Source organism: Chelmon rostratus, chromosome 6 (genome assembly GCF_017976325.1).
Source record: "Chelmon rostratus isolate fCheRos1 chromosome 6, fCheRos1.pri, whole genome shotgun sequence".
Classification (NCBI taxonomy): domain Eukaryota; kingdom Metazoa; phylum Chordata; class Actinopteri; order Chaetodontiformes; family Chaetodontidae; genus Chelmon; species Chelmon rostratus.
Window position 1 is genome coordinate 12891701 of NC_055663.1, and position 72089 is coordinate 12963789.

At 41.9% G+C, this 72089-nt stretch overlaps 2 protein-coding genes across 3 annotated transcripts in view; one reads left to right on the top strand and one right to left on the bottom strand.

The window, feature by feature from the left end:
* Nucleotides 1–16729: 16729 nt before the first annotated feature.
* LOC121607779 (BTG3 associated nuclear protein) lies at nt 16730–55389 on the bottom strand. Of its 2 annotated transcripts, none has more exons than XM_041938727.1 (13): nt 55251–55389; nt 53219–53297; nt 52825–52934; nt 52526–52725; nt 52172–52261; nt 51820–51992; nt 50023–50262; nt 47724–47876; nt 45300–45421; nt 42180–42251; nt 39342–39386; nt 23106–23246; nt 16730–19417 (listed from the first exon to the last, which is right to left on the bottom strand). In XM_041938727.1, exons 2-13 carry the CDS (start codon nt 53286–53288, stop codon nt 19313–19315), a joined length of 1521 nt encoding a protein of 506 aa, XP_041794661.1. In that variant the 5' UTR covers nt 53289–53297; nt 55251–55389; the 3' UTR covers nt 16730–19312. The 2 variants fall into 2 exon arrangements, with proteins under 2 accessions (XP_041794661.1, XP_041794660.1); XM_041938726.1 differs by having other exon boundaries at nt 47718–47876.
* A 3745-nt stretch (nt 55390–59134) lies between these two features.
* The window catches only part of LOC121607692 (fatty acyl-CoA hydrolase precursor, medium chain-like), a 13351-nt gene continuing 396 nt past the window's right edge, over nt 59135–72089 (top strand). Inside the window, exons 1-13 of the mRNA XM_041938632.1 lie at nt 59135–59140; nt 59616–59721; nt 63844–64036; nt 64125–64266; nt 64524–64657; nt 68284–68437; nt 68536–68640; nt 68742–68840; nt 69650–69793; nt 69889–69966; nt 70054–70201; nt 70307–70456; nt 70576–70648. Coding sequence (XP_041794566.1) covers nt 59135–59140; nt 59616–59721; nt 63844–64036; nt 64125–64266; nt 64524–64657; nt 68284–68437; nt 68536–68640; nt 68742–68840; nt 69650–69793; nt 69889–69966; nt 70054–70201; nt 70307–70456; nt 70576–70648 — 1532 coding nt within the window. The remainder of the gene's footprint in view (nt 59141–59615; nt 59722–63843; nt 64037–64124; nt 64267–64523; nt 64658–68283; nt 68438–68535; nt 68641–68741; nt 68841–69649; nt 69794–69888; nt 69967–70053; nt 70202–70306; nt 70457–70575; nt 70649–72089) is intronic.

Genomic DNA, 72089 nt, shown 5'->3' on the forward strand with positions numbered 1-72089 from the left:
AGATGTTCAACATTTGGAATTTAAAAAACAGAAAATGTGTGTGTTGCCACGTGCAGTCGTCAGAGTGGATGAATGCGCCTTCATTTGCTTGGTACAAACTACTTGTGTTTGTTCGCCTGTATTGCTTATGTGCGTGCGTGCTTGCACATCATAGGTGCGCATGCTCTGCGAGCACACCTTCACAGCACTCAGGATATATACAGTACAGCAGGTCAACATGCAATACAAGATAATAACTGGTCATTACGACACGCTTAAATGATTCTGCACTTACTGTTTGAGTTTCTGTATGAGTGGTATCTCTTTCTGCAGCTGCTTTCTGGTGCTCGGTCACACTCTCCTATCAGTGACAAGAGTAGGGAAAAAAAGTCATTAGCTACACACTCAGTGAAAGAATTACACATCACTGACTAACTAAAGCACTCAATGAGTTCAATTTCAATATGTAAAAAAAAAACAATACACACACACACACACACACACACACACACACACACACAATTGAAGGGCATGAAGGAAATTACCAATAAATAATTGCTTAGAACATCCCAACATAGCAATTCCCCAGATCCCAATGTCCCTTACCACTGCATGAGAAAGCTAACCATGAAAAAGCAGGATTGCCTCAGTGCAAGTGCCTCTTGGACACACATCAAAAGTCAGATGAAAACCCTGAATGTCTCTGGCAAGATAAACAATGCAACAATGCAAAACAATACTAATCAATCAGGAAAATGACAATTGAACAGCCCGGCCCATTCATTACAGCAGTAAGAAAACAGTATGTGACTTAACACTGGAATCACTGTTAAGTCACAAAAAAGGCTCATGTGTGGACATGCTGGATGCACAGAAACAGTTAATGAAATAAATATGATTTCCATGTTCATCAATATAAAAGCAGAAGATTTGAATGTTTTGTAATGATGGATAAAGCCATGGCAACCATGGCGCTGTGTCAATCAAAGAGCTCGAAAGTGTGAGGGAGCCAATGAAAACACAGTGGCTCAAGCTGATGACTTTCACTGTTTACTCTGTGAATCTGCGCATGCTCGTTCTGTTGGAGGAGGGACGTGTTCTTAAGAAGGGCCAAACACTGTTTTCATTTATTCACACATTTACTTCAAGACATTAACATATGCAGTAGAGTTATAAAAAAGCAATATGATAACAGATGTCAGTGTTTTACAGCTTGCTAAAATAGCTAAATATTTGGTAAACGTCGCTGTTTCAACATTGTCAGACACTCAGTTGAAAACAGTAAAAAGACAATATGTTTATGTTTGACCTCATCAGCTTCATTGATTTTTGTAAATATCTGCTGATTCTGCATTTGAGTTGGGACAGGCACAACAAAAGACTGGGAAAGTTGTGGAACGCTCCAAAAACACCTGTTTGGATCATTCCACAGGTAAACAGGTTGATTGGTAACAGGTGATTATTATGGATATGAAAGGAGCATCCTGGAAAGGCTCAGTCGTTCACAAGCGAGGATGGAGCGAGGTTCACCACTTTGTGAACACATGATTGTATAAAGGATGTGACTACATGGGCTCACGAACACATTGTAAAACTGTTGTCACTAAACACAGTTTGTTTGCAAATGATTGGATTCTGTTTTTATTTATATTTTCCACAGCATCCCAACTTTTTTGGAAATTGGGGGTGCAAATTAAAGACAGCAGGACTCAGGATTTGGAGACTTGCAGGGAAAAGGATAGACAATCATTTCAATCCAGCTGTCTACACAGACTGAACAGCACACTTGGAGCACTGAAGCTGCTGCTGCAGCTCTGCTGATGTGCTGCTCACGCTGCGCCTTCTGGGTAGACGCGGCGTTACTTGTGAGAGCATGCAAGTCCCCTTGAATCAGCCACGGGTTGAGGAGCATAAAAAGCATGCCGTCCTCCTAGCCTCCAGCAAAGAGTGATGTATTAGTGGAAATGCTGACAATGACTCCTATTACAGAACAGCTAGGCACCCCATCTTAATTCCAACTGAACTCAGCCCAGCTGGATAGTGACGATTGGTGATTTATCTCTGGTTGAGTTTGACAGATCAGCCATAAACAAGGAGAAAATCTCTGACTCTGGAAGGAAAATTCTAAACTTTTTTAAAATGGATTTTCTCTGGTAAATCTGAATCTCAATTGACTGACAAAGCGATGTGGCTTGTGGAACTGGAATTAGTCGCTCTTTTCTCACGGGAGACTTCACTGGATTCAACACTGGCTCAACATGCAGTACGGCTCTGAGCTGCGTCTTGTTTTGGTCATAAAGCAAATTAAGCTGAAGGTTAAAAAGTCAAGGTCAGTACTGGAATGTCTATACAGACCCTCCCACCGACCGAGAACTGTAAACACATCACTTCTTCTTAAAGAATATCAGCTGCTTGCACTTTTCTGATATGCCGTGATTAACTTTCGAGCAGAGGGGTCCCCTCTGAGGACGGAGCAGTTTGAAAAATATGTGCAAAGATATGGAGACACTACTCAACATGGTGCTCATGTCCACATGGGGACTCTGAAATACTAGAAAGCTACAATGTCGTAATAGAAACACTCCACATGGAAGACATTGTGAGCAATTACTGTACAGTAGTTGGGACACTTATACTAGCTATGCAATACGTACAAAGGAAAAGCCACAGTGTGCATCAAGGTCCCAAAGAGGATGGGGGGGTGAGTGAATGCTGGCATGACTAGGGGTAGGGTGAAACATGCTTCTCTGTGCCAAAAGCCAGAACTGATTGATCTGAGAGAGAGAACAGATCCCTAACAGGTGGACATGAGGACACAACAAAGATCTTACAAGCGTGTCACTGATGGGTCTGTGTGTGGTGGACAGAAAGTGTCACAGGTGAACAGCTAAATGCTTCTAAAGTGTAGCGTGTTTTGTAAACACACAGTCGTGTGTGATTGTTGTCTGATTGTCTACAACATGTTTGTGCTGTGAAACAAACAGGCGCTGTTTGTTTATGACCACTGTGGTCTTGCCGTCTAAATATTCATAGAGGCAAATGGGTCCCCCTCCGCAAAATGAGACGTTTCAAGTCAGACCCTCGAGCCACACTGATTGAATCTAAATTCATAATGACAAGACAACTGCGCACGCCACAGTACAAACACTATTCTTTCTAGACTGTCTTCTGAAAAAGCATTATCTTGTTTCATGCACATGGTTTGAATCAAGGTGGATTGGCTGTGCTCAGTGTGTAGTAGTGGAAAGCGGTTATATTCGCAGGCCCAGGGGCCTCCTTTTTCAGGGTCCGTGTACTACACAATGTAACTTTCCCCGACCAAACATGGGGATGTATCTCTGGAACAGACAGAATGAATTGGGTTCGGCACAAGCGTTGGCTGCACACGAGGATGCTGCTCTCTAGCACTGTGCCAATGCAGAATAGTGACACACAAGCCAAAGGAAGCGCTGCCAAAGCCTGCGTAACACTCGGCCCTTATCAAATCATCCGCTCTCATGTTACCATGAACCGTGAAGGCAGAGAGATATAGTCCTCAAACTTTTTTTTCACACCCAAGAAACCAAATATCTTTAACCTCCTTCAGTCAATTTGGGTGATGGTGTTCGCACGAATGTCTCGGCCAGCTGGGTAATTGCTGCCCATCGTTATCGGAGGATGGAGCCGTTTCTGTATGACTGCAATCAAAAATATACATGACATTCTCAGGGTTACCTTTGAAACCTAACAAAACACTAACAGGCAAAACAAGCAAGCTGTGCCAACAAATGTTCTGCAGAGAAAAAATCATTACAACAAAGAGAAGCACTGATTGTAGATTGTGGTTTGGGTATGCAATGCTTTTTTGCACCTCTCTGACACTTGGCAACAACCTGTGGAGAATTACGCAAAACAGTCAGCAACATTTCTGGAAAATACAAAAAAAAAGGATGCCACAAATCAAAATACGGCGATTCAAATTGATCTGCCTTGTCAGCCTCCTCTCCTCTTTCTCCTCTAAAGTTTGGGGTCTCCTTCACCACTGACGCCTCTGGCTTCCCACCACCACCAGGACGGCTCGCCAGAGAGACGAGCCAAATAAACTGCCAAACAGTTCGTCTGTCATTTGATCGTGCTGCGAGACGTTTTCAGTGGAAAAACAGTGGTGAGACTGTCTTTGTGTGTTCATGAACGCCTGCAGCTGTTTTCCCCATCTCTCCTGTGCTTTCCTCGGCACAGATCATTTGGGCAGATGCACAGATGCACACTCCACCTGGGTTAGAGCTGACAGCCAAAGCTCCCCTGTGCTTATTATGGATGTATGAAACATATCCTGTCTTTAAGAACTATCAGGTGAAGGGCTTTACTGAATTGACTAGAACAACATACTGCCATCAGACACTCCCTGATTGCTGGGGAATCCACCTTTCCCAGAGGCTAAACACAAATATATACACAGTTCAGTGGAAACACACAAACTGTACTTCAAGTCCCTGATGTTTATATGTATGGTGATCTGGCTGGAGGCATCCGTTCGGCACATTCCCATGATCGAGATTTCTTTCATCAGTACCAAGCAAGCCCAAGGATGCGTCTGCCCAAATCCCCGTCTTCCTCAATCTGCCCTGCGCGCCCCTCTAACCTCCCCTAACAACGCTCATATTATCCCACCACCCACCTCTTCATCAGCAGGCTTCTGTGTCTCCTCCACTGATGCATCCAGGACTCCCTGACTGTCTATGCCCATTATAGGGGTTCTCCCTGCCTTCCACCCACCCGCAGATACTACAGCCCTGTGTGGGCCTGTGGAGCCTGGGGCCTGACATGTGGAAGCAATCACAGCAACGAGAGATGAAATGATATATAGAACTACTAGAGAGATGGATCAGTAATGACCAAGATCTAATGTCTAATCAAAATACATTCACTCAGCACAAGCAGTGACTTCATATGAGCCTGAGAGTGGAGTCCCTGGTCAGTAATGACCTGGATCACATATCTTATCATAATACATAGATGTGAGTGCCTCCCTTATAAGTATTTGCCAAAACTACTGTTCACACAGAAACACTCAGCTCTCGTTGATGCAGTCCTGCTGGCCTTCATACAAAGCACTTGAGACGGGTTGAATAGGAATACTGATTCATAAAGATGCCTGAATATCAAATGTTTTCTTTTTCGAGCCACTAACACATTCTTTTTACCTGAGCTGCTCTCGGTTAAATCACAATATGTGGACAAGGCCAGCAGGCCCACTCTCATGTCTGGCAAACTCTTCAGAATGAATCTTCGGTCGGAGTTGTGTTCAGCTGAGTCAAATGTTCAAATTACAGATCATTATACTGAGGTGAGCAGGGTAGCTGATAGCTGGTTCTATCTCACTATTTTCAAGCTTTGTGTCAAACAAATCTTTATCTTCTCGTTCTTTTTTATTAGCAGAAAAGCCCATGTCCCAAACATTCAGACAGTGCACATAAATAACAAATGTGGATTCTATCTGGAAAAACTCTGGAATTTTGGGGGGTTTTCTTGGCCTTCAAACTAAATACTTGCTAAAACAGCTACACTGGCTCTGTCCAAAGGAAAAAAAATGCACATTTGTATGAAGCTCACTAATTAACAAATTATCTTGTTTGCTTAATACACAGCAACTTCCTGCTGTCTTGTCACCATGAGGTTGCCAGGTTGCCAAACTACTGCATCCAGCCTAAGAAATGCAACCCTGATTCTAAAAAAGCTGAGACGCTGTAAAATATAAATAAAACCAGAATGCAGTCATTTGCAAACAAACTGTGCTCAGCAACAACAGTTTTAAGAAGTGTTCCTGAGCCCATGTACAACTCCACAACTTTCCCAGTCTTTTGTTGCTCCTGTCCCAATTTCTTTAAAACATGCAGCTGCATCGAGTTCAAAAATAAGTTCAATCATTAGCCATTAGCCATTTTGTTACCTTTACCTCTTGCTGTTTCCCAATGTTTCCAGTCTTCATGCTCAGATAAGCTAACCAGTTGCTAGCTGTAGAGAGTGAGAGGGAGTCAGATGGATTTGCACTCTTGATAGTGGGCTGATGTTAGATAAAATGCGACTGGACCACAAACCTAGATGTGGATAATGTCTGTCAAACCTTAAAGCACAAAGACATCTGTTACAATTGTCTCTACTTAGATATCAATGTCAGTTACTGGAACCCATTCATTCAAGAAGTAAGTCAATAAAATGGCTGTATTTTGCATGTACTTCCAAGCCATGTGTTTACATGGAATAATAAACCAGTGAATCTGAAAAACAAATCAGAAATCCAGAAGCCCACAATGTGAGAGACGGATGCGGATGTGCACCAAAACAAATCTGGTCGCACTTCAGATTATCCACTTTGATTATCATCCTTCTAGCCAAGAACCCAAGCATATGCAGTTTTAAAGCAATTTTGATCCTGGAAAACTTTGCTAGAGATACGATCAATGTACATTTGGAAAATTCTTTCAGTAATGAATCCACAGTAATGAATACGAATATCCACTTTCTTTCAGATTGCCTTATCCCCTGCTATTTTGGTTGGTGATTTTCTACATTTCCCATGTAGCAAACCTCAGAGAGGGTGTGAACTGGTTCACATTTAGTTTGCGTAGGTGGGAACAAACAGCAATTGACAAAACAGTGAGAGTCAGTGAGTCATTACAGGTGTGAAATAAAGCATCTTTTGTGAATGTGATGGCTGGTCGTCTATTGAGGCTACTGCTGAAAGGGAGGTTATCTGCTTTCTCTTCTCAGAGCATGATGGTCTGTCTTCAGAGAGGGCGCTAGTGCACGGACAAGGAACGAAAAAAAGTTAATGTTACTGCATATCTGAGTTTCAACCGCAAGATATGTTTTCCAGGCTAAACAAGGTAATCGAGAGACATGATGGAATATCTAGAGTTCATCAAAACAACATTTACTTACTTAAAAAACATGATAGACATGGAATGAAGAGGATAGAAGGCCTTGGCTTGCAATAATCTTCACCAACCAAAACAGAATGGAGGACAAGATCACAAAAAGGAAACAGTACTAAGCAAAGAACACAGAGTAGACTACAGTTAGGAGAGTAGAGGACAGTCCCCATATGAGACTTACAGATTTTAAACAGCCTCTAATCAGTATTAGCACAGGTAAAAACACACCTTGAAGCAAGTTGAAATGCTTCTATTCTCCTGTTTTTAAATCACTAAATTCTCTCTGTTGAACCATATTGACTCTCTGCAAGTGTACATCCTAAGTCCTGATCTTTATTCTAGGCTTTGTTTCCATCTGCATACAGTATGTACCACTCCCCCGTGACCACCTTGACACTTGTACAGCTGTGAAAACACAAGATTTTGGAGCAATCTGTTTTTCCTCGCCTTCTGATCGTTTGTAGCTTCAGTGGAGACACCTCGGCATTACCTAATGTCACCTGCATCTAGCTCGGTATGCACAGGATCAAGAAATAATACACCAGGTCAGACAACAGAATGCACCTTCCGTGGTTAATTTGAGTATAGTTTTGGATTTCTCTACTTGTTAAAGCAGTGTGCATTCGGCTGTAGTAAGAGCAATACTCCATACATAAAGAGTCTAGTGGGTGGTGTCTGTCTTGCGGTCCTTCTAAAATCTAAAACATGAGGGTAAAAATGTAAGGAATTAATTAAACACTGCTGTTTATCTCCTCTTACATTAGATGCAAACATTGGTATATAGCTTACTACTTGCAGTAGTGACCTAGCATTACTTCAAACATCAAGGCATATCATTAGCAAACTGCATTATGTTGTGGGTTTACTGGTTAGAGAAATCTTTATGTTGTTGTTGTTTGTCTTTATGTCGTCACTTAGCCCTTATCCACAAAACCTTTTCTCTTGCAAGTGTCAAATGTACTGTTTGAATATGGGAACAATAAAGTATAAATCCAACTTCTGATTTTAATCCAACTTTTATTTACAATACTGCACTATAGTAGAAAAGCTAAGTGGGTCTATACTACAATACAAGAGCAGTGCAGCTCCTTATTCACATATTGTGTACGTGGCCACTGGGAGGATGTTAATTTTTTGCCTGGCCTGAAAGGCCTGGGCAGCTTTAGCCTCGGCCTTTCAAAATTATATCATGTATGTAGCCATAATGTGCATATTTAAGATAATTAGCTAACTTAAGGCCAAAGTTAGCTAATTATCTAACTTACCACAGGCTTACTGCAGGCGACTAGGTCAGCTAGTGATCATCATTTTAGGCGACAGAATCTATGGTCTGTGGCAAGAAACAAGAGGCTTGGTTTTGTTGTCTTCTGTCTGAAATCAAACAATCATAAGAACTGCGAGTGGTGAATTTGCCACTGTCCACATCTTAAAACAGTCACCTCTCAGTTCAAGCGAACACTTCACGCTCCACTGGCCATGTGCCCACGTTAAAACCTTTAATTATAGAAGCAAATTATAGAAAATGACACAGATGAACAGCCTAATATAGACCCTGAATACCTCCAGCACACACAGACACACTGTACAGTGCACATACACGCATTCTCAGGAGTGCAGTGTCATGTTTCTGTCAATATATCCTCAGGTAGCACCCTCTGCATCATGAACTCGGAATGTTTCTAAGCTAAAAGACAACGCGAGAGCTCGCTCTGTAATCTTCTCTCCTCGTTCATCGCCAACACACATTTGCTACCACCTCTTCAACAGCAATTGATCCTTTCACAACATCAATAACAGCTTTGTGACCCAGTTTTTCCAAATGAGGTCAGTAATTACAACCTGAATGAATAATTGACCACCTTTTGATTCCACCTCGGGATATATCCATCATAACTTAATTGGCACTTTGCTAATAACTGAGGTTTTTGTGCATGTGTGGAGAGCACTGTTAGAGAAAAAAGAAAACAGGATGAGTAATGAGGGATAGGCCATGCTATGTGGGACCACAGTTATAAATATGGCTTAATAAAGATATCTGTCTGCTATATGAGGTTCAGCTGAAAGGATCCTTAATAAATGTGACTAAAACTTCCCAGTGTGGCTAGAAATATTGTTGAGCATCTTTGACATGATAAATCAACATGATTTAGAATGCATCTGTCTCTATTTAATTCTGCACATTTTAACCCAGTTTTGCAGGTTAACGACATCCCACAACTGAGTGAAAACAAGAGTGGCAGTGAAGAATTTATGTAGGGATACTTTAGAGGAGAAAGTGCTTCAAACAATATATCTGCAATAAAAGAAAGCTCTCAAACTGGGTTGAACAATAACACATACACAAAAACAGGAAGTCTTTAATGTGACCTTTGCGTGTGTGCGTGCATGTGTGTGTATTGTAACCTAATTCCTCTACCCACTGATCATGTGATCAAGATGAGTTGAACCAGATGGTGGAGAATTAGTCTCAAATCAGAACACTTTCTCTCCAGTAATGCACGCACGCCAACACACACACACACACACACACACACACACACACACACACACACACACACACACACACACCTGCAAAGCTTTAACACTACAGTAATACATTACCACACAAATCTTTGATAATCAACACTAAATACTCTTTATAGTTCACATCCAGTCAAATGTGTTCTCTTCACAAATGTCTGTGGCCAGCATTCACTTTGAATCTGCGGGACCACATAAATCTAACTCGCTGATGATATGTGGCCTTCCGGCCTCTCAACAAACTGGCTGAATTTGATGTTGTGTTGGGCTCTGCGAGTACACACTCAGTGCAGAAGTTTTGCTAATCCTTCAAGTTTACATCTGATTCCTCCATAGGCCATCTGAGGGCCACTGCCAGCCACACTCACTTCATCATGTTACTCAGCAGTGACAACGCGGCCTTTGGGTGTTTCCTGATCTTGTCTCTCACTCTCTAATTGCACTAAACTATTGCTGAGCCAAGACACAGCTGGGTACAACAACATTCACCTCATTTTCCTGAGCTGAGTACGGTTGAGCTGAGTGGTGCAGGCAGGGCGGATGCTTGAAATGAAAAGGGTCTTGTTCAGCGCTGATTGCAAAGATAATTGTCAGAGCTGGAAGGCAATGAAGCCCCCTGCCTATTCTCCACTGTCATCCTCCACTCCCCTTTCTTCGCTTGCATCATTATCACGGCACAACCCTGAACCGCTGTCCATCTTACACCACCGAACCCTGATTAGACCTGAACACCAACAGCCCAGCCAAAAGACAGCTTGAGCTGAGAGGTTCACATCACGTCCTCTTCCCTGTGCTTCCGGTGTTCTAAAGCTAAAATAGTGCATATGATTTCTCTCAGTGTGAAAGATTTAATGAGGATCTGTTTCTACTTTTCTCTTCTCTTGGTCTGGCCAAGCACTATCTGGAGGTCATTAAGGAAAACAGGGAATGACATGACGTGACATGCTACAGAAGAGGCATGAAGGTGCTGAAAGACGGACAGAATGTGACAGGCATGACCTATAAGTCATAGAAATCCACTATTGCAACTGACTACAAGTTAAAAGTAACTATCCTAAACGAAGAAATCTCCATTTTTGCCACATCAACACCAACCAGTTTTAACCTACATATAGCAACTTGTCAGTCAGAATCATATCCTTAAACATACTCTACTTTATCGTCTATTTGTCTCTTAATGGGACCATAATTTACAAAATAAACATCCTGCTGTATTGGAGAAGACTTGAAACTAGGGAATAAGACCATAAGCTCAGAAAACTTTTTACTGAGGTACTAAATCAAGTGAGAAGTAGGGTCATATTCTCATAAGCATACATATACTCTGACTTCTTTTTGCAACCAGTGGAGTTGCCCCCTGCTGGCCATTAGAAAGAATGCAGGTTTAAGGCACTCTGCATTGGCTTCACTTTTCAGGCCTAGAAGCTCTGTCCACTTATCATACTGTGCATGACGGAAAAGTGATTCTTTTAAATAAAAGAAGGAGGACGTAATTAGGATGTCCAACAAGAGTCACCACAGCTAGGCCGACCAAAACCTTCATGGGCAGAAAATCCAAGGGAAAAGTTGACTGTGACGTGATCTCTGTAAATTGTTGCCAAAACATCTCAGAAGTTGGTGCTGTTTAGCAAAGATTTAGCGAAAACATAAAGAGCAGGATTTTAAATTACCTTACGCAGATTATTCCAATAATCGTGCTTTAGGAAGTGCTTTCAGTACCGAAATCAGTCTGTTGTCTCAGTCAATCCATTGACACAAGAGCTAAAAAGGTTAAAAAACACAACAACAGCCCTTATTCTAACATGGCTCACATGTGCGTCATGATAGCAGTTTGTCCTTTCTGGTGTTTTCTCAGTTACATCCAATCCTACTGAAAAACGGTCACATACACTACAGGTTGCTTACAAAAAAGTATTAGCAACACGACACAATTAATGTAACATTTTGGCTAACATCTAAAATCATAATCGCTATTATCATCAACACCATTTATTCACCCAAAACGGATTTTGCAATTTCAGACCGAGTTTTGCGAAGAGTTATATTACTCAGGGAATGAAATTAGCTCCTACAACGTGTCGCTGTCATGGTCACAGGGCACTGCTAACTTTTAAAAGTCCATCTTTGTCTTTGCAAATGAAATGGCCTGCATGACATGCTACAGGCCTTTTCACAGCACACATTTTGGCATGTCAAATTCTCTCTTTTTGGCTCAGTTTTCAAACAAAATAGTTGGTGGTGTCTTTACTTAAGACTCTCTGTGACCTATTCCTGCTGTAAATATGTAACCAGTCTTCAGCAATTTATTTCCTTTGTAGCAGAAAATCGCACAACATGAGCAGGCAAACAATTCAAGTAGATTAAAGTGTTTTTACTGGAGACTTTAGTGTTGACACAGAGAGAGGGAGAAATGGGCTAGCCTAGCAACATTACGGCTACAAACAACCCATAATGCAACACTCTCTTAAAGGAACAGGATTACTCTGTAACACAAGGGCCAGTACAGAACATCTGCGGTTGTGAAATTTAAAAGCCTACTCTTTATAATGTATAATATTTTTTTACCATAATCTCCAGAGAGACATATTGTATCAGGCCATGCAGCACATAAAAAACATAACCAGGCATCCTTCTTGTGAGACTGATCCAATGTGTCATTTATTTATCTGGGAATCTCAATCTCTCCTCTCACTTTCCACACGATATTATCACATGTAATGAGAAATCATTTCTTATGAAAGAAAAAAAGACTGCTCTGCTGCAAAGATATGTGTAAAGACTACAAAAAAAAAAAAACAATATGAATTGATCATGTGTATGACAAATTAAAGGGAATTAAATTCCCCTCAATGGATGATTGAATTACTTTGCATCGTGTAATTTAAATAAGAATTTGCTGACAATGACTACCTACAGTAACTTTGTAGAGAACTGTAATGGTCAATTTGCTATTAAGAGGGTATTTCTGTGCTAAACATCTTTCAGCTATGGAGTAACCACCTGCCAATAGTAGTATACAGTACATGCAAGTTTTGTGATGGCTGGTGGTCCTGGGATTTTTCTGTATCTGAAACTGTAGATCTTAAGCTGTCTTCCTACTCTCCCCTATCTCCTTGTCTAAATCTTTCCCCTATTAAAAATGCCTTAATCCATATTACCATCCAAAGATCCTCTTGGTAACTCCCCAGCCCACTGCAATGTCAGGAAAAGGTCTTTATCTCCTCATAACCCTTTGCTTGAGTCACACATACTGAGTTCGTCCAATCCTGTTGATCTCTCTGTCTTGGCTTTCTCTGAATGTGAAAACTCATTATCTCTCTATGCCGCTGTCTTTTATCCAGCCCATCTTGCTTGTCCAGAGACATGTTTAAAGACAGAACAAGGCCTTTCTGTCTCTTGTCCTCCAGTGACTTTAATGGCAGGCTGTCTCATGCAGACTGGGATTAGGTGAGCCAGCGAACGGCTTAGCCTGAGACTCTGTGCTTATAGTACAGGGCACAACCCCACAATCCGAAAAAGACATTTTCTGCTATGTGCTAACTCAACAAATCGGTGGCAATGAGCTCTCTTTATGAAGCCTGTTAAACACTCAGAAAACACATGAGACACATCTCTCTCCCTACATACAACACAATGTAAATTAATAAGAGTCTGTAAGCCCCACACGCACAGACATAATGACACTCTTGAGTCTTGATAGGTTAATGTGTGAACACATCCAGAGATGGTGGGATGCAGTGTCAGACACTGGTCTTCAACAGATCCAGAAACCTCTGAGTCCCTGTTTTGCTGGGCTGACCTCCTGGTACGGTTGGGCTTGATGAAAACATGCTCTGAGATATCAACCAGTTATGCCTCCAGACAAAGCCTTGTACTGCATGCCACATCCAGCATAATCATATTTATAACCATAACAAGATAAGAGGAGGTAAATCAAACACAGCCTCTCTCAGAACACTTAGACGTCTGCTCAGTGAAAGGCAAATTGGAGTTTCCTTTCATCACGTGAGAGCTCTCTGGCGTTAACAAACAAGCAGTCGTTCTCCCATGGAATCAGAGTCGGCCTCGGTCCAAACTGGACAACCTCTCTCAGTCCCTAATGTCTCTGGAAACAAAGGACCATTCTGGCATGCTATAACTCAAAAAGCATGAACAAAAATACACAAAAAGATGTCATTTCCGTCTCTGACCTATATTGTAAGAACAATACCCGTCTCTCAAACTGAAGTCATCCTTACCCTGATGCGTAGTTACACAGATAATATCAATATGGATTTTTCAGTGTGCCAAAGAGCATTCCACAATAAGGAAAGGAAAATAGCTGAGATGAAAGATGCACAGAGTCAGACACTGTGTTCCAGGTATTGACAACCAGGCAATTCTACCAAATTTAGCTTAATATTCATTACTGTACTGTATGAAAGTCTTCCCAGGGGACCAGTTAGTGACAGCGACAGTGCTGATCTTATTAGTTTCCAGCAGCTTACAGTAAACAGTAGAATCTCAATAGCTTGTGATTAAATTTGATCATAATTGCATTCAATGCTAATAAAATATGTTACAGTCACTTGCTCAAAAAGACCACAGTGCTCATTGTATGAATGCCTCTGGTTCAGACACTTAATATCTGCAAGGAAGATCTGATGTTCATGGCACTTGGCTCATAAAACAAGCATGGCCTCCTAATTAGCCAAAAAATGATTTCTTGCAACCAACACCACAACACTATAGTATCTCCTTCAAATGAATCATATCACAGTTTCTCATCAGCTGCACACAGGTAGTGATTCCCCATGGAAGGCCTATGAGGTTAGACCAAAACAGCAGGACTGTTATGACTGAAGGGCTCACTTTTCTGCCTTCAACATTACTTGTATGATATGATGTGAGTAACACTATAATAGGGGAACAAATCATATACTTAAGTAATGCCTTACTAATGCATGAATGATTTGATACATGATTTAATGTGGGATGTTCCAAGAATTCCTATTGCTCGCCATTAACAAATGATTAAGTCAAGTGAATGGTTCACACTTAGCAGATTCTCAGATAAGGAAAGTTAATTCACAGTTACTTCCAACATTAACTGATATACAATCAACAAAACGTTTATTTATGTGACTGTATTTGTGTATTGTGCAAGTGTTTGCATCACATTCCAACTCGTGCAACTGTGAATTAGCATTCCGCAGCTGACCATCTATTAAGTAATCACATAAAGTCATAGTGGCTTGATTGTTAAATGTTGAGCAAAAGGTATTGATGACACATCCTGCATTAGCCGAATGCATGCATTATATCATGCTATAGTTTGGTAAACACTATTAATTGTACCCTTATTATTAAGTGTTACAACGAAGGCTAACCCACTTGGCTAAACCACTTTTTCTGCACTCACCAAACGCTTCTTTTATGTATTGTGACATGCTTAGGGCTTCGTGGCATGATGCACTTGCTCTCCTCCTCACACTGAAGCGTTTGGTGTGCCAGCAGAGGCGCGCTGTGAGCCACAGTGCTGCGGAAAGCCCACCACAACATCAGGACTGTGTTGGATCGGTTTTGATGTTAATACCGGCGGTCAAATACAAGTAAACACCGCAAAGAGAGCAGCAGAGAGGCAGATTACAAAGCACCTCGTGTGTCCGTCAAAAGCAGTCCCCCCCACACACACGTCATCACGTCTTCAGTTCACCTCCAGTTCATCGACGTAACGCGCCTCTCAATTAGCGACACAGACGGCCAGTAAATGTCCGACTTACCTTCCAGGCTAAAATAAGAAGCATTCAGTCGGCGCTCGGTGCTGGCAACTCGTGCATTTTGTTTTTAACAAACTTCTTGACCAGGAAGCCTTTTGTGGCCGCTGTCTGGATGAGTTTGTACCCCTCCTCTCCCTCACATCTGGTCCCCGGACTGCGGGAGTACCTCCCATCCACGCAGCTTGAGCTGTACTCTGTGTTCCCTCTCCTCACACGTTTTACTACTTTTCATGAGTCAAGGAATTCCCTGCTGCTTCTCAGCGCACTATGATTCATGTCTTTGAAGGCCCGGTCGAGAGAAAGTACATGGATGGAGTTATTCCTCCACCCCGGACCTCTGCTTCCAGGTGGCGCGCTCACCGACATTCAGCGCGTGCACCGCTCTTTCGAAGCCGCGTGCAAGTTGATGCGGGGATAAGTGATGTCAAGGTTAATAAAAACGACAGAGAGCCAGTGACATGAGACATACCATGATATATGTGTACACACACACACGGTTATCATGGTTATCATTTCACAACACTTAACATAATGCCCTGTACACATTGATGTATACACTAAGTAGGCTTAATGTTAAGCAACAGTGATTACAAGTGGTATGTATAAGGTTCTTTTATTTAGCAGTAGTCCATTGTCATTTTATGATACTTTTGTGATATTTGGTAATAAAAGTTACTGTATAGCATTATTATTAACAGTCTCTGTATAATACTCTGGACTCTGGTGCCCCTGAGTTCAAAAAGTGCCCTCATGCATGCCCTATGCTAGATGAAACATGATGAAGTGCCCTCTGTGGTGGCCCACTGTGCAAGAAAACATATTAAAGTGCTCTCTGTGGTGCCCTTACAACGGACAAAACAGAATGAAGTACCTCATGGGGTGCTCTGCCAGTGGAGAAATTGTAAGGTAGTGCCCTCTAGGGTGCCCTGCCAGTGGAGAAAACATGCTAAAGTGTTATATGGACAGCCCTGCATGCCAGAAAATCAGTTGGCTTCAATGTACTGCTAAATAGTTAATAGTTCCCTGTGTGTTTTATTACAGAGGTGCAGTAGAGCTAACTTCAATCTGAGTCACATAATAAAACAACACGCAAGTTTTGTTGTTGTCTTGAGCTGCATTGTGAAAAGAGATTCATACCTTTAGACCAGATTCACAAAATAAATCTTAGTTGTGAGGGGAGTTACATAAAAAGGACAAAAACACAAATCATGCATCAAAATACACTTTTCCAGTAAAACATAAACTAAAATGTAAATTTTTCTTGGTACAATAAATCCTGAATTAGGATGAATTCCCTTATTTACTGAAAGACCAGTGTCAGACCAGTGGATTTCATCTCCCTTACATTCTTGCAGAACTTCCTGGATCGCTCTACTTTACCATCTGTTATACTACTTGTACTGCTGATATTTAGATATTTACTGATCTAAAAAAAATAGTACACTTGTTTTACGAGAACTGTGGGAAGGAGAAGGAGAGCAGAATGATATATCAAGTCACATACAAAGAAATACTTTCAAAAAATATTGGACGTTTAAGAAATATTTATTTAGCAGGTTGTCATCTTTCATCTGAGCAAATTAAAGGGCAGTTAAAGTATTGACTAAGCTGCTCTGTAATTCAAGAACAGAGCCACACATATAAACATCCAGAAGCCCGATAATTTAATTTCTACAAAATATAACATTCTGTGTTTGTTGTTTGTGATCTTCTGGAATATTCAGCAAGCGAGAAATAAAAAATAAAACAGTGAATAAACTGTGACATTGCTGTTCTGGTGTAATCTGTCCGCTGGCGCGAGACAGAGAAATTCTGGCTGTGGGGAGCTTTGTTTCCCCAAGATTAACAGTTGCTGATTTATGATCCTGGAGACACATCGTGTTTGGACATTTTCGCTCCAACAAATATGCTCACTCATCTTTACACATCCTCAGATAACGCCTCCGGCCTTGTTAAAAGTTTGAGCAGGAGAAGCAGATACGCAGCCAAAGTAAAAGCCAGGGGCGAGCAGCAGAGGTTGGTACTTGCATGTTGTAGCAGATGCCAGCAGAGCCGCCATCATCGCAGGAGAACACAGAGCTGCTGAGAGAAGGACCGCCTGGTCTCTGTCCATCACTCCTCTCCCTCTACACAGACATGCATTCTGCTTCCAAACAATCTCATCTCACCATCTATCATTCATTTCTGTTTTCAGCAGGTTATCTTAGGGGCAGGCTGAGAGAGGGGCCGTCGCTATGGTAACCACTCCAGCTCCTGGATGGAGCCCAGGGTTGTAAAAGTGAAGAGAAAAAGGCTTACGAGCAGGGTCTGTTCCCTTCCAAGCTCTAGATTTAATGGAGGGTTCACTGGGGGGGAGACACTGTTGTCCAAGCCAACATTTGAACTCAGCAACACCACAATTATTTCAGAAGGGATGGATCCACCAGTCTATCCCATTAAATATTAGCCCATCTTAGTGGATCATTTAAAGGAGGAGTAAATGGACTTGAACACAGCTTCCAAAGGAGAAAGGGGAGAACACAAATTGAGTGGGAGAAGAGGAATAAGTAGGAGAGTCAATGAGGGGAATGGACAAGATGAAGAGGCGGTGGAAAGGGGGTCAGAGACAGCAACAACAGACTGAAAGGAAACAAGAGGAAGCAGCCAAGACCATGGATGTTGTTTTATCAAGTTCATTTTGTCGCCTGGTTCTTTCCTACACTCCAAAATACACTATTACATCACACTGAGCATGGGAAACTTCCCCAAACCAACACACAGCCTCAGAGTGTCTAGCTTATCTCTTTTATTGCTGACTGCAGAGATATTCATCATTAACAGAGCAACACTCCAACACAACACATTCTCTGTCCTTACTGACAGAAAAACAGAACCATGGAGTGGGGACAAAGTGGATTCTGAAGAAATGTAATTAAAGTTCAGAAACTGTTATAATGAGGCCAACATATTAATTACAGTCTTTTGACAAAAACCTTGTTGAGGCTAAGTCAAAGCTCATTTTTTCTGTTCATCTTGTCAGGATTGCTGACAGTACAGTAGCCGAATCCTATGGTTACTGAAGTTGACAAGATACATATTTACTTCAAAAATAGTAAATAAATCAGCTTAACTTGAAACAAGACCTCAAAACCAAACTATCATTTTACGCTCTCTTCAACTGTCGATTTGGAGTGGATGAAAGCAGTCATGTTTTGGAAATCTTTGAAGCCAGTTTGATGACCATGGAAGAAACCAAAATAAAAACACATTTTTATGGCAACCACAAACATGTTTTATTCTCATGAATGTATCTTTCACAGAAAAAAAAACCTAGGGGAAATAAACAACTTCAGGGTTTCCTTGGTAGTCTACAAACCACTTGTACTGTCTACCACTGGCACCATCTCTTCTATTTCATGGTCTTTACCTTCAAAATTAAAGCTCCCCCAAAATTTCAGCTTGTTACAAATAGATAAATCAAACAAATAAACAAGGCTGTGCGGCTAAAGCAATATGAAAACAAGCTGAGCGAAGTAAAGGAGGGAGACGTAGCGCAGACCGAATTACGGAGAGTGACAGGAAACCTAATTAATCACAACCAAGAGTAGCTGTCCTCAGCTAAATCTACTTTCCACGGCAGTCCACTGTGACAAGAGACGACGAGAACAGGAGCACGGTACTGGTTGTTTGAGGTGGGATTCAGGGGTTTTAAACAACCTCATGGGGGTTTTCGGGGTTAGCCAAGCGGATTAAGTCCAAATAACTCCACTATTTTCCAAAGTTGATGAAAACAACCATATGTGCTGATGAAGTGGCAGGGTGATGGTCTGCATAAGCAGCATCCTCCGGGATAGACACTAATCCCAGTGTGTATTCTGAGGTGGGCCAGGTCCTTCTGGTGATGAAAACACCAATAGGACCACAGTTGATTTTGGAGTATCATTGTCTTTTCAAGTTCTCTGTGAACATTTCCACATTGCGACATCTGGTTGGCAATGAATTGAGCTGTTTGCAGGCAAAGAAAAAAAAACCCAAAACAGAAAAATGCTTCTTCCCTGTGTTTCATCAGTGACCTTCAGTATTTGTTAAAAAAGGCTTTCTGACTTGATTGCTTGTCAGACTATATGCGTTTGTTGACCTCTGATGTTCCACTGAGACTCGTCAGGTGACGATCTGGACCACCTCGCCGTTCTCTCCCTTGATGGCACCCTGGATGGCCTCTTTCACCTCCATGTCCATCTGCAGGGCCGGGGCCAGCTCTGCAGCCTGGAACACATGAAAGAGCCGAGAGGGGAGGGGTGACGAATGGGAAAACAGCAAGATCTTGCATGTCAAACATTTGATAATTATGGAGCATCCTGCTTGAGTTAACCAGTGTGATTTCAAAAACACTGTCACTGTGTGTATCCTGTGGAGATGAAGCCATATTGTAGCATTGTAGTGAATGGACCAAAGACAGAAAGAGCAGAGGAATGGCAAGAGAGATTAGAGAAGAGATATATCAGAGAGAAGAAAGGACCGAGAAAAGAAGAAAAGAAACAGAGTGACAGGTGGGGACAGACTTGACAAGAGATGAGCCATTTATATTTTAATGCTCTCTGACTGTCTCCATGGTCGGTGTCAGACAGAGTGAGGTATTGTGTGGCTAAAAACCCCTTAAAAAGATGAGAGGTTCATGACTCAGTCCTGGATGATGACCATGAAGAGTGACTCACTCCTTCCTCGAATGCACGCCAAAGGTTCCCTCAAACACACCTGCAGCATTTAATCCTCCCTCCAGCCCAGCATGCTGTCACTAGACAACAGTATTGAATGGAGTGCAGCTGCAGCACGCACAACGTAATAGCACATGAGGCAGACACACTGTGACCAGCGGCGGTTAAGAGGACAAGATAAACTCATGTGGCTCCATGTTTTTCACTGAGCATTTGAAACACTGGACATGTTGAACTGTCATAGCCTCACTCTCCATTTGGAAATACTGATGGATAAAGGTGCACTGCTTTGAATTATAAGTATCAGGAACTGAAATTTAGATGAATTGTGTGCTTAAACCAGCCTGTTGGCGACCTGAGCTGGAGGTGGGCCATACTGTAAAACTATTACCATCACCAACTTGCAGAAATGGCCCCCTGGAATCCAAAAATATTGCTATGTGTTGCCCACGTACTTCACTAGTTTGTGTAATGGAAACAATTAAATAAAGAGAGAGGAAAAATGCAGAGATAAATAAATACAAAAAGCCCAAGTAATTTTTCAAGAACTTATATAAATGCTACCATATGTCTGGAAACAGATGAGAGCAATTCTCTCGATTCAACACTTTTCAGAAGGTGGAAAAAGAAAAGTGCTAACCTTCCTCTGAACTTTGAACTGAAAGTCAGCAATGTTTACACTCTAGGACATCAAAACCCAACTGTGATAATAACCTGGCCTGTACCACCCTGACAGGCCAAGCCAAGTATCTATGCTCCCACGCAGGCTACTCGGCTCAGTGATTATGATACAGCTTCAGTTTTTAGTTGTAGTTGCAATTTATCAATCCCACCCTGAATCTTCTGCTTTCTTTCCTTCCTTGTGTTTTAATAGTTTGCATTATATATTTTGTCCTGTCATTGATTAATGGTTGGATAGATCTAAGTGGGTTGTTAAGTCCTTTTCTTGGCACATTAACACCTTACATTGTTTTGGGACTGAAATTTACAGAAAATCTGCTTTTGATTAGCTTGAATATTGTTTGATCAATAGACACATTGTTAACAAGCAGTTTCATTCTGTCAGTGCACCCTCTCTGAACCCAAACTCCAATTAACAGAAAGCTGATGGCCGATCAGACCTCTGCACCTTTGTTGATTTCTGTCGAGATCTGTGTGCAGTGAAACATTAGGAAAAAATTTGCTCTTTTTAGAGCAAAAAAAAATCCATTCAAACAAATCGCTTGAGTAAACAAATAGTTTGACCGTTCGCTGTGCCAAGCAACATGGAGCACAGACCTTGGAGAACAGCGCATAGGGTGGCAATCATGTGTGATCAACACCCAACAAAATTAATCAATACAGGATGCTTTAATCACCTCTTTGCTCATGGGGGCAACAAACCAATTACAGAGACAACTACAGAGAATAAAAGGACAGCCGAGACTGGGTCTAACTGAGAGGGCGAAGATTTAACTCAGAAAGCCACGTCTCAAGGCTGGTCATCACATTTGCTCTCCGCACATGTTGCAGGGAGGTGAATATGATCAATCATGCTGCAAAGTCTGCAGGGAGATCCATATCAGGATAGGACTGGTATTTTACACAGCCATAAATCATTTGAAGTTCTCTCTGTTTATACTAAAACAACATCACAAAGACTTGACTCACACCAGGACTAGACGGTACCCATTTTAGTATCAGAGTTGAAGGAAAGAAGCAGTAACAGTTCAACAAATCTGGAGAAAACAAAAAGCAGAGAGAAAATGGAAAAGTGCTGTTCTTTTACGTATATTCCTCGCAGGGTTAAACTGACCACTTCAAAGGCCACTGTGCCGTCTGCCTGCGCACCATCCTGATTCCACATGTAGCTGTTTCTCAACAGGTTTAATCATCAAGGGATTTTAGGCATATCTACTAATTACTACTCTTCTCTTTATAACACTCCATCCACTCCATTTTATTACGTTAAATTACTGTTTGTCCAAACAGCCGTCATAATGACTGAAAGCTAGGTGCATTTTATTTAAGCAAGATTATGACAATGGGGAAAAGCAGGCCCATTGTACCTGCAAGTAGTTTAGCTAAATTGCAGAAATTACACTCATACTTCTATTTCAACATTACAGTAATTATGAATGAAATATTACAGGATATAGTCTGCATCATTATGAAGCTGATCAAGCCATTATGGTAAAAAAAAAAAGAAGGCAGATGTCAGCCCCGACAACCAGAAAGTTTGGCTGCAAGTCAGCATCTCATTTCTCAAAAGAAGAAAAAGAAAACAAAGAACAACAAAGAAAAATTGCACAAGGGAAGAAGACATCTATGGATTCCTAAAATTGGCAAATACATATAAGAAATGACAAAAAGGATTAGCTCTGGTTTAGATGGATGTTGCTAAATGATTCAGTATAAATAAAATTAACCGTGAGTTACTCCTTTAAAAGAGCATGTATTTTCAGCCTAAGAGAGGATGTATTTTTTTACTTCATCACCAATTCTGTGTCACGATTAGACAAGATTAAGATGGCCACATGTATTCCTAACATACACTGCAGCACTTTTTTTTTTTACGAACAAAAAAAAGTGTTGTGGGGTTTTGACACAAGCACAATGATTCACTGTTCCAACTGGATGGCTGTATGGTTTGAAAACTCAAATATGTATCGCTGACAGGCTATAAAATAACCCTACAGCATCATGAAATTATCCAGAAGACTCCCTTATTTAAGTAAAATTGACAGAAGACACCTACAAAATGAACCGGTCTTACTTTTTAGCACCTATTCTGGTTGATTTTACATATATAGATTGTCTTTGTATAGAATACATTTTGAAAAAGGAGACTGTCCTGATTAGAAACAAAAGCACTGACTGCAGATTTCAGTTTATCAGTTACTTCTACATGTCAGAGGACGAAAATAGGCAAAATCCTGCAACTTATATCTCCTGACAAGTACTATATATACAGTATACAGCACAGATTAATGGCATCACTGAAGGAGTGATCACTGATCTGTACATCAGATTGAGGAAAAGAGGTGGGGACCACAGTTTCTTATTATAGACTGGTTAAAACACAAACACATGTGTAGCAGGACTGATTTCGATTAGCATTACAGTGTGTTTCACCTCAGCCGACAACCACATTCTCCAGCACTTTGAAAGCTAACCAGTTAAAAACAATCTGTGTTTGTGTACACGTGTACAAGAACTTGGAGGAGTTTGTGCTTGTGTGTGTGTGTGTGTTGTTTTACCTGTACAGCGGCTGTGTGATCTGCGACGGGGGCTAGTTGGACGTACTGCACTTGGATGTCAGGGGGAAGGGGGGAGCCCTCTACTGCTGTGGCCCCGCCATCAGCTGACGCCACCGCTATGAGCTGAGCCCCACGCAGCACCTGGGGCAGACGAGGAGGGACAGGACAGAATATTTAACCACAACTGACATTTTCAGTTTATTCTCAATATTATCATCAGCCAGTCAATCACATAAAACTGTCATAGATCTGAATGAAACACTCCTCATCAGCTCCATCCAGCTGAGTTTAAAAAGCAACAGTCTGGCTGGCTCAGCAGTGATCTACAGTACTCACCACTGGAAACAAGAACCAAATAAAAACAAATAGCAGAAAGCCTCATTTATGTCCTATCTGATGTGTTTATGTTCTTTTATTGATTACAGCCATCAGTGTGTACAAGCTCGGTGTCACACAAACACACCAAGGAACTCTGCGGCAAGGAAAGAGTCGTGCAGTGGTATCTGAGTGACGTAAATAAACATTTCAGTCCTGCTGTTCTCACTGCTTCTGATCCCGCCCTCTGTTTATACATCGAGTGGGAGAGGAACTTTATGGTCCATTCAATTCAATTATATTTTTACAAGTTTTGTTTTCCTTTCCTCCATAACATGATATGCTAGTCAGGATTCTTTTTTTTTTTTTTTGGCTCATTGCAGTTGAGGCACATTTAGACGAGGAAATAAAAGAAAATTGGCAGAGAATATAGAGGGAGACATCAAAGGGGGATCCTAATCTCCGACAGTGAAAGACAGCCATGAGACATTAGAGCTCTGCAGTTTCTACGTACTAATTACAGAGCAGTGCAGTGCAGCTGGAGTGTTATGTAGGTATTCCTATAGTTTATTGAGGCTATTCCTATAGACTGTAAGTACAAACACAAAGAGGATAGCGTGTGTGTGTATACACTTGTGCGAGGTCACAAAAATGCTCTGGGATTAGCAGAGCACTGCTGTTAATTTGGGTAACATAACTCCGATGTGACAACAGACATACAAATTAACATACAATCATCCTGTCAACACAGACACAGAGAGAAAGATGAATGGAGGGAAACATTCACTCAGCTTTGTGCTTGTGCATGTTTGTTTTAATCACAGGTCGGAGACCTGGCCCAGTGCTTTCCAACAATAAGCTTCTGCAGGGGGCGTTACTGCTTTGAAATATAATGCATTCTTGAATAAAGTCACAGTATGGTCTGATTTATGTGGCCTTGGACTGAACACAGGCTTCTTTCACTGTCTCCTCTCTCGCAGGTTTCACATGCATGCTGTCTTTGTGTGCTTTCTCTGCAATGTTATGTGAGGTCTCCAGCTCAGCCTTCCTTCAGCTGCACTTGGTGCTGGGACTGGCTGGGACACACTCAGCAGACATTAAAAAATTCAAGGAGAATATGCAAGCCTGCAGAAAAACCCAAACCTCACAAACCTCAATTACAGATGATGTTTGTTGCCCCCTAACCCTTCCAATCCCTGAGTCCCACACTGCCTCCCAACCCAGAGTCCAACCTTTGCTTTGAAGATTGTGTTAGTGACAGTCCCCCCCAACCCCCCACTACCCACCGGCTTGCCTTGTCATCTAAGAGACCGTGCCAGTTTCACCACAAAATCTGCCGCATCATCACCACAATGTGCCAGGCCCGGCTGGCCCGATGGAAGCTATTAGTGTAAGAAGTCTGCCTGACTCACCCGATCAGCCGACAACTGGGACGCTTCGAGAACAGACATGGATCGAGGCTGAGTGAGCCAGTCTCTTAATATACTAGAAGGCTGTTAGAGCTGGGTCAAATGAATCACAGTGTTTGATGACCCATAAAGCATTCCTGATCAATTAGAGCACTAGCCTGGAGGGCTGGTGTAAACACTAATCAGACAGTTACAGGAACAGCTTGATATGTTGGTTATTTGTGATCTTATTGCTTATTCGTTTACCTGCAGAGAATTAGAAGAAAAGATCGATACTACTCTTTCACTTGTGCGCTAAATATGAAGGTGAGGTCAGCAGCAAGTTAGCTTAGCTTAGCAAACAGTCTGAGAGCAGACAGAAGAAGTCTAGCTTGGCTCTGGAAGTTAAGCTTACTGTCTGCAGGCACCAGTGGATGAGAGGATTTCCCAAAATGTCTACTACTTTTTCTATACTATCCCTGTAAGGCACATATACATAGTTGAATTAAGCGACATCCCATAGAGATTAAATCCATGCCAGCAATTCTCAATCAATCAGCTCAATGAGAACACTGAGAAAACAAACATACAGCCAGCTGTTTAAGTGTTTCTTCATGGCAGACATCTATAGAAATCCATCCTTATCCCCACACTTTATCACACTGTTCTCTTATTGGGAATCAAACGCAGCTTCTGCCAAGTGTCCATCTGCCTGCGGTTGAACGTATGTGTACGTATATGTGTGTAAATTCCAGCATGATGTGTCTGTACTGTCCAACTAGTGTATCTAAGTGTATAATTACCAGCGTTCAAGAGTCGCCATGGCTGATACTTGAGATCGTAAACCCTTGTCTAACTCAATTAGATTCTCAACCTCCATTTGAGAGCAGTTTGCATTCTCAGCTGTGAGGAGCAGCACACAGAGGCTCACAAAAGCATTTACAGAGTTGGAACGGTGTGTGAGATCTCTGCAGCGATTACACAGGAACTTCTCGGGTCCACATCCTGTCCCACGACTCGCTTCGTCAGAACAAATCCTCTGTATGACTCAGTCGAAAACAATCAAAAGCTGAATCTACACTCGAGAGATGTATATCCAGCTCACGGAAGATGCCCAGAAAGTGTACTGAGAGGATACATTTCAGTCTCGCTGTGTAATACTAGCTTCCCTATAAGCATAAATTATTGTTTTGATTACTGCAAGGTTGGAAGTTCATATAAAACACGACTGAGCACCGTGATTCAGTGAGCACCGATAATAATTACCTCTCATTCAGCTAATAGGACATAATCATCATTAAGCTGGTTTGCAATGATGCAAAAACAAAAATAATGACAAAATTGTATCAAGGAAAGGCATTATGAGGTAGAAAATAATTCTGCTTGTAGATTTGGCTACATCAGCAAATCAAGATTGTTAGTAGAAACTTTTACACTATACAAGAAGGTAAGAAGTGTTTTAGGGGGGTTTCTTGGAGCAGATGAGTCCCCTGACACTGTGAAAACTTGGCAGTTTTGCCTTGATTGCAGTTTCCAACAAAGAGGTGGAATGACTCACTTAAAATACAGCCCAATATATTAGATTTGATGTATTGAGCTCAATTTGTCAGAAACAGGGGCCGTCTTAAGTGTATTAGTTACTGTTGACCTCAAAGTTTAAGGGATTGGGACCTTTGAATTATCAGTGCTCGCTGGCTGGCCACCCCCATGCTGGAGGTCCAAAGGGCAGAGCAGACAAGCAGAATTAAGAGGTATGATACTGCAGCACAGGACTGGAGGAAAGAGCACCAAACAATCAAGAGCATCTTAAATTCTCTGCAGGCTTTGCTAGCTGCCATGGCCTTCAGAAAGGGGGGAAAGAAAAAAATAAATCTCTTTCTGATGCTGTAATGCTTTCAGTAATGGATCCAGGACGCTAAGGAAACACAGCAAAGGGAGAGGAAAGACACAAAAATGAACAACAACAGCAGCTTAATGCAAAAAACATTCATGATTCCAAGACTGAAAGACAATAACCAACTGGATAAACAAGGCTTTGTTACCCAGCACTCATCTGTGCTTGTCTGAGGATTTTAAAATGTACTTTCTCTCCTTTCACTTCATATGAAGCTAGTTAAACTTGAATAAAGAGGGCTTTAAAAACATATGGGTTGTTCTGAAATACAAGAATGCCTCTGAATTTCCATCTCTATCCTTGGTAATGCATCAATCAGAAAATCGGCTTCCACGGTGCACATTTAGTACTCGGTGCAGGCTGGCATCAATTCCCAGGCTCACAGGAGGTCTCAGTTAAACTCAGCTGTGCATCGAACGATGCTGTGAGTCACCCGCTTACAGTGCATGTGTGCATATGTGTCTGAGGATGTTTTTAAAGATTTTGCTTCACCTTTGCGGTAATCAAAGTATACTGGAATCCCCCCAAAACACAAGATCCTCCTTTTAAAGGAAACAAAAAAATCCATACACATAAGACAGGGTTTTCTGTGCTCTAAGAAAAGAGAGCCCACAAATCTGGTTCCTATCATTCCCAAAGGGATACCTCCTCTTCTTTCAGATCTGAAAAAAATTAAATAAAAAAAAAAAAAAAACTAACCAAAACAGGGAAATGAAAAAAGAAACATTTGGACTTTGGAGTGGCTGGAACTTCCTCTCAACTTCACAGCCGTCAACAACATCTGCAACTGCCAACCCTGGACAGATGTCCAAGCAGAAACACTATCTCCGGGTGGGTAGGTGGGGTGGAGGGAGTGTGAGTGTGTGAGTGTGTTGGGGGGCCGGGGGCTGGCTGCAACTTGGCTGTAAAGACACTCATAGACACAGCGGTGCTCTGAGTGCTTGTTTAGTGTAGACCGGGAAAATGGAAAATGAACACACTGGCCTAAATATGTCTCACTGCAGTCATTAACTTTAAGTTACATATGCATTTCATTTTACCACTGAGTCGGAGGACTGATTTCAGCTGGGAATCAGCTCATAATATGATTGAATAGACAACAGTGGGCTGGTGATACAAACAAAAAATGTCAGAAGTTGAAATGGAAGCCAAATCATGTTAAGCTTTGTTCCTCTATGACTTGTGAATTCTCTCACTTACTTGCAGTTACATGTTCAGACTTTTTACAAGTGATATTAATGTACATTACTGACATCTCCTGTCTTCAAAAATACATCCTTATTATAAATCATTATTTCTTCCAAGACCCCTGACCTTATAACCTGGCGCACTGCTTCCCATCTCCACCCACACCCGGACAATGTTTCTACACCACAGCTCAACACATGCATCCAATCAAACCCTGCCTTGCATCCTTTGCTCCACAACTCCCACCAGCAGACCGGCAGTCAGATTCAGACAGAGCTCAAAAAGGTTTTTATGACAAAACCAGCTTGACTTGAATTCTGATCCAGAACCAGCAAATCAAAGGGGGACTGATGACAAAAATAACAGCCGTAATTAAGAGTCAGGCCCCTTAAAAATGAAAAGAAAGAACATTCCACTGAAGGCTTTCTCTGTTCTCTAGCGTAAATCCAAACTTGGCCTGCCTAATTGATGAAGGCATTTTTACAATGTCTGTAAATTTCATGATTTAAGATGATGACTTTATCGTGTTTCCAATTATCCTGTTTCATTCATTGGAGCCAAAGGAGATGATATACACAGGTTGTAAAACTCAACTAACAAAATATCACACCGCACAAAATACCCATCTTAACAAGCCATTTCGTATAGTGATGCACATTGATGAAAGCCAACACGTTTCTCAAATCAAATACCGTTTTCTGACACAAATGTGGGACATCTTAGTCTGTTTTTGTTTTCTCTGGCACTCCCCTTTAAATATCCAAAACAAATTAAAATGCATTGGAAACTATGTCCAGAAAACCAACGACCTGCCTTTAAAAACAGTACACCCAACCATTAAGGGCTTAAAGGGTCCCAAACTCAAGTGCACTTAGCACCTTTCTCAGAGTCTCAGAGTCTCAGATCTGCCATGAAAGACATCTGTCATCTTACATCAGCTTGTAGCACACTGGAGTCTTTAACTCATAGAGACATCACATCTGTCAGATACAATCACTTTCACCGCCCATACACACGTCAGCATTGGTGAAAGAGGAAACAAAACAAACCACTCAGAGGACTCAGAGGCAGCATCTATCTCAACCATCTGTCTTGTCCTTTCTCAGGCATAAATATTTAGTAGTTGCGTTAATGTCCAGATAACGTGTGCTCTGAAAATCACATATTTTATTGCCATTTTCAGTTTTTTGCATTGGTGAATTTTACAAAAACACCTTTAGTTACAGCGTCAGTTATGTAAGCTGTTTTGCTATCATTCTCACGAAAAACAAGTTTTATTGCTCCCCCACTGCTAGTCATGCTGCCTTTTTCCAAACACACTACTCTGCATCCATTTCGCTCCATTTTTGTGGTGTGTGTGCAGGCCAAAAAAAGAAAAGAAAAAAGAAATCACACAGAAAAAAGTCACTCTCATGTGACATTAATGATAAAGACACCATATGTCATGTGGATGCAACCACATCTGGCCAACATGAATTATCTCCTTGAATAAGTGCTTTCACTGATATACTTGATTGGGCCCTTGTTTCCCTTGAGTATCTTTGTGTTCTTTCTGGGATTCATCTGATTGAAGAACTGAGCTGCGAGTCATGAGAACATGAGAATATACAAGTGAGGAGATGCTGCCACTGTAGTGTACCACTGCATGTGGATTGAAAAAGCTCAACCTGCATTTCACTCCATTATTGTGGTGCATGTGCAAGAGAAAAAAAATCAGACTGATCTTAAGACTAATCTAGCTCTGTTAGTCAAATTCTGCTTATTCTGATATCCTCTAACAATTTGTGTAAGAATTTCTGTCTCCGTCAGGATGCTGCTGAGGTTGAAATTGGTGGATGATGAGCACTGTAGTCCTGGGACTGATGAGGCAGGGCTGCACCAGGTCTGTGCTGACAGTGAGTCACATTGAAACGCATCTAAAACATCTGGTCCCTCTAACTCACGCTGCCAGCGATCCCGGGCTCTACCCACAAAGACTAAAGAAAACACCACTGGGGGTACCCTCCTCCGTACTGCTCAGAAATGCTGAGTTACAAACACGCACACACCCACTGACGGATTCAAAGCTAAGGATTCCCCTATCTCTGGCCCTTTATCTCCAGGCCATGATGCCACAAGGACATAAAGCAGACCACTACTCCTTTGAAACAGGATACACTGTTAGACCTCTAAACCCTTGACTGCTTACGTACATCCCGCTTATACTAAACATTGCTCATAAAACATCTTGTTTGTGTCTTTTCATATGATTTTTACCCTCCCATCTCACTGTGAATCACAGGAATCTTAACAACCCCTCACTTACCAGAAACAACATTCTTGTGCAGAGAGAGAAATAGGACAACTGAGTTACTCAGGCCACGGGCCAGCAGTTTGTTTCCAGCACAATTCACACCCTGAATCTCTGAGGTTTACCCTACAGACTGTTCAAGCATCTGCTTTGTGTGTACAAATTACACATCAAGAGATACTGTCCAACAGCACCAGACGTTAACCGAAGCTAACTGACAACAGGCATCGAAGGAACTGATGTCTCTAGCACAAATGGACACAACTGTGAGAACATCGACACTCTGTAGAACAACATGAGTTTGGAGGAGTTGAGGTCAAAACACATTAATTCATCCGTTTCCTCTTTTCCATCTCTATTACCTCATGTTTCCTGGTCCTTTCTCATCCTCTCCTTCATCAACTCCTCTTCATACCCTTCATCCCTCTCTGCACCATCACTCTAACACAATATGTACCGTCTGTATTTTTCCTGGTTCTAGACAGGTTCTGTGTTTACAGGTCCTGGCAGCACGGACTGAGGGACTAGTGCCGAGCTGGACTCTGCTCTGTGACCCAGTTCCCACACTGGCCATGAACAAGGCCGCTTGGGAGGGTCCAACAGATGCGCTGCAACATGTGCTGACAGAAAGGGATGGCAGAGGCTCAACTAGGGGGAGGAAGTGAGGTGGGGGGAGACTGTGCTCAGACTCTTGACAATCAGCCCCCGATGAGCGGCATTCAGGTCCATCATCTGTATATGACGCAGGCAGATGACAGGATCAGTAAATTTGTTAAAGCTTTATAGTGGTCTCTTGAGATGTTCTGGATTTCTCAGACTGACACGGCATGGGTTTAAAGCTATCTGACAGGGAGAGTCCTCGAAAAACCGAGCTTACTCAACAGTGGAGTTGCTGCTCTCCAGCAGGTTTTATTATTACCTTATTTTTCTTTTATATCTGCTTTCACAAAGGAGAGTGACAGAAAAGATGGGTAAGGGAAAAGCAGGCACTGTGGGTGCACTGTATTTGAACTAGTAGAGGGCACCACCCCCTTCACTTTTATTGCGTCACACCTGGTGCAATGCATTTTTTCATCAGTGTGTTTTTGCCCCATTCACAGCTCAACCGGTCTCAGTTTTCAATCATGGACGAGAAAAAACATCTCTTTCAGACAGCCTCCCTTCTTGGCTTTCCCCCCCATCTTTTTTCTTTCTGCCCTCCTCCTCATCAGTCGCTCCTTTCATCTTCCAATCCTCCATTTGGTCTGCATCAGTGCAGGGTAAGATCACAGCACAGAGAGAGAAGGGCACTAGATAAGAGGCTATGACAGACAGGGAGTGCAGTAAAAGACTAGTTATTTTATAGTTTCATGAGCCTGCCTTCTCTTCCGTCTGCATGAGAGGGATTTTATGGGCCGGCAGAGAACTTTGGATCCAGTTTTGTTCAGACTTTCAGCTGGCACAGTTGCACTAGGTTTAGCTAAGTTGGCAAAGGCTGATGTGGAAGCGGATACACAAACATCTGCAGCCAAACTGCACAGATTCAATGTGTGCATGAGCAGTTAGACTAACAGAGTGAAAAGTGAGGTGTGTGCAGCACACTGCGCTGCTCATGGCTCGCAGTAAATCTCCAGTGAGAACATTGAGGATGATGGGTGGACAGAGGACAGACAGAGGGGTCAGTCAGCAGCCCTCTCAACTTTTTAACACAGCCTTTCTCCTCAGCTACAAAGATGACTCAATTTCTTTGGTCAGTAAAGCTGGAGTAGGGGTTTGACACCTTTTGCTTTAACAAGGCCCCAAATAATCTCGCTTATCTCGTACTGAAAAAATCCTGCGTAAATTCTTTCTGGAGGCATTATGCAACAGTAATCAGAACAGGCTTAATCCTAGTTTACTTACAGGACAGCATGATTTTCTCAAACACAGACACAGTGATGCACACACAAGTGACAAGCTGTGAGAGAAAGACTGGAGACTAAGGTAGATTATTTTAGCTTTTTTTTCCTTAATGAGTGCAAAATGCATTGATTTCCTGATTGCACAGGACTTATTTTAGCAGCACTAATTGTACTGAAATTACTTGACAACACATATCAACACCCATTTTTTTTTCTGTAATAACAGCTTTAATGCTAAGCATACTGCCAGTGAATGTAATTTTTAAGTCAGGAATATGATTCATAAGAAAATACAACACTTCTGACGACAGAAAAGTGCATCACAACGGCAGTATGGAACAGACCCATGTAGGAAATGGTAGAACCGGGAACACAGAGAATAGCAGCCTTACAAACAGAACTCCAAACAAAATGGCAAACAAACTTCTGTTTTCCTTTATATAAAGTCTTTCTTTATATAAAAACTAGCATATCTCTATGTTCTATCGACAGTCAGCAGCTGTTCACAGTGTGATAACAGCTTTGAGGACAGAACTTACAATACAAGTTACTTGTTAAAAAACAAACAAAAAGATTGATTCGGCACATACCCATCCCTAGAGGAGAGGGATAGAAATCAGCAGAAGTAATTACTAAACTGCTTTCATAATTGAGCTTCGGAGGCCAGGTTGAGACTCGTCTTCTCAATGCCTGACATCTCTCAATTTGCAATTTTGTCCAGCGAATGAGAGACGCTTCTTGCATTCAGATTGTGGCCAGACCCAACTCACATGACATCTTCACACATAAGTGACATCTGAAATGAGACCCACCCCACCTCAGGCTGTCGACTTTGATAATGAATCTCAGTGGGACAAATACTGCAGAGAGGCACACAATAAGCCGGGTGCAGACAGCCATGGAAAACATAGGCATAAATTAAGAGCCCTGATGGAGCTGCAGAGTGCAAAAATATCTGTGTGGAGCTGTTAAAAGTCAGAGCCCGAGGCAACTTTTCTTTATTTATGTAATGGATCTTAATGTGGCCAGGATTCGACCTGAGAGTGTATCTGACAGTTAATGTGACCTCGAGTGATTGGATGAGGCAGGTGGCCTTTAAAAGACAGCTACAGCCACAGCTACAGAGCATAGGGAGGATGAAAAGAAGAGAGCGTGAAATGTTGAGGAGAGGAAAACTGCCCCAGAAAAAGTGTGATGAATCGCGTATGCTGGGTTACACCAACACAGCCTCAGAACTATTCTGCCAGATTAGAAAAACAGTGATATCATACACAGCCTGTTTGATGAAGGCCTCTCTGTAAATACACAAACTAGACTTTTCAGAAAGCACACATCAGGATTAAGTCTGATCTGTATTATCTTTGTCCGAGGTTCATAACAAATTCTGTTCCAAGATACATTACACCAATCATGATTAAGATATCATGTCATTTGGATGCAACCATATCTGGTTAACAGAAATGATCTCCTTAAAAAAGTGCTATCACTGATATCATACTTGTTTGGGCCCTTGTTTCCCTTGTGTGTCTTTATGTTCTTTCTGGGATTCATCAGACTTAAGAGATGACCTACGCGTCGCCTGCCCTCTGCTCCATGAAAATATGAGAATATAGGGGAGGGGACGCTGCCACTGTAGTGTACCACTGCATGTGTGTGAAAAGCTCGACCTGCAACATGAGGTTTAAAGAATAAGTCACTGTGTGTTTGTTTTGGCACCGCACTCATATCATTTAACAGACCCAATCAAAGCATGAGCTAGAAAGAAAGGGAAAATAAAAGAGCTTTTATTGGACTAGGCTCCCAGACACTGCCAAGGGAATAGAGGCCTTTGTGCATTTTTTTTTTTTTTTGTTCTCTTTTTTTGTTGACGCTTTGGTGTCTATCTGCAAAGAACCAATGCCTATTCCACACTGCAGTTTCAAATAGTGCTTCTATTAAAGGACCAGTGTGTAGGATTCAGTGGCACCTGGTGGTGAGGTTGCAGATTGCAACCAACTAAATACCCCTGGCCTCACCCTCTCCTCTAAGCATGTAGGAGAACCTCCAGTGACTGCCAATAATGCAAAAAATTGGCAAGGCTCTCTCTAGAGCAAGTTTGTTTGTTTTGTCCATTCTGGGAGAAACATGTAGGTACAGCATGGTTGAATCTGTGGAAGACGACCTGCTCCCTCTGCAGATATAAAGAGCTCATTCTGAGGTAACAATAACGCAACAATTCTGATTTTTAGATGACAATACATGAATAAAAACATAATAGTGAATATCAAGTTCCATTTCTGCCGACTGATCGTACACGCTGGACCTTTAATGCATGTTGTGCATGACAGAAAATCCCAAACAACAGCCAAACGAGATAAAGGTGATGGAGATCTGCAAAAACAGTTCATGTATATTGTGAACTGATATGAATAACTGCTGGAAAAGTGTGTTGTGGTGCAAAACCTAAACCAAACTCTGGCCAAAACTTGTTCCAAGATCCTAGAGAGAGACGGAAGGGAATGCTGCTGTAAGGCTCAGCGAGCGGGTCAGTCGAGGACACAAGCGTGCATGTGTGTTTACGAGTGTGTGAGAGGGAAGGAGGATGTGTGGTGAACTACCTCAATCAATTGAAAACACATACAGAGCCAAACAGCCAATAAAACAATACAAACAACAACAAAAAACCCTCATATAAGGCAGATGCATTAACGCATCATAAAAGTGTGCGCACACAGATAGCTAATGGCGCCTTGAACCTATGAATGAAATGGATAATTGAGATCTTAATCAGACTATAAAATGGAGAGCTGAGCAGCTGAAAATATACGGTTCCAGACAATGGCTAGCTCGTAACTACTTCTGCCAAAGTGTGATATATTACATAGACAGGGTGATGACTGTCTTAAGTTGTCAGGTGCAGCGTCGGAGGTCCAGTAAGTCCTTAGACAGTAATGTTATTGTAATCACATTAAATACCTACAGCACTGGAGCAAAGTAAGGCATTACTTTACTGAGTGAACAAATAGGTTGTTCCATTCTTAAGCTTTAAAAACGTTAATGGAAAAATCTTGCTTGTCTTATTCTGCCTTCAGTTTTTGCCAGAAGTTTCTGAATTATGTGGAGAGTGCATATGACCGAGCCAACAAAGTGGCAAAAACAACTCTCAAAATCTGAATTTAAGGCTACAGACTGTAATTTGGACTATTTTTACTTCAAACCTGGGGCTGTGTTGGTGGGGGAATTGTTTAAGATACTGGCGAGGTGATGAAATATGATCCAATAAGTCTGGTTTCAGTAAGTTTGGAACCTTATCAGATGCTGAAACACAGCACGGTGGTTTATCATACTACGAGGAAGAATTTTACAACAACGGAAAGGTGTTGTCGAATAGGAGTGTGCACTTGCATGTATATGAATGGCCAACGCCATTTTGCGTTTGCATTGCCCTGCAGCAAATGTTGAGCCAGGTTTAATGTTTTGCGGACAATCGCACGGGGGCCCCTGCTGTGTGCGATCCTGATAGTTGTTCTGATATTTGTGCAGCTGCAATGCATAAAGATGGTGATTTGCAGGTCGGATTGGGTGCAGGTGTAATTAACATATAATGTTGTTGGTCTGCAAGTGTTCTTAACTAAGAAGGGTCCATCATAATAGCCTGCACTGGGGCCCGTCGTTGCTAACTTACGCCACTGCAGACAACACTGTGTTTTTGGTGCAGGTGCAGCATAAAATGACATGAATGAGGGGAAGCAGTTGTTTATTCATGCCGTGCTTTTGTCTGTTTGAACACAGCCTTAGCCCCAAAACATTTAGTGACCTAGTTAGTGCAAGTAACACAACTGTTTTAGGGTATAATGCAAATGTAATGAACAGCGTAGCTTTTCTTAGGGGGCCATGCGGAATTCATTGCCAAATGAATGATAACTTGTAATTTTCTAGTAATAACAGTGAATATGTGTCGCCTTTACTAACATTTTTAGAAGATAAAGACAAAGAAGCCTCTGTTGGCTGTTACATAAAAACACCTGTCCTAACAAAATAACACAAAACAGTTTAACCACCAGACGGGCAGCGTGAGAAAGAACTTCCTTCCCTAAAGCCTTACTTCTGGACAAACATGATGAAATCATGAATGTAAAATTATGTGTTGGTCTTCAGGCGTCCACATGTGGCCTGCAATGGTCATACACAGGCCGGCTCTGCTTTGATCGAGACTCGCTTGGATCTCAGAGGAAAGAACAGAGAAACAGGAAGGGCCCTCGGTCCAAAACATCCAAGACAGAGAAGGAGGAGGGGAGAGGGATGAATAAAGTCATAGACAATGGGAGAACACTAAAAACAGCTAAGTGTGTGTGTGTGTGTGCGTGCATGTGTGTGTTGCTCGGGCTGTGTGGGTGTATGTTTCTAATAAGCTTATGATTATTGTGTCAAACTGTACGGTAGATTGTCTCAATCAGCTATTGAGAGATGTCTACTGTGTTAATCGAGATGCAATCGTCCACTTGGCAACAGAAAAGCAGACCAACTTCATCAATTTATTATATTTACATCATATATTAATAACAATGAGCTGAAATAACTTCTGTGTGGAGTTTCATACTTCTAGTAGTGCCATGGAGCTGGTTTTATGTTTTGTTTGTCTGGTTTCACACTATTTTTTACCAACACTGATTTACAGGTGGTGGTAAAGACCAAGATGTGCAGCAAAGCAACAGCAAAGGCAGTGAAGACAAAGACGGCTGGGAGTCACATTCAACGTATTTGTTAGAGCTCAAGGATACACACAATGAATGGTGAGTAACGCCAAATGTGAACATAAATTTTGTATGTTTACAGGAAAACTCCACAGTGTGCCTTTAAATCCAAACTATACGCATATAAGTAAGTTGTGTTTTCACTAAATAGTGAGCTTATATTTCTGATGTGATATTAGTGCAATACACGTATTTGAACGGTTTTGTTTGTTCTGTATATACTTCTGGTCTCTTCTATGTCTTCTAAGTCAGGGGTGCCACACTCAGAGCGACAGCAATCCAGACACAACACCAGAGACATCCCCAAACACAGAAGTCACCAAGGTTCACTGCCCTGAATGACAAAGTGCAAACACCCAGCATCTGCCGGGTGCAGTGACACGGAAAAGCAAATGCAGAATACACGGCTAAAATGGTAAAGAGTTGTTGTGCACTCATTGCACAAACAGGTCCAGCAAAGAATTTGGTCACACAATTTTTTTAGAACCACCTCTAATAGCTGTAATACATAAAGAGAGGCAAGAATACAGCATCACTTCAATTTAGTGAAATCATTTGAAACTAGGGATGCACTAATACTGATACCAGTATCCTGATCTAATGTACTTGTACTTCTAATCATAAAACTGTGTTTATTTTATAAATTTTAGGTTAAGCGATGATGACAAAAGTAGAGCAGACTATGGTTGACTAAACTGTCAAGAGGAAGGGTGAAAAGTTATTAATTAAACATTTAATAACAAGCACTTTGATAAAACATCTAAAGAACCAACACAACGCAACGAGTTTGCTACTGCTAGCAGCAGGAAACAGAACTTTACACACAACTTTACAGCAAATGCTGGTGAGTCCAGAGACAACCCACGGGCAGTAAAGATAACACAAGCTCTTAACCCAGTACATTGCTCTTGATGAGCAGCTGCTGTAAGTTATAGATAATATGGGATTTTGCCTTCTTCTCAGTGTACTGGAGGCGACGCATGAGATTCCCAGCCGTCACCACATCACAGAAACAATATTACCAAACAGTCTCTCATCGAGCAGAAGCGGGCTCTGGGAATATTTGGGTCCAAATATGACCTCCCTGACAACCTCATCGCTCAACACTGGACACTTCTGGAAAAGTCTCCATCTGTTCTGGCCCCATTCGAGGAGTTAACAAGTGAGCTCCTCTGCTGCTTTGGCATCAGATGTGAGTCCTGCTGTGATCGTGCTACAGAGATTTTTGACCAAAGAAACAGATGAGGACCGTGTCATCAAAACAAAGGGAACCTTAGCTGCAGCCGCCAAGAGACGCTTCACTGACACAGAAAAAAGCCACCCGGCGATGGTGTTAGGGTAAGGTTAGGGCAAGGGGCGATGGAACATCCCCATGGGGATAAAGATACAAACGGGTGTGTGTGTGTGTGTGTACTCAGCATGTTAGCACTCTAATAGTATTATTAAGCTCTCGAATCGGTACTCGGTATCAGCAAGTACCCACATTTAAGTACTTGCACATGGTCTGAAAAAAGTGGTACTTGTGCATCCCGAACTGAAGCATTAATAAGTGGCTGCCATTTTATGTTAGATATGATCAATTTCTGAGTAAAAAAAAAAAAGCCTTCATCCTGATTGGACTAGTCAGTCATGTCACTGACAGAGAGATATGGTCAGGACAGGGCGAAGCCTGTACTCTTCAGATTTGCAGAATAAGAAGAACAAAGAGCCCGCTCAGATGGCCCTTAGGGTGTGGGGCCATGTTTCATGTATCATTATTTGTTTTATGAACCTTAACTATTTATAAAAAGATGTAATGTACCAGGTTGCAGGAAAATTCCCTCCCATAGTCCCTGGGCAGGTAGGTGGAATAATAAATTAATATGAGAATAAGACATTAAGAGAGTACAAAATACTAAGATAGTCAGTGAGCGCATATAAGCACAATCATCTCCGCTCACCCCCCCTCCAGTACTAATTCACCAATGTGTAAATGCTTGCTGTAAAAATATCCAATGTTTTGCCAGACGCCAGAAAGTTTGAAAATTTGTAGATGTTATTAGCTCTGTTGGGAGATTGTTCCATTGTTTTATGGCCATGAAACTGAGAGATGGCTTGCCAGGGGAGGTCTTGCACTTTGGAATTCTGCACTCCCCCCCCCGAGTGGTTGACCTCGGGACTCCTGTTACTTTTGCTGAGCTGAGTAGAACTGAGTTCTTCAAGAGATGCAATGCAGCATCACGAAAGATTCTGAAGATTAAGCAGTTTTTCAAATTGTAACATAGGATATTTAGCGAGTATTCAACAGTAATTCGACATTCGTTTTACCGGCATTACACATCAGACCTATGAATCATTTGTGAGGGATCGGATGATGACAACTGTATAAAGCAGGCCACCATTATTTTCAACACAAAATCAATAATATTCACCTTTCGTTATCCAGCCTTTGTTTTTGAAGGATTTGCAATTCATCCACAACAGTAAGAAGTGATGCAAAGATGTGGTTTATCATTTACAGCATGAATTAATATAACGCCTATTTAGTTTCCTGTAAATGTGGTCTTACCTGTCCATCCTGACCAACGTGTACCTGGTGGATCTGGAGGTTTCCCTGAAATAGAGAAGTGATATGTCATTTCAAAAGGCTGATGCCATATTTTTTCTATACACACAATAATTATGCTTTTTTAAATAGCAAACATAAAGCCATAAAAAGACATATCTTTCCTATTTCTTTGCCCTCCTATTCACCTTAACCTGTGTGGACTACAGATTACTAAAACCTGCATTGTCACAAGTAAATTCAAGCCATTAAATAGCATCAAACTGAACTGTTGTGGTCAATGTGCAACATGCAGCATGACAGTATCAATATCTCAGACGTGTCAGAACTGTTTTTACATGATTCTGGGCATAGAGGGTTTGGCAGTTTATACAAAATGACATGAGAGAGAGAGAGAAGTGGATGCAATGGCTTTGTGTATACTTCAACGACTCTGTCATTTCTGGCTACATCGATGCTCCTGTAAACAAAAACAGATGCCCGTTCGCACAGGCACAAGCCCATCGCTGTCTCATCAAGATGCAATGACCATCATAAAGTTCCTGAACACCCACAGTGATGTTAACAAGACCACATTAGAGAGCACATCATATGAGCCATATTTAGCCAATCCCGAGTTTCAGCTGTTTTCTCTTGCTAATTGTATTTCATGTATATATCAAGTGCTGTCTGAGCTGCCATATGGCCAGAGAGCAGTGTAATCTCTAAAACAGCTCATTTCCTTTTCAAGCACGCTAAAACCAATGTCTTTGATGAAAGGGGCCCATTCCTAATGAAAACATATTCTGTGAGTGGCAGTTGGGAGAAGTGGGATTTTGTTGCTAAGCTTTGAACTCCAAAAAACAAACAATATCATGGAATAAGAAGGAGAGAGGAGAAGAAAATCTGGGCTCAGCCACAAAGAGCAGGAAAGGCTTTAGAGCTTTTCTGCCTCCAATTCACTCCGTCTCTCTCACTCAATCATGCATTTCTTCCTCTGAGTGTCTTTTTGAATAGGAAATGAGAAAAACACTTGGTCAAGGTGTCAATTGCTTTTGCATAAGTGTAATGCATGTGTGTCAGGTAGTGCATAAGGCCAGGCCAAAGTTGCCCATTCACCCTCTTTGGCTGAGCTGCACCTCTGGAGGAAACAACTTTACTACTAATAATAATAATTGTTTTACTTTGCTGCTGTGGCTGCATAAGTACGAGTAGTTGACAACTGCTAAAGTTAGACCAAATTATATCGCCATATCATCCAAACTTTTGTTGGGACACAGAGATGGGAAGGCCCAGAGCCTTTATTCCAAAAAAGACAATAACCCTACAAGGGTGTTTCAATGGTTAATGAAAATGAATATTCCACTAACATTCCTGTTTACATGCAACTGTGGCACATTCCAGGTCTTAATCCGGAAAAACTCTGATCAGAATAAGGTAGAATTCGGAAAATCCAACCAGAATATGCTGTTTACATGACCCAAGTAAAATCTTGAAGTTGTGGAAATGTTTAATGACAAATGACGTAACTAGTGGGGTGCCCTGTGAATAAAATCTCCACATATGCTTCAACGTTATGTATAGTATGCTATCACATTGTGACATAAGCTGCTAGCCATGTCCTTTAGTATGCTTCAATCAGGTTGTTATTAATTTTTAACCAACAAGCACATGTAGCTGACAGAAGTCTGATTTTTTGGCCCATTTTCAGGTAAAATGTCTGTGCATTTCATGTATAGTACGTGAATACATGTGCATGTGTGTACGCAGACTGGCGCCTTGAAATAAATCTTTCTCCCACATCCTCAAAAATCACTAACAATGATGCTGATGTGGAAATTCCTCTTCAGCAGTCTGCATGGTTTGGCGTTAAGATTCTGATTTTAACTGGCAGGCCGACAGTTTGTGTGCATGCAGAGTGCATGTCTGGTGGGGCACATTAGACATCTGGGCATTATGTGGAAACTGCAGTTATTCCCCGCGCATAAGCAGGCGGATATATAAACATTAAGATGCTCCGTAGGGAACATCTGTTTTTGCTAAAATTCACTAATGGCTTAAATGTTGTCAGGTATTACTCGGGTGCGTTATGCTTCACTGGGATGGCTATTTGCATGGGCAAACAGAGACAAACACAGCTCAAAGGACACAGAAACGTTTTCTTCTTACCAAACTTATTTGACAGATGAAAAGTAATAGTTGGCCCATTAAATATCTTTCTTTTAGAGGTAGACTTAGAGGTTGTTAATAGTCTCCAAAATGTGAGTTGTGCAATCACAAATTCGGTCAATCATTGGGAAATGGGTGTAGCTTCAAATTAGAATTATTCGTCTTCCACACAGCTGAAGGGGGATCAACCCAATTTTACTGAGGAAACACTTGGTGAGCTTTCAACATGACAAAGAGCCTCTTCAAAGGATACTGCAGCCTGGTGGAGGAATGTGCTGGGCTCGTTATTGACCTACATAATGTACTGTATAAGACACCTGTAATCGCACTGACATTGCCTTATGTCTAAAGGCCATCGAGGGCGCAGTTGCTGAATCTACGTGTTCACACAAATATAATGATTATTTCAAACAACGAGTCAAATAACACAAGTCACCAGCTAGCCAGAAGTTGACCAAAATACTGACATTCCCACACTGCATTATTTTTTTATTTTTCTTCCCAGCAAACCACTTCTTTCTCAAGAATGACTTCACTGTAACAGCTACATTCTGTTTGGAGACTCCTCATGTGTTTGCTAAGAAATTCAATATAGCAGGAAGAATGACTCAAAAAAGGAGTGGCTGATTGTTTCTCCTTTCTCTCTCTCATTCTCAAATAAATACGCACGCACATGCACACACACGCACTTGCCTCACTGTCCTGTGTGATCTGCACCTCCTCTCCTTGTGGCACCTGGGCAATGTGCAGCTGACCCTGTGGAATCTGAGAGACACAGATGACAGACAGCTGAAACTGGGACAATTGCATTAACGTGATCAGAAATCCTAACACCATTCTCAACAACAATGAAATCTACAATACATTATTAATTGTGGTTAAAGGATAGCTTAACAAACTTTGAAGTCTGTCTTAAAACAAATTCCAGGCCCCCATGTGAAGACTGAAACAGGTTTTGCTTGCTGTAATCATTCCTCTTATTTACACTGGCCATTAAGAAATCTCTGTCTAATGCGCTTCTAATCCAAGTGATGGGGAACAAAATTAGGACATTTCTTCTTCGTGTTTCCAGGGACAGTATTTCTGTGTTCAGCTGCAGGGGAAGGATAGCAACAAAAAGGGGGAGTTTTGTACCAACAAGACTATAAACCTACTATATGGCTGGACAGTGTATAGTCAGTGTGTTAAATGTGGCCAAATTGTTAAACCAGTCAGAAATAGTGTCTATAATGTGAATTCCTGGATATTTAATGTTTATCTACAATTTTATGCCGTGAGCCCAGCAACATTTGTTCTTAAAGTATACTGAAGTACAATAAGAGAATATGATATAATTGTTGTGTAACAATGTATACATACACACTAGGATGATTAATAATGATGTAGAGGTTAATGACAGAGATTAAAGATGAAATAGTTTTTACGAAAGGTGTGACAATCATGCACATCAAGTTAGGTGTAATTCTTTTCAATATGTTATGGAAGTGTTTCAGAGGTTCCTGTAGGATGATAATCCAATTCTGAGCTGTAATGAGTACCAGCAAGACACATGTAAACCAATTTAGGTAAACAGAGACAAGATGCTGATCAAATTTGCACAACGTATTTCTTCTTTTATCTCAAGTGTAATGGAAACTGGTTCATGGTCCTTTCAGCATGTGCTCTGCTGAGTGAATCTGGCAAGAACACACTGACAGTCTATTATAAATGGTACAAATGTTATATATGATAAAATTCATCTGAGTCTCATGAAATATACATCTCATGCTTGCCTTTTGATTTTGAATTTCTTGCCCCTCTTCCCACTGACTTTCATTTTTTTTTCTTCCCACACAATTTAAAATTGATTTAAAATCTAAATTTGTCCATCATTAGAAATAGTATCTGTGAACAAAAAATGTTGCATTTGGTCTACTCCTGCCCCCCAAGGAAAGCTGTCTGGAGACGTCCATAATGCAGGAAGTTTTATTGATGCTTGGCCAGAGAGAACAGAGAGATTATCAGAAGAGTGTGAACACTGCCTGATGCCACCTCAATTCTGGGGGATACTTACCGTGATCAGTCCTTTATCCTAGCTGCGAGCGCTAGATCTGGTTCATGCCCAATTATGGTCATTCTTCAGGCAATAGAATAATGTGTGATTAGTTGATTGGCCCTCCATACTTAAAACAAGGAACTATGCTCCCCTATTTTTGCCAGCTCATGTTGCAAGTGTCTTCAGGTCACTATCAACACATTCCTCCAATAGGAGAGGAAGTCTACCCTGCCACGCCTGCAAGACAGCACAGCTTATCACCTGTGCCCTTGGTCGCCTCAGCAACGGCTCTTCTCTCCCTATCTAAAGGCCGGCAGTTTCCCTAAACAACCCAACAGCTGCATTGTACTAGCCCATCACAGAGAAGCACCTCCCTATAGATCACCACACAAGACGACCTTCTTTTAAACGTGATTGATGCAGAAGAAGCAACGCTCGATTACCCAGGAGCACATAACAGGCTGCAGTCCAGTCAAAAAGATTGTAAGTTTGTAAGATATTCATACGGGCATGAGACTATTGCTTTAAGAGAAATTTTAAATTGTGAGCTTATGCTGTAAGCTTAATTTTAGCTGCAATGTAAAGAAATATGATTAAAAATAATGAACTAAGCAGCCCTAGCGTGGTGCATGTAATCTAGCAACAGCACAAGTTTTTTTCATTTTTAGTTTATTAATTATGAGACGATGGTTGCAGCACTGAATCACTGCCAGTACGTATATTTGATTTCCTCTGCTGTATTAGCAGCACTCATATATTTCAGGCTCAGCTGCACCCCATAATACTCTCTAGAGTGTCGGGAGGGTAATAACTGCACAGTGAGCTCCTGACAATCATTCTCTCCCACCCTTCCACCTTCTCCCTAACTTGTCTTCCTGTCTGTCCGCCATCTATCTTTTATACCTGTTTTCCTCCTTTCTTCTCAGGCTGATCACCTATCATCAGTACCTCCAAACCCACGCATCATGTAGCAACCTATTAACAACAGAAAAACTCAATGCTGTAAATTATGAGGTAGCCTTGTAGCACTGTCATAACATACAGTGGATGAAGAGGTGGAGCCTCGCAATTATAATTTCTCCTCTAATGTTCATGTAGTATAATCAGATCATGTGTTATAATTACAATCACATTTTTCAGTGAGCAACACTAACTTCGCAATGCATGCTTTCCTCACGGAACACCGATCATGACAAAACATTGTCTTACAGCTTGTGTGCATGTGTCACTGGCTGTTTGAATACACAAACAAGTAAACAAGAGTGGGCCAAGCTGGTCTCATTCAATTCATGTCTGTAACCTCTGTGACACACCTTGAACTGACAACTGGCACTTAATCAATGAAGACTGGAACTTAACAAATGTGACATCTTTAAGACCTTCAACAGGTCTTTGAGTTTAATCATGTGACTGGTTCACCACATGTAAAATTAGGAATTTAGAAGATTTCAGAGTGCAGGAAAGACAAGATTTGAGAGGTCCAGTCAAGTCTTCTTTGTCAGCCCACCCATAATGCTGTAGTGAAAACTATATTTCTGCAGAATTCTGTACGTGGCACTGTGGTGGGTGGCCTGATCTGTGCCCCTGCCCTACAAATCCTGCCCTGTGGGACCCTCATATGACAGCAGCAAGAAAAATAAATACATATACCAGAAAAAGGGAGCTAATTTACACATCTCATAAATATTGTGAAACAATACCTGGTTGTGTGTTTAGAAAAAAAAATGTTTGCCTTTGGATTCAGAGAAGGATTGAGGGATAAAATGCCTAACACTCACCACCTGAACTTGTCCATCCTCGCCAATACGGTGGAACTGGACCTGCTGATTGGCCAGTGTGTAGTGCAAGGTCTGCTGGGTGGCAGTCTCAATGTGGGCTGCTTCTTCTGCCATGCCTCCCTCTGGTTAGGAGCACAAGCAGTAGAGTCAGTGGTGCACTCATGTGTACAGTGGAGGCAGGTCAGGAATACAGTGCACGATTTCAGCACAAAAAAAAAAAAAGAATTAGGTCTCTAAGACACAGACACACAAACTGACACACACCCAGACATGGTCATGCGAGGGGCCTTAGCAACCTCTCGTAAAAAACTTGGCTAACACCCAAGCCATCTGCTGGATGATGGCATGTTTATACTTTATCAAAGGCCTAAATACACAACAAGGACTCTCCAGTTAGCCATCCAAACACATTCATGGTCTAGCAGCCAAACACAAACTCGAGGCCTCAGTCTAAACACCCGCTATCACAGCGGCAGTCTGAAATCCCTGCATGGACCCATCACATCACCCAGCGCAGCTCCAAACCATCCAAATATGTCAAGACACCATGTCAGCAGAACACTCAGTGACAGTGAAGACTACTCCACAGTACACAAAATAAACCATATCACACATTTTCTTGTAAGTTGTGTGAGGATTTGAGGTCATTTGTTGTAACAGACCATACAAGAAATGCTTTTTTTAGCATGAAACAAACAAACAAAATAACTCAGTTAGCATAACATAAACCATACAGCACCTATCACATACACCGCAAAGCTCAGCTTTGTGTCATGCTGCTTTGAAAGTTAAGGCTGTCTCCCATCTTTCGTTTTTACTGCTATGTACTGTATCATGTAAACAATCTCTCAGTATTTGTGTTTGCCAGATGAGGAAGAAAGAGCCAGGTGGCTTGTGAAGGTTTCCTAAGTTTTGCTGTGAGCTCTACTGTCTGGGATATTGTTAAATAACATCTTGAAAAACAGAAGAATTGCCTTTTTCCTGACCATTAGCATGTGATCTGATTAAGGAGGGAATGCATGGACCATCTGAACTAGTATTTGTGTTGAACACTCTGGGGTGTGTGTGGCCTGAAGAGGCAGGGCCCACCCCTACTGCGTGCTCACAGGATATTTGGGTTTCCTCTGCAGTCTTACTTTTCCCTGGTCAGAGGTGAGAGGTGATGGCTCACAGGGAGGGAAGGACAGCAGGCATTGTGTGCAGATGACAACCATCTGCAGCACTGTATCTGCATTTGGGTTCAGATCTTAAAATAGCTTTCATAGAGCTCATGAAATAAGAGCAGTCTGAGTTCACTCTATGTGACTGCGTTTGTTGACTATTTGCATATAATCATGTCCCTGCATAAAAGTAATTGAATAGGAAGTGAAAGAGATAAAAATGAACTTTAAATATAATTATAATTATAAATATATTGTCTTTGCAAAGCAAATTTGCACCAAAACTAAATGCACCAATGTAACACTATGGTAGGCCTCTAGTGGACCAGTAGCCTTTCATAGAGATGAAGATTTAATTGCAGCTATTCTGGTATATCGTGGTCTAAACCATAATAAAGCATTGGCTACCAAGATGATAAAGTTGAGTGGCTGACATGATTAACTGCAAACTTCCTCCACGTTTGCAGACACAAAACACTCCCATCCACTCCTTTTAAATTGGTTGAGTGGAGTTAACGAGTTTCATAACTACAAGCCAACTAATGTAACATGCTACAATACAAACTGAAAAGCAGTGGTGCTGTCAGTACCCCCGAAGCAAAAGAAACAGCAGAAGGTCTCCCGATTCTCATAAATTGTGCACGTTGTTTGACTGGAAAACAGCCGCAGAAACATAGCAACGCTATCAGCTGATAAAGATTTATGAGAGTGGAGCCAGGTAGGTATGAATTTTCTTAGACCACAGAGATAAAAATGGTCACTCCCAAAGCATTTCACAAGAAAGGCGTCAGAAGGTTCCAAAGATTTCTTAAATACAAAGATTCACAAGCTTTACCAAAATAAACCAGATAATTTGTGAGTACATATCTGGATGATTCTTCGTTACATTAGTTTGCTTATAATTTGTATGTTGTAATTTGCTATACTCTTTGGCTTATGCTGGCTTGTTCCCTGTTAAGTTTTTTTCACAATATGTTTGGATGAAGAGTGACACATGGTAATATCATCATCTTGGACCAAATAAATAAATATTCTAGAAAGCACCACTGAAAAACGGAAGTCATCTTAGATTTGAGAACTACACTATACATCATTTTCTTATTGGATTCAGCATCTCTCTGACACTTGCTGTCTCTCTTTCTTTTTGTCTGGCTGTCATATCACATAAAGGTAGTGTCAATAACGGCGTACAAGCGGTGTAAATACAGCACAGAAACATACAAGCTTCATAGCAGCCTGACAATCATGTGTACTGTACCTGCACCTGAGCTGCGAGGTGTGCGTTTGGAGAAGCTCTTGACAGCCAGACTCTGGCCACGCTGCTTGCGTCTCCAGGCGGTGCGACATTTGGAGTCGATGCTTTGCTTGATGCGGTACCAGTCTGATTCAGTGATACCAAATTTGTGGAACAAGTGGCCTGTGGGCACACAGAGAGGTCACAGGGTCCTCATGTAAACATTGCACAATAATTGATTATTGATCAATCAGACACTATTAGCTTGGTTATGAATGAGAGTATTTTATCTCCAAATATATCTGTCTCTAAGCTATCTTCTTTCAGTTTTTTTTTATATTCCCTTTAGCCCCAGAAAATGCTCTCTTATTTAATTTGCCTCCTTCTTTCTGTTTCAGAAGTTCAGGAAACCACATAGTCTGTTTTGAGCTTTGGTGGAGGAAACAAGCAAGTACTGTATACTCTAAATATTTCCACATGCCCCTGCTCTCACCTAAAACTGGAGGTAACATCAGCAGCAATAAAGACATAGTCAGCAGGATAATTCACTAGCAAGAAAGTCACTCGTTTCTGTTTACATCTACTCCACACCCTTTGACAAGCAGTGTAAACACAAGCCTGTGACTGTAGCTCAGCCCTCCCTCAGTGAAGATATGCACAGGTGAGACTGGATGCAGCTGTACTTAGTGGCTGTCTACCTCAGTGTTATGAACTGTTTAAAGGGTGTGAGCCGCTTGACAGCTCATTTCTCCAAAAATTAACAACGCAGCTACAGCCTGAGGGTAGAAAATGAGACAGAGGGGAGCGCAAGGGTATCTGGGCATAGTGGGATGGCAGCGTACGGCAGCCCTTTCACACCTGATGGGTCCTGTACAGGCAGGCAGGCAGGCAGGCAGGCCAGCTGCTCCTTCATTCCTTGTCCTTATTTTTTTTTTAAAGGCAGACAAAATGAGTCACCCAAAAGTCAACCGGCCCTGCTCCAGCCTCTACATACCTTAGTGTCAGGCCAAATCTGCATGTTACTACACACCCACACTGCTGAGAGGAAATAAGGTAACCAAGTATACAAACTCTTATGCATGTCATCGGGGATATTTACTAAATGCTCCTGCAGGGGGCACAAGCTGCACTCTGAGGGAAAAGCTACAGCTAGCATAGGCCCTCTTTACACTGAAACATAAGCCATATAAATATAGTATATGGACCACAGGACTTTCATAAATATCCTTCTCTCTACCATCACAACCCTTACTCTGCCTAATTTGGAATCAAAGAGTTCACTGAATTGAGGGTGACTCCATTAGGATCTTTCTACCAGACATATGCTTGTCATTTAGAGTCTGGTATGTCATAAAATGTGTTGCACATTTATGCGTGTGTGCAATGATGAATGCATGTTGCTGTAACCCGCCTTGGGAACACAGACTGCAGTCTATTTCTGTGTTCAATTCAGTGCCGCTTCGTAATGGAACAGGGATGAAATGTGGGACGGTCTCAGAGAGTTCAGAAAGGGGGCAAGGATTTAAACCCCGGCTGACTGAAATTTATTGGTATAATTTAAACGGTGCAGAAATCATGTAATAATCATGAGATAAACAGTGGTTACTAGACACCGCCTTGGCAGTTACAAGTGGGTCATTTTGCCAATTACAACCTCAATTTGAAAAAAGTTGGACGCTGTGTAAAATGTAAATAAAAACAGAATGCAATCATTCGCAAAGGAACTGCGTTTACTGACAACAGATTTACGAAGTGTTCCTCAGCCCATGTAGTAACATCCTTTATACATCATGTATTCACAAAGTGGTGAACCTCCCACCATCCTTGCTTGTGATCAACTGAGCCTTTCACCTGATACCAATCAACCTGTTTACCTGTGGAATGATCCAAACAGGTGTTTTGGAGCATTCGACAACTTTCCCAGTCCCACTTTTGTTGTTCCTGTCCCAACTTGTTTGAAACATGTTGCTGGCTTCAAATTCAGAATAAGCAGATATTAACAAAAATCAAAAGAGTTGATAAAGGAAAATATAGTAAATATATTGTCTTTGTGTTGTAATCAGTATAATCAGAGTATATGCCAAGAAGGATTAGCAAATTATCAGATTGTAGTCATTATCTTTTTACACACCACCCCAACTTTTTTGGAATCAGGGTTGTAAGTTATCAAAAACTGGCAAGTTCAAACAGCTCAGAGACACTTGGCCAGAAGATAAGCTGGAGGTCTCTCCCATTTTGTCAAAAACCTACCACAGAGTAAAACAGGTGACACGAAATTGCTACACTTGTCGATTCTAGATGGTCAAGATGTCAGTGATGCAGGACTCACAGCGAATGCCATAGATCATGAGCGGGTCCAGCTGCTTCTTGCCATGTTTGCCCTGGCCAGAAAGGTTTGACATGGCCTGGATTTCCCGATGGAACAGGTAGTCCAACAGCGTCAGTGCCATTTTCTCTGCTGTGCGGCAGTTTGTGGTGATATGGAGCATGTCAGCTGGAGACACTGGGCAACGAACTCGCATCTCTGGGTTGTTCTCATCTCCCAACCAGGTGCCCGCTGGGTAATCATCTAGAGGAAACAGGAGATGCAACATTCAAACATATCTACTTGTATTGATTTGCAGGTTGACAGTACACTGCTACACTGGTGCAGAGCCACTGAGATACATAATTTAATACAATAGCACACCCTTGTGGCAGAAAATGAGAATTAGATAACTTATTGGCAAAACTGTGTTATTATTAAAGGTATTAAAAAGCAGAATATGAGGTTTGGCTGTTTGCTCACAGTGCATGTTAGCTGTTAAGTCCACCACACAAACAAACACACAAATAAAGCACGAGACACGCTGTTCTGAACACCACATGGTACCATCTAGCTAATGCTGACTAACACAGTTTTATCATGGTAACCCACAGCTTTAAATAAATGAATAATAGTTTGCCTTTGAAGATAACCAAGAACTTCCCGCGTTGACTGAAAATAACCAAACCAATAATCACAGCAAATGCAACAACAATATGGACTTAATTTAGGTTTGCACAATTAGAAATGAACTATTCTCTCTTAGGTTCAGCCAGAACCAAGAGCAAAGCTACTGAAAACATGAATGACCTAACAAAGCATTTATCGATACAGCCTGAGTCAAAACCACAGGGACATGAACATGACACATCAGCACAGATTGCTTTCCATTCAATATGGAGACCATCTGAAAGACTCACGTTAGCCACGTTAAATAAGTCCAATTTTAACTAAGTCAATAGAACGCTATTATTTTGGGGTGGCTGTGACGCAGCAGATACAGCTGGTTGTCCACTAACCGCAGGGTTGGCAGTACATTCCTCGATTCCTTCAGTCCAGATGTCAAAGGAAGTTTTTTTCCAGCAAGGCATGTAAACTGAGACTGAACACCACATTGCTCCCTGTGACACGCTCACTGCCATCGGTGTGTGATTGAGAGGCAGACTGTACAGATTTTTAACATTTTTAAACAAAAAGGAACCACCCCAGAAAGCCACTAAAATATTACACAGATGACCTTGCTGCACACTGTATTCATTTACACTGCTGTTGTTATTACTGAGTCGGGTGGCCTGACCCTCCTAGTGCTGAGAAGCCACACCGAATGAGAAGTCATGTTGTTACTGATGAAGGAGCAGGTTAATGTCTTGCATTTCTTTTGCCATCACTGCAAAAATCTGGCCTAAAGGTTTAAAAAAAAAAAAAAAAAAAAAAAAAAAGACTGCCAGGGAACAAGAGCAAAAACAAATACAATGACAAGCAGCAATAACCAGGGTCCAAGCAGATGGGAAAAGAATAGCAAAATTTGCCTTTTATAGAGCAGGAGACCAGATGCAGATGACTTAAGGATGAAAGAATTTCGACTTGAAGCCGAGCAGATAATTGCAAAAACGAAAACTTGATTATTACAGCGTCACCTAGAGGTCAATGAGTGTCACTTTATGTGCGTGAGTCTTAGGGATTTTGCTGCACCAACACTTTCAGTGGAGAAAAATGACAAGAAGACTGGACAAGGGTCCAGGCAGCTTTGCTGCATATTTCGCTGCTTGGACCACTACATATGTGTGTTTCTGTATATATGTCAGCAGTGTGAAGTCATACCTTCAGAATTGAGTGTGATGAGCGTCACGTTTTGGCCATTTTGCGCATTGCCTGAATGGCCCCCATTAGAAACAGAGTCACTGGCCTCTGAGCCACTCTCTTGTTCTTCCTGACTCTCTTCAGGGCCTGGCACTTTTACCAGAATTGTGTTCTGCCGCCTCCTGGTCACTGTGCTGAAAAGAAACACAAATTTGCAATCAGTAACATACACACAGATCACGGCAGTGGCTACCATAAATGAGTCCTCTATTGCCTGGACTGACACTGGGAGAAGTCGCTGTGTTGGGAGGGCTTTGTACATTTCTGACTTCAGTCCATATCAGTCATATAAGTATGAATGTGAGCCACTCACTTGCTGAGCAGGTTCTCCAGAGGGGTGTCTTCTTGGCTAGGGCCTTTCGGGTTTTCACTGCTTACTATCACATTTGTTTGTGGAACAACACTGGAGAAGAAATTCAAAACATACTGGTTAACTGGCACATGTAGGCATACTTTGTACCGTCTAAAATAAGTTTATGTGGTTTACTATCTTCTACAATCACAAATGAAGATGACTAAAAGGACAGTTTCTCTGCATCACAGAAGACTGCACCTACTTTGGCCTTAGAATTTTAATTTATCTCCATTTGTCCCGATTCTAAGCCTGTATAGAGACTATATTCTATTGGGGCAAAAATCTGCTGGCGTGCCAACACTGTTACCTTACCATCGAACTTTGTTCCAAGTTTGGGTGGCCCCCTGGGGAGACCCTGCAACCATAGGAACCTGGATAGGACTCTTGGCACAGGGAACCATGCTGTCTAGTTTGCGTTTAAGGGCTTTGCATGTAGCGTCCAGAGCCTGTAACTTTGATTCAATTCCCTCCAATCGCTGGGTGATTGATGCAGTGAATGAGACCAACAGGTTCTGGAACACAAATAATACAATTCATAAACATTGTACTATTCTAAATATATAAAAATATATGAGACAGGGACAATGACAGTGTCCATTTTCAGATGGTACCTTGATAAAAGATATGTCTTGGTTATTGTTGTTATTCTCCTGACTGCTGCTTAACTTCCTCTTTTTCTTCTGAGGCCTTTCTTCATCATCTTCATGATTGTCCAGCACGTCTGGCATGAATCAAATACAAAGACACCATCAAAACAACACACGACAGCTTTCTTGTTGGATTTCACAATGGGATGCCCAGACTAAAGCTATGCTCCTGTTTGAGTCCAAGGCACTAGAACTGAACATCTGCTGATACAGAGCCCAAATCCTATGTGATTATTACAACAAAATTAAACCATACACTTGCACAGCACACACGTAGCCTAAAATAAGTAAACTTTACTTTATTACATGGAATTGTACATGGAAAATATGTTTTCAACTTGTTTCACAGGAATCTTACCTGTATGGTCTTCCTGATTAAAGTCCTCCACTGTTATTTGTACAATTTCATCCAACTCTTGTTCAGCCATTGTTCACAGCTGAAAAAAGAAAATATGAAAACTTGTTCGAGTTAGCAAAATATGACACACTTATACAAAGCAGAATATCTTCCTGCTGTGTCTGTTGCTGCCTCTTTAGCAACAGAATCTCTTACTGGAGATTATGCATTTCAAATCTGACAAGTTTGCCAAACAACTGAAGTCATCTTAAACTCTATACACTGCATTTTACTTGTTTGCACAATATGTGCAAAAGTGTTTCTTTCAGGAATAAGTCACTGGTCATCAAGAGGAAAGCACCTGACCAAGGAAAAGAGGCTTGTCAAACTCATAAGCATCACACTCATATAAAATTTACCTATTCAGTAATTACACTAATTACATTACAATAAGACATAACTTATTTATGTACAAGAAGCTGCAAGGAAAAATGTAAATCAGTTATGATAAATTTCCTTAAAAAACAAATAAAGACAGCTGTGACAACAGTAAGATTTCTGATTATAATGTGTCCAGACAGGACATGCTTCATGTTTTATTAGCTGTCCATCTCATGTGTGTCTGGTGGAACACATACATTTCTTTTTTTACGAATCCAATTGTCTGCAGGCCCCATAGTGGATTCAATATTACAACCTTGATTCCAAAAGAGTTAAGATGCTGTGCACAACATACATACAGCAGACTGTGATAATTTCCTAATCATTTTTTACATATTCAGTTGAAAACTGTAAAGAAGATAATATGTTTAATGTTTTACCTCATCAACTCCACTGATTTTTGTAAATATCTGCTGATTCTGAATTTGATGCAGCAACACGTTTCAAACAAGATGGGATAGGAGCAACAAAAGACTGGGAAAGTTGTGGAATGCTCCAAAAACACCTGTTTGGACCTTTCCACAGGTAAACAAGTTCATTGGTAACAGGTGAAAGGCTCTGTTGATCACAAGCAAGGATGGTGGGAGGTTCACCACTTTGTGAACACATGATTGTATAAAGGATGTTACATGGGCTCAGGAACACTTTGTAAAACTGTTGTCACTAAACGCAGTTCGAGACGGGCTTGGAACACAGAATTTGTGAGGAAAGAACAAAGTACGATGAAGCTGCTGCTCAGAGGTGGCTGCATCACACCGACAAGCATTATTTTATTTGTGGGTCAGCCTAGTCGTGTCTGGGTCATACTCTCAAAATGATGGAACATGGGTACCAGAGACGTTGTGTGCCAGCCTTGTCCTGGGTCAATTGTTCAAGTTAGTTTTACATAAATTACCAAATTTCAATCCAGCATAATTACACGCGAGTGATTTCGCGATGACGAAGACACGCCTGTCATTTTCAGCAGTGACTGGACTGAAACTTAAAAAACCCGCTCGCGTTTTATTAGCATCGAGTTAGCTCTGTTAGCATTGGTAAGTGGGGTAACGTTTGTGTCCTATTTTGTCAAAACCCTGCGAATTAAGGAAACAGCTACCACTTCAGTTGCACCGACTATGAAAATATCACACAATGCTGGTCACGTCTTGCTAGCTAACTGACCAGGGGTATCTTGGCGATGTGAAATATGGGCAAAATAAAACAAAGCAGGGAAACTGTCTAACTTTAAGTGTTGCTGGCTATGAATTAATGTAATTTCACAACGTGTATCCTGACCAACGTTGTTACTGCAGCATTTCAGCAAATTGCTCTATTTTGTATTAACGCCAGCCAACTAGTCCTAACAGAATGACATACTAGCTAACGTTAGCTGGTACTACAAAATCGGATTTGCAGGCTTGCGTGCTAATGCTAAAGCTGGAGCAGTGCAAACGAGTCGCTGTTTAAGCTAGCGTGGTGGTTAGCATCCTAGTTGGGCCTGAAGGCCGCCTGAATGTAATGCAATAATCGCTAAGTATTTGAAGAAACAAGATTAAAATATGATTTTGCTTCAGCGTCTTCCCCTCAATGCTGGCACACAACACATGTACCGTGCAAGATTGGGTTATATTACCGTGTGAATGATGAATTCTCGTGTTGTTTGTAGAGATTCCGATAACGGCGTCGTTCCTCGCGAGAGATGAGCGCTCGCCTTCGTGTGTTCCTCACATGGAGGCTTCACTCACTCGGAGAAGCCGAGTCGTAGCTCCACACTGTCTGCTGCCCCCAGCCAGCACAGTCGGAGCAGCACGTCAACTCATCAGCAGATTTAACGTTCACCACAGCAATGTTCACAACAGGAAACTGTTTCACATTGAGATAGTTTGAGCTATTTAGCTAATTGTTACATATTAAATAACATAAACATTGATTAGATAGAAGTCATCGTGCTGACTTGAACGGGGGTCGATAACTAACGTCATATAAGCTACCACCGGAGAGACAAACGTTTATTAATACGTGTTAATGTTACTTGATGGTGAATGTACAGGTGCGCCATAAGAAATTGTCAATTTGGCAACGCCCCACATTTCGCAGCATTCTTCAACGCTTTGGTGTCGTTGGGCCGCTGTCCAGGCCACTGTTCTCCGGTAAGTATGACAGCACAAAGCCTTATAGTCTTCTGAAAAAGATTACAGAGCCAGCCGGGAGCGGAACCGAAATGTTCATTTGCGTAGTCAGAAGCGGTATCCTTTTCAACTTGCCCCAGTGGTTCGCTGTATATTGTATTTGAATGAAAAAAACACTTTTTTTATTCGGTCATCTTCATAAAAACGTATTAGAAACAATAATGAAATCAGAGTTTTCAGTGGGTGTTAATTGTAATCAAATAAATATATACACGCCAACAATAAATCAACAGGAAAATAATGTAATGACACAAAAGAGTAGTGTATAATATAATTTAAAAGAGTAACATAAAATACATTATTATTAATACTGTTATTACTAGAATACTAGAACTATAGTTGTATAATAGAAAACAATCTAATGTGCAGTGTGTGCATAGTTGTCAGGGTGGAACTTTTCCATACACCAGGATCAAGTGCAGCCCTCCACTCACCCACAGTCATGGTGGCTGTGGCCTGGCAAAACCAGTTGCCAAAGTACTGCTGGTTGGTGGTAGGGTCCCACTCCCACTGAAACTGCAGGTGACGGTGTCACTCATTCTTGTGTACCTCCTCTGCCTTTTGCTGCTCTGCTCCTCTTGTCTTTTCCTTGCTGTTCTGACTCTTTTCCACAATAGTCATCTATCGTACAAGCTCTTGCAGGTCTGGGAAGAGCAACAGGAACCAGAGGTTGGTGGTGAGCTGGTTTGGCTGACCGGAGAGGTGGCTTGAGAGCTACGAGGACAGGCAGCCTCAGACCAGCAGATGGAGCCACTGGCAGGTTCAGTCTGTTTCAGCTGGGCCATCCGTGCAGTGTTTGAGTGAAGAACAAAGACATGGAGATTTGCTACACTGGTGTTAGGCATCCAGGATCTGTCTCTCCCTTTTAACTGCAGGATACAACTGTCCAGCTTCATAATGATGGTCTTTGGGGTTGATCCAGCACGTTCTTCTCCTGGTTTATTTAATGTTACTGTGCCTAAAACTATTAAGTATTGTTTTTTTTGTTTTTTTTTACATAATATAGTGTAGTATAAGAGTGCAATATATTTACACAGAAATTGGCACAGATACTATGTTACCTCCACACTAATATAAGTGTTAATAAACAAGCAATGGTTAGATAGTGAGCTTCTCCATCACCATGGCATATTTTAAAATTACTTGCCAGATGTGGAGGTATGCTCTGGTAATGAGGCTCTAACACTCATAATTGACTCTACTGAAGCGCTTGTTCTCCTCGCAGAGTTTGACAAAAAGTGCCTCACACACAATTGCAATCAGGCCACTGTTCTGGCTTCTCCCTCCTGCAAAGCATCTGCAAAGGTATTGAACAGCATTAGTGTCAGTACAAGAAATTATATAATGGCATGCAGTAGTAATGCTTGCTCAACAAAACGTACATACCATTTTGTACTCTCCACACCAGGCGCAACAATTGGCAGCTCTGAATCTACCTTTAGTGACTGTATCCATATAACCATATAAAAAACGTGAACCAACGTCATGACTGGTGGAGCCTGATGATACAGAAGGCCACTCATATGCCAAGCTTTGTTTGTCTTGGTTGGGAGCTAATATTCGAACAAATTAAAGTAATGAGAGAGAGAACATACATGAACATGCAATACCGATGTTTATGTTTCCACATGACATTTCTGCAGTTAATATAATGTCATGATGGATAAAGGATGAGAAGAATGTGAAAACACTTTATTTCGGACTAAGGGCTTTTCTTACCCCACACATGACACATTTACTTTAGTGTGTGCACTATAATGTCACAGACAAGTAATATGTACCTTCACATTCAAAAGTCTCCTCTGATAATAACTGGAAAGCCTTATATCCTTTAAATAAGCAAAGTACTGAAGATAAATACCAATCCCACAGCACATTAGATTATACAGGAAATTCATTCTTCACTGGTAGTTGCTTATTTTCTCATTTTGCATCCCTATGAATGATGTTAGTGATGTATTCCTAATTTGCTATGCAGGTGCTTTGAGGAACTTTACATAACTGTCTGTCGTGTCGCTATGTGTATTCCTTACATAGAGTACTGAACTGGTGCGTAAAGCTAATAAAACTATGATAAAGCAATGTACAAAGGGTCAGAAACTGAGATTCAGTACTCTGATAGTAATAATTTAATAGTGGCAGTATATTGAAGTTGTCTTCCGGAGTGGATCATGAACTACCCTTTGAAAAATACACTTTATTTGCTTTTGATCTGCAAAAGACATACAGAAGACGGCAATCTCACGTCTCTTTATTATTTCAAAATGACAAAATGTAATGTGATCACAAATTGGGTTTGCACTGGAGTGTCCACATGCTAAATAAGAACTTGTTTATTGACAAATTGTTTTTTAAATGCAGTGCACCAGTCAGATCAAGTGAACAGAATAAGTATCAAAGAGGCAAGGCCACAGATGCACTATGTCATAACACTGGTTTAGCAGATTACATATTCATGAGAAACCTTTAAGTGTTGACGTTTTGTGGGGAAACGTATGGTCCCAAAAGACACAGCCGTTGCTACATGCACAGTCTCTCCCATCTCAGCAGCTGAAGCTTGTAACTCCTTCAGAGTAGTTGTAGGTGTCTTGGTGGCTTCTCTCACTATTCTCCTACTTGCACAGTCACTCAGTTTACGAGGGCGGCCTGATCTACGCAGATTCACACAAGTGCCATATTCCTTCAATTTCTTGATAATTGACTTCACTGAACTCTGGGGGATGTTCAGTGCCTTGGAAATTTTTTCTAACCATCCCCTGAATTGTACTTCTCAATAACCCTTTCCCTGTGTTGCTTAGAGTGTTCTTCTGTCTTCATGGTGTAATGGTAGCCAGGAATACTGATCAACCACTCTCTGGACCCTTGAGACACAGGTGTCTTACAACTCTATCACTTACAACACACCCACACAACTCAGGTGATCTTCATTTCACTAATTGTGAGACTATTGACAACAATTTGATAGACCTCTATTGAATTAGACTATTAAATTAAAAAGGGGATGAATAATTATGCAAACAATTATTTTTATTGATATAATTTTCTTTCATTAACATTACTTTATATAAATCTGAAAAAAATAGTTTTTTCCAATACATTTTTGTGTTAAGAGAGCCAAATTTTATTGGCCATGATTGATTTATGAAAGCAATAAGAGGGTAAAACATCAAGGGGGGTGAATACTTACGATAGGCACTGTATGTTCAATATCAATCAACTCAATACCTCAGTGACATAAGCTATTTTTGCACATCTTAATTTATCGTTATGTCTTTTTTCTCTTTGTGTCCTGGTAGAGCTGTTTGAGTTTTTTCTTCTGTGCAAATACATGGAGGTCAATGTCTAAGCCACAGTCAAGTTTGTTGTATGTGCACACATACTTTGCAAATGAAGCCAATTCTGACTCTGATTTCCAAGTACACCCTTTGCGTCTAAATAGCTTATGTTGTGTAGAGCAAAACAACCATTTTTGCTTTTCTCTTGTATGGCAGTGTAACAATTCATCTTTTTTGATTGATACACAACTGATTTAGCCTTAAACACAGACAGACCAGTGCAATATTTTGTTTTAGTTTTTCAGATGCAGATGAAAGAAACCCTGAAACCGAAAACACTTTGGGGGACAGTGGCAAGTGAGAGAGGAGGGAGTTAGAAGGTTGAAAGTCTAATATCTGTTAATCACTGGTCACAGTGGTGTAAAACCTGATGACTCATGTCATAATGTAGCAATAGGTGGACTATCGCCTCGGCCGAAGTTGTAAGACGGGAGGTTCACAGGAGGTGACATCGTTTTTGCTCTTTCCCAGCAGAGTGCTGCTGTCTGCACAGAGACGATCATCATGAAGTTCTGTGCAACACAAACTTTTTTCTTTCTCACATCTGGTTTGTTTCTCTGTGCTGCTGCAGACCTACATGGTAAGTAGGACAAACCTGCTTTCTTTGCACAACGATATGGGCGTCAAAAAGCAAACATTACTTTTAGATCTAACTGCATTGTTCATCTGAATTACAACACATGCCTACCCTGGCTGCAGTATATTCCTTTGTTTTAAATGCGTCTCTCCTGGTTATGAATCCGTTGTTAAACATGATGGGCCACCTTACCTGTTGGCATTTTGTTGCACTTTAAACAAGGCTGCCTTTTACCTACATAATGGACAAGCTCACTGTGTCCAAAGGTGAAACTCTTATCCTGAAGACCCAGGCAGGTTGCAACTTTTAATATTTAGGCTTTTCTTCCGGCTTCAGCATGATGCAGACAACATGAATATGGGAACGACTGTGGCTTTTAAACAAATACCATAGGCTAATCAATGCGGTGGAAAATTGGCCAGCAATGTGATGGATCATTTTTGCCAACGAGAAATCTTTTGATTTTCGTTTTTGAACAACCTTGTTCTTTTTAGTTTTAGTCATCATTTCTATTGTGATATCTCTTTATTCACCAGGTTAATTATTGCCTTGAGATTAGATCAACCGAACTTTTCAAAGGGCTTATTTCACATAAATATCCAGCACACAATTTACTCAAATTATTTAAACATTTTGTATCTAAACAGTATGTTAACACACTCAAAATGTATCACTGATTGCATTGCAAAACTGTATTCAGTGGGTCACAGTGGAACCAGTTTGTAGCTGTGCACCCTGGCCTGCACTGAGCCAGTTTTGTCATGTCTCGTCGTGTCTGTTAATGTGTTTTGTTCACGAGCGTCATGTCTCGTCTAACACTTCCTGTTTTATTGTGAAACGTAACTCTCCTCTCGTTTCAGGCCCCTTGACTTCCCAGTGTGCTTCCCGCCTGTCTGATTGTCTACCCTGCCCTAATTGTCTCCACCTGTTCCTTGTTACCTCGTGTATATATAGTCCGCATCTCCCTTTGTCCTGTGCCAGATTGTCTCGTGCCATGTCAATGATCTATCTAGCTTCCTACGAGCCTTGAAAAATTAGTGAGTAGTCATAGAGAACCCTTTTTGTATTTTGCTAGTTTCAAGAATCGATTCCTTTGTTACTTTGTTATCTAGCCGTTTGAGCCATTGAGTTTTTGTTCTTTGCCTGCCTAAATATCCTTAGCGCTTTTTGTTTGTACTTTGTTGCCTCACCTTGCCTGTTCTGTTGTGAGATATCCTGAGTGACTTTTGTTAATAAATTATTCCTTTTTGAAACCTCGCTGTTGTTTTTAGAGTCTGCATTATTTGAGTCCTGAAACCTCGTGCCTGCGGGCTTGTCAAGTTTAAGTGGGAGTTTTCATTAGAGTTAAACTTGATCCAGCAAACCGTCTGTAATAGTAAGGTGTTCAATAAAATAAAATAAAAATATGCAACTCTACTGTTACCTTTTGAACTGCAGATAACAATTATTTCCATTAATGATTAATCTCTCAGTTATTTTTGGACCAATCATTAATTGTATAAAATTGTGGTGTAGTGGAAAGCTTTTTGGGAAGGAAACTGCCCCAGAGCCCCAGGTGACAAATCGACAAATTGTTTGGAGACAGGAACAGTATGTCTTGCACATATTATGTAAAACGAAAGTTATGTATGTAACTGCGGTTCTATGAATCCTCGATGACGACCAGAGGCGGAGCCTTTGGCACTGAATGTCACCTGTGAGTGATTCCCTGATGACCCCGGACAGGCTCTAACTTTCGTAGTAGTCAGAGGATCTGTTCCTGCAGAATCTTCTCACAAAGCCACAAGGATTCTGAGTGAATGAACGCTCTGGCATTCATCCAGGATTCATAGAACCGTAGTTACATACGTAACTGTCATTCTATTTCATCCTGCCTGAACGCCAGAGGTGGTTCCTTAAGCACTGGATGACCAATACCAACAAAGTCACGAGGAATCCAAAATACATTTCTCATTGACTGGAAGCAGAAGAGCTTGGTAGGAGGACCACAACCAGTGGGTGAGGAGAGGAATGTTTACTCGATAGAACCTTGCAAAAGTGCTTGGTGACGCCCACGAGGCTGCAGCACACATTGCCTCCAGGGGCACCCCTCTCAGGGCAGCCCATGATTAAGACGCTTCTCACAGAGTGGCATCTCATGCCAGATGGCAGGGGATGACGACACATGTGTGACAAATGAGGTCCACGAGCCAGTGAGACAGAACCTCTGTCATGGTGAGCATGTGAAATGGCATGACCTTCAGGAATCTGTTGAGGCCCCTGAGATCAAGGATGGGGCGAAATCTGCCATTTTCTTTTCCAGCAGAAAGTACTTAGAGTAGTATCCCCCAGACTGTGACAGGGGATCTACCGGCTCAATGGCACCCTTAACCAGGAGGGCAGAAAGCTCTTGGTCCAGGGCTAAGGCTTTTGCCGGGTCACCTATGATGGTCATTTAGACCCAGCTGAAGGCGGGGGGCCGATGCTGGAACTGCATTTTGTACCCCTGGGCTAGGGTGGACACCACCCAATGGTGGCATGTGAAATCAAAGATAATCTGCAGGGGCTCTATCTGGTGCAGACTATAATTCACCTGTGTGTCTGCAAAGCACTTTCTTCTTCTGGAGCTAGTTCTGGAGGATGGTATGAATCAAATCAATGACATTGTATGCATTTAAATAAGTGGTTTTAGTCTTTAAAGTGAAAGAACACAACAACAAAAAGTATTCAAATCAAAAAGTGATTTCAGAAAGATAAATTGAAGACTAAAACAGTCCAGAGGTAGACTAATTAAATGCAGAATAACAACTGAAGTCTTCATTTGATCAAGCTTTGCTGTCAGGTGGTCCACTCTGGAAGCAAGCTTACACTCTTTAACCTTCTTCCTGGAGGAAGCACCTTCAGTGTCCGGAGCTTGACGCTTTGGCCGGCTAAGTCGGGCTGGGGACAGCCTGTGATCAGTTAGGCCTTGTGGAGAGGGGACACCACCAAAAAATCGATCGTTCAACCTCAGCCAGTCTTGCAGCCCTCACTGCCTGGGGCATGAAGCTGCAGTTCATGCAGGGGTCCTCTGAAAGACCATCCATCAGGTGCTTGAGGCCAAGACATGAGGGGCAAAGGTCATGACCATCCTTGGGCTGCAGAGGAGCCATACAGGCGGTACAAAAATGAGAAGTCATCATAATGGTGGCCATCCATTATGAAGAACCACACTTAAAAAAACAATGTATGCTGGGAATGGGAGCAAAAAAACTGACTTCCCAACAAGATTGCAAAGAGAACCAAAAGAGGTTACAATAAAAGTAACTCAATGACAGTGCTACAAAAACAAGTGAGCCACATCAGGAATGCTGTGACTACAAAACAGCACAAATGTAATCGAGTCGTTCCAAAAATAAACAGATGAGCACAAGCAAAGCACTGCTGCTAACTGTACAAAACAAAATGAGCTCAAATGATGAATGCTGCTATAAAAACAGCATGGGTACGACCGAGTCACCACCAAAACAAAACATTAAAAGTAAACTGTAAAGATAACAGAGCACAACTAAGTTGGGCGAGGGAGCAAGAACACTGCCGTCACCAACAAAGTACAATATGTGCTGATTAGTGTTACTTTACTAGTCGAGTCCAACTGTAAGATGAGGACTATCCGAAGAAATGAGCATGAGACAGCACACACTGCCTCCCGGAGGGACAGCTTGCCGCAGCCCTTGGAGGGCAAGCACCTCGCAGCTCCGACCAGCAATGAGTGGTCACAAGGCTACCGGCAACAAGCTGCTAAAACTTTACTTCCAGCTACTGCTTACTAGCCACAGTTTAGAAACGGTGATAATTAGCTCCAAGCTAATGCTACGACCGTAGTATACCTGCAAAGCGTGAAGAACAAAGGAACAGATCCTCTGACGACACCGGAAGTTATAGCCGGTTACTTTGTTGGTATTACTTCTCGACCTGCTCATGCACGAGACGGAGTCATTCAGTGCTTAAGACAACGCCTCTGGCAGTAAGGAAGGATGAAATACAACCTGCCACTTGTAACATAAGCTACCACTGCATATTTAAACAATGTTTTTTTTTTAACTTGAATTGCTAAATTGTGAAGTGTCACATTATGATTCTGACTCAGTCTTTATATCCTGACAGCACCTGAAGTCCACACAAAGCTCGGCAGCCTGAGAGGTGCATATGTGAGCGTAAAGGGGAAGGAGACGGGCGCCCATGCCTACCTGGGTATCCCATTTGCCAAGCCACCCATCGGCCCTGCTCTGAGACTGGCTGCACCTCAGCCAGTAGAGGGATGGGAAGGAGTGAGGGATGCCACCCGGCAGCCACCCATGTAAGACTTTCATGCCCTTCACTTGTTGCATACCACACTTGGAGAAATTATGGCCAGTACGTGTTGGTAAAACATGCCTCTTTTTCAGGTGTGTTCAGCATAGACAGTTTGTTCTTTCTATGCCTGATAAGCTTGGTGCCCTGGTGGCTGAAGTCCCAGACATTTCAGAAGACTGCCTTTATCTCAACATTTACACTCCTGCAAACAGAGCTCACAATGCCAAGCTCCCAGTAAGAACCCTTTGCTGCAGGCTTGGAGTGGTGCTGCTCCCTTACTAATATTCTGCTTTGGATTGTGTTCTTGGATGAGTTTGCTTGATTGCTTTTGAAGAATCCATGATGGCCAGACTGCAAACTTTGAAATACTCAATTTGTCACCATGAATTCTTTGTTGTCTTGGGATTTAATTCTTTGTTTTGTTTAATGTAGTTTAATTGATATTATGAGCTTACTTAGAATAAAGTAAAAATGTTCTTGTTGCCTACCAGGTCATGGTCTGGATCCATGGTGGAGCGTTTGCTTGGGGGTCAGCTTCAACGTATGACGGCTCCGCCCTGACTGCATATCAGGATGTGGTTGTTGTTCTGATCCAGTACCGCTTGGGACCTCTGGGTTTTCTCAGGTAAAAAGACACAAGTCACAAAGCACTTGTTAGGTTCACAAAGAGTGAGACTACCACACTAGTGTGTATGCATGTGCGTGTGTGTGCACACATATGCACGCATATGTGTGTGTCTGTATGTATCTGTAACTGATCACATAAAGTTACTTGTGTGTTACTTGTTAGAGGAGTGTATGTGTGTGTGTGTGTGTGTGTGGACGTGTGTATGACAGACAGGGCTCAGCAGTATTAACAGCATATATCAGAGTTAGTCAGTGCCTGATTAATGAATTGGTCCCAGCTGTGGCTCTGGCTTCAGCTCAGAGATTGCCATGACAACTTGAGGTTGTTAGAAACAGGCAGTATGGGGTGAGATTTGGGTTCGGCACACCTCCTGAACTACAGCCTTTTCTGAGAGAACCGTACCTCCTATCAGAGTGTACTATAGATCATCAGACTCAAAAGACCTTGCTGAGTAGCCATGTGTGAAACATTTTTTTCCTTGGGCAACAACTTTTCTTTTTATCGCGATGTAAAGATAGGTGGCAAATTCAGTAAGTCTCTCTGCTTTTTTGGTGACATCAGATGAAAGAAGACAAGTTTGTCTACAAAAGTGTATTAAATCATGTGTGTAGAGTGTAATTTGTGGCCGTAGGGACGAGAGAAAGAGAAAATTTTCAGAGAATTTTTAGACTCTCTCCCACTCTAGCTGGTGATGTCACCCGCTCTAGCACGAACATTCTGCGCAATACACACCCATTATAATCTCAATTTCACCAAAAATGATCAATGTCATTGAACAGTGATTAATCAAAAACTATTGGACCAATCAAAATGTGGATGAATACACCAATACACCAGACTTGTGTCTACAGTTTAAAGTTTAAATGAAGTCTCTCAGTGAATGTATGCCTGAGCTATAGATGTTTGCAAAACTCCAATGATTTTTCTTTTTCGCTCTTTTTTTTCACCTGTCCCATTCAGTCCATTCAGTGGCAGGATTTAACTGCCAACTCATTCAATAAACATGAATGAATTTAATGGAAATGAACCATCTCTATTATCATCCAAAGTTTCCTTTTACTAACAGAGCTAATGCTAATGGAGCTAACGGCGCTAATAGAGCTAACGTGCTAACAGAGCTAACAGTGCTAACAGAGCTAATACAGCTAGCAGAACTAACAATGCTAATGTTAATGGCGCTAATAGAGCTAACGGCGTGTCTGTCTATGTATATGAGGCTGTCTGTGTGTATTTAACTGTATTTGTGTGTGACTGTGTCTGTGTGTATGTATCTGTCGTTGTGTGTGACTGCGTATGTGTCACTAAAAACGCTGATTAACATGAGAGTGCGCTGAATTCCAGGATGACAGGCCATGCGGGATGAGTGCCCCCAGGTGAGCACTGCTGATCTGGCTGGTGGAGGGACAAAGAGTCGGTCCGGCGGGCAGTTGTCCGGCGTCGGGTGGCCCTGCTAAGTGTCTAACACCTCTAACACCACCTGCCACTGAACCACCCTGGACACACACTTCGGAGCCAGGATAGTTTCCTGTTCAACCTCCCCACCCTCAGGGGTGAACAGCCGGGAGAGAGCGTCCGGCTTAATGTTTCTGGAGCCGGGGCGGTATGTCAGGGTGAAATCGAAGTGCCCCAGGAACAGTGCACACCGAGCTTGACGCGAGTTGAGACGGCGCGCTGAGCGAAGGTAGGCCAGGTTTTTATGGTCCGTCCAACCAGTGACGCCACTCCTGCAGGCCAGCACCACCGCCAACAGTTCTTGGTTCCCAACATCATAGTTGCGCTCAGCGGGGAATGAAGAAGAATCCCGCCCCTAGTGGCGAGGAGAAGGGTCAAATAAGGCCTGCAGCTAGAGAGTCGTTTATGTATTTCACCATGTAGTCTTGTTAAGAGGTTATACAGACGAGCAAGGATGCTCCATGGAGCAAGTCGATGGCGCAATCGTATGGTCGATGAGGAGGAAGCGAACAGGCTGCATCTTTACTAAAAACTTCCCTGAGGTCATGATACTCCTTAGGGACATTTGTCAGGTCGATTACCTCCAGGGATTTGATGGGACCAGCGGGCCTCGCAGGGAACGCCGACTGCAGGCAACTTGCGTGACAGTTTGCGCTCCAGTTCCGGATGGAGGCCGTGGCCCAATCAACGTGAGGATTATGTTTCTTTAGCCAAGGGATGCCCAGAATGACATGATTGCTCGAAAGGATAAGGTTGAGAGGCTCTGTTCTGCGGATGGCAATATCTAATGATTTACTGTCAATCGCCGCCACCTCCTTGGGTGAGGCTAATTTGGTAACAGGTAGCTGGTGAGTTTTTACAAAGTCAACGTCTATAAAGTTGTCATCGGCACCTAAATCCACCAACACCTGAACAGGAAGCGACTGTTTGAAACTGTGAATGGTACCTTGCACTTGAATTCGGGAAGAGGAGAAGGAAGAAATATGGCTCACCAGTGTCCCCATGTTCGCTGGCAGCTCTGGGCACCAGTTCAGGTGTCCCTCCTGGCCGCAGTAGAGGCATAACTTTTTGCGGATTCGCCTCTGGCGCTCCACCTGTGTAAGTCTAGTCCGTCCCAGCTGCATAGGTTCCTCCACTGAGTCGGGTTGGTTCTTGGACTTGGCGGAGATTGGGCCGAGGTTGGGTGTAGTGGGTTCAGCCGGCAGGTAGTGAGGATCCACAGAAAAGCCGACCCCTCAGCCTCTCCCTCCGCCGTTCCCTTAACTGGTTATCTAGGCGTATGGCTAGCTCTATCAAGTCAAGACGGAGGAACTATCCTCACCAACTGCGAACTCATCCTTAATACCTGAACAGGTGAGTTGGTTGTGGATGGTCGCCAGTTGACTGCTGAGTTGTGTGACGCTGGTGGTCAGCTGCTGCAGGTGCTCCATGACTTGGATCAGCGTGGTCTCGTGTTGTCTCCTGACAAGAGCCCCTTGACTGGTCAAGGCTCGTTTGAGGTTTTCTTTCTTGGCTGGGTCCAAATCAGGGCCGGATTATTCTGTTAGGTTAACAAAGAGCGAGACCAGGACCCAGATGCAGAGACGTGAACAAAAATTTATTCGTAGACAAAATAGGAAAAAAAGTAAATAGTAGATTCTTCTGTTCAAACAGTAAAGTACAACTAAGAGAGGCCACGGGGGGCAAAGTATCAACAGAAGCTCAAGCGATATAAAGTAACAAATTAAATGACAAAGTAAAATGACTGCTACGGAAAAACTAGCAACTATAAATACAGAAAAGAATACACCAAGCAAAACTCACTACCCGGACACTTCAAGATCAGAGGAGCGAGGTGAGAGACAGGCGATCACAACACAATCAGGGGCACAGACGCAGCGAAAGTAATCCAGCAGTGAGAACAGAGCGGAGGCTGCTTATAAAGAGCCGGTGAAGAGCCAAGTGAGGACAGGTGCGTCTCTGCGCTCTCCGCCAGGTGATCAGCTCTGCCCCTCTCCAGCTCCAGCCTGAAAGAAAATTAAAACAAAGTCAGTGTGGCTTGGAGGACAAAGATTCCCAACCATAACAGCACTGTTAGAATGAACATACTATCTGTGCCATGTGACAGTTCAAAGTTACTTTTACCAGCTGGAGTAAACGTAGCATGGCTGATAATTGTCTGTTCTATCCAGCACTGGAGATGAGCACATGTCAGGGAACTTTGGCCTGCTGGACCAGGTCCAAGCTTTGAGGTGGACCCAGGAGCACATTCATAACTTTGGAGGGGACCCTGATTCAGTAACTATATTTGGGGAATCTGCTGGTGGAATGAGTGTATCCCTCCTGGTAAGGATCATTCTGCAGATAAAGTGCTTTCTTTGCAAGTATTGCACAGTGTCGCTGCTCACAGAACTTTTCCTCTTTCCTGTCACTTGAATCAACAGCTCCTCTCACCACTGTCTCATGGCCTTTTCCACCATGCCATTGCTGAGAGTGGAACTTCTACAATGGTTTTAGTCGTTGCAAACGATCCTCTACCAGTGACTCAGGTGGATTATCAGAGTTTATTTTTGTGTGTTGTGTATCTTAACTTTGTTTGCAATATTGGCAACGATCACAACATTTGTGTTTTCTAAATTGTTGTCCTCAGATGGTAGCAAATGGATGTGGCTGTAGCCTCAAAAGCACAGAGAAGATCGCTGGATGCATAAAAAACCTTGACATTAGTGCCATTGTGACTATTGGGCAGGTGAGATATTGTTACATTTCATGAAGGTTTTTAATGGACTCCAATGCCAAATTCAGACTCAGCAGACAGGAGTGTGAACAAAAAACTGTTTTTGATGAAAGTTCAGCAAGCAAACCAGTCAGGGTACCAACAGAGGGACAGAGTTCAATGGTGCTTAGTCCAATGGATTCCAGGTCCGAATCAGAGAGAGGAGACAGATCGGGTCTAAACAAGGTCCGCAGGTGAAGGTTTGGTTGATTCTAGATTTCCAATGACACACAAGGTCTAGGTGAGTGGTAGAACATCCAGACAAGGGCTCACAGAGATCATCAACAGGCAGGGCACAGATGAGAGTAGGTGACTGGGATCACCTGAACACAAAGCACAGAGACAGGACAGGTACTGGGTACAAAAACGAAGTAGAACAAACTGAGAGACCAGGCCCATGAAGACGTCTGCAGTCGTTACCACACTGGTAGGCAGACCATTCAGCGAATACTGGTTGGATCTCCAGGGTAGATATTCTGTGTAGTCATAAGGTCTTGATTGTTTGATGGAGCACACTTGTGCTCAATCAGCAAGGAGGCTGGCCCAGCCTGTCGACCACACCCTGGAGTGATGTCCCTCCACGAGAAAGACAGGGGAGAGACAGACAAGAGACAAAAGGAAGGGAAACACTGGAGTGCAAAGGGAGGAGAGACTGCAGATCTCCATGTACACTGTATTTAAAACTGATACTGACTGACTTCATCAGATTAAAATTATGATTTATCTGTTTTTATGTTGTCTTTTTCTGAATTTTTCTCAATGAAATGTTTTATTCTCTGAAGAGTGAAAGCTTTACTTTTCAATTAAATATTGATGGACACTTCCTGAGAAAACCTGTGGATGAGCTGCTCCATAAACATGAACTTCACACTGTGCCATTCATGACTGGTGTTAATGATCATGAATGGGGCTGGTTCCTTCCTGATGTAAGTGTGAATGTTAAATTGTTACAGACTCCCAGATAAGCCCATAAAAGTATGTGTTTGTTTGAAATGGTAATTCCAGCTGTGTCTTCCTTCAGTTATTTGCTCCTCCAAACTGGACAGAGGGAATGGATCGGGAGCAGGTCGTGAACATCCTTTCCATATTTTACCCTGATGTAAGAAAGACACTACCTGACATTACATTATCATACTGTTTCATCTTGCTCAAACTTATCTGACAGATATGTTGTCATTTTCTCAAGGCCAAAGATGCAGTCTTAAGCAATTTGGTAGTAGATGAATATATTGGAACCGGTGAAGATCGTGTGAAAAACAGAGACAGGTTCACTGAGATGATTGGAGATATGATGTTCACCATTCCAGCCGTTAAGACTGCCAATGCACACAGAGGTAGTTTATTTACACAATACAGTGAATCTATTTTCCAACCATTTTTTACGATTTGCTGTCTGAAACTTGAATAAATAACATATCACACTCTTTGTCTACTACTAGATGCAGGTGCCTCTGTGTACCTGTATGAGTACCTCCATCCTCCCAAATTCCTGCAGACAAAAAGGCCAAGCTTTGTTAGGAGTGATCATGGAGATGAAATTTTATCAGTATTAGGATTTTGCTTCACAACTACTCATGTGAAATTAGCCGGTAAGTGAGTTCAATACAAAAATCGCTATTTCAACATCCCACCAGAGAACCAGGTTTTTCCTGTGTTTTCTACAATGAAGTACAAAGTGTTTTACCAGCTGGTCATTATTTCACAGTAGATGCATGCTCTGAAGAGGAGGAGCAGTTGAGCAAAACCATGATGAGCTATTGGGGCAATTTTGCTCGCACTGGGTAGGAATTAACCCTCATTCTAAATTAGAATATCCAAAACCAGTGAAGTTGGCATGTTATGTAAATCGTAGATAAAAACAGAATACAATGGTTTGCAAGTCCTTTTCTAATTATATTCAATTGAATACACTGCAAAGACAAGATGTTTAATGTTCAAACTGAGAAACTTTATTTTTTTTTTGCAAAAAATCATTAACTTAGAATTTAAAGGCAACAACACATTGCAAAAAAGTTGGGACAGGGGCCTTTTTACCACTGTGTTACATCGCCTTTCCTTTTAATGACACTCAGTAAACGTTTGGGAACTGAGGAGACCAATTTTTGAAGCTTTTCAGGTGAAATTCTTTCCCACTCTTGCTTGATGTACAGCTTAAGTTGTTCAACAGTCCGGGGTCTCCGTTGTCGTATTTTACGCTTCATAATGTGCCACACATTTTCAATGGGAGACAGGTCTGGACTACAGGCAGGCCAGTCTAGTACCCGCACTCTTTTACTACGGAGCCATGCTGTTGTAACACCTGCAGAATGTGGCTTGGCATTGTCTTGCTGAAATAAGCAGGAGCGTCCATGAAAAAACGTTGCTTCGATGGCAACACATGTTGCTCTAAAACCTGTATGTACCTTTCAGCATCAATGGTGCCTTCACATATGTGTAAGTTGCCCATGCCTTGGGCACTAATACACCCCCATACCATCAGGGTTCGGGCTTTTGAACTTTGCGCCTATAACAGTCCGGATGGTTCTTTTCCTCTTTGGTCTGGAGGACATGACATCCACAGTTTCCAAAAACAATTTGAAATGTGGACTCGTCACACCACAGAACATTTTTCCACTTTGCATCAGTCCATCTTTGATGAGCTCGGGCCAAGCGAAGCCGGCGGCGTTTCTGGGTGCTGTTGATAAATGGCTTTTGCTTTGCATTGCAGAGTTTTAACTTGCACTTGCAGATGTAGCGAGGAACTGTAGTTACTGACAGTGGTTTTCTGAAGTGTTCCTGAGCCCATGTGGTGGTGTCCTTTACATACTGATGTTGGTTTTTGATGCAGTACCGCCTGAGGGATCGAAGGTCACGGGCATTCATTGTTAGTTTTCGGCCTTGTTGCTCACGTGCAGTGATTTCTCCAGATTCTCTGAACCTTTTGACGATATTACGAACCATAGATGATGAAATCCCTAAATTTCTTGCAATAGCTCATTGAGGAATGTTGTTCTTAAACTGTTCGACAATCAGCTCATGCATTTGTTCACTAAGTGGTGACCCTCGCCCCATTCTTGTTTGTGAATGACTGAGCATTTCAGGAAAGCTGATTTTATACCCAGTCATGGCACCCACCTGTTCCCAATTAGCCCGTTCACCTGTGGGATGTTTCAAATAAGTGTTTGATGAGCGTTCCTCAACTTTCTCAGTCTTTTTTGCCACTTGTGCCAGCTTTTCTGAAAC

What these genes read in the sequence shown, in the direction of transcription:
- LOC121607779 (XM_041938726.1), bottom strand. Translation starts at nt 53,288, where the DNA reads ATGGCTGAACAAGAGTTGGATGAAATTGTACAAATAACAGTGGAGGAC. An exon ending in CTGGAGAACCTGCTCAGCAA is followed by an intron (nt 51,993 to 52,171) that starts GTGAGTGGCTCA and finishes GTTTCTTTTCAG; the next exon opens with CACAGTGACCAGGAGGCGGC. An exon ending in CATGATCTATGGCATTCGCT is followed by an intron (nt 47,877 to 50,022) that starts GTGAGTCCTGCA and finishes GTGTGCCCACAG; the next exon opens with GCCACTTGTTCCACAAATTT.